Source organism: Leguminivora glycinivorella, chromosome 11, assembly GCF_023078275.1.
Source record: "Leguminivora glycinivorella isolate SPB_JAAS2020 chromosome 11, LegGlyc_1.1, whole genome shotgun sequence".
Lineage (NCBI taxonomy): Eukaryota > Metazoa > Arthropoda > Insecta > Lepidoptera > Tortricidae > Leguminivora > Leguminivora glycinivorella.
Window position 1 is genome coordinate 23,847,540 of NC_062981.1, and position 72,089 is coordinate 23,919,628.

At 36.1% G+C, this 72,089-nt stretch overlaps 1 protein-coding gene and 3 non-coding genes across 4 annotated transcripts; 1 reads left to right on the forward strand and 3 right to left on the reverse strand.

Moving 5' to 3' along the window:
• Positions 1–3,131: 3,131 nt before the first annotated feature.
• Positions 3,132–4,028, reverse strand: LOC125230872. Its single transcript, XM_048136125.1, has one exon. The coding sequence runs from the start codon at positions 4,026–4,028 to the stop codon at positions 3,132–3,134; it is 897 nt and encodes a 298-aa protein (XP_047992082.1).
• Positions 4,029–24,245: 20,217 nt separating this feature from the next.
• On the reverse strand, positions 24,246–24,319 carry Trnas-gga. The gene has a single exon. It is a non-coding gene; the product is annotated as a tRNA-Ser (tRNA).
• Positions 24,320–24,559: 240 nt separating this feature from the next.
• Positions 24,560–24,633, reverse strand: Trnas-gga. Its single transcript has one exon. It is a non-coding gene; the product is annotated as a tRNA-Ser (tRNA).
• A 416-nt stretch (positions 24,634–25,049) lies between these two features.
• On the forward strand, positions 25,050–25,123 carry Trnas-gga. Its single transcript has one exon. It is a non-coding gene; the product is annotated as a tRNA-Ser (tRNA).
• The last annotated feature ends 46,966 nt before the right edge of the window (positions 25,124–72,089 follow it).

Sequence of the window (72,089 nt, forward strand, 5' to 3'; positions counted from 1 at the left end):
TTTTTCTCTTGTTTTTATAGTCTTCATCATAGGGTAGTAACTTATGTTTTTTTAATGTTATATGCAGAATGTATAATTTTCTAACAGTAAGGAGATTGCTTATTAAATATAGTTGATCTGTTGGGAATCTAATTTTTTTAAAGTACATTATTTTAATTAATGCTCGTTGGGCGCGTTCAAGGTCAATGAAGCGACTTTTTGCCGATCCGCCCCAGACGGAAATACAGTACACAAGGACAGATTGGACCAGGGATATATATATTTCGTTTAAAATGTTACGCGAATTTTGTGTACTGTTTTTCGCCGGTACAATGTGCCTCAGCGTTCTAAAAATCCATGTTAGTTTTCTAACTCTACTTATTACCTGATCAAGTTGCGAATACCAGTTTAAATGTTCATCGACTATAACTCCTAGGTATTTAGTTTGAGCAACACGTTCTATTTCTGGACAGTCACAAGTAGGTGGGGTTAAAGACGGGCATGAGTGAATCTTGATCAGCATATCATTCATGGGTTGTGTATTTTTCGAGATGCTGAAACATGTGTAATTTGTTTTCTTTGTGTTTAATGTTAAATAGTTTATTTTTAGCCAACTATCTATGCGTCTCAGTCCGTGTTCAGCATATTCTTTGACTTGGTTCCAGGATTTGCCAGTAAATATTATTGCTGTGTCATCAGCATATGAGAACAGCTTTGCATTAGGAATGGTGATATTGCACAGGTCGTTTATATACACCAAGAATAGAGTTGGTCCTAGCACACTTCCTTGTGGGACACCATAAGCGACATCTTGAAACTCACTGATTACATCACCAAGTTTGACCCTCTGTTTCCTGTCAGTAAGATAGCTCTCAAATAGGGACAGCGGTGTTCCTCTAACTCCTATTCTATGGAGTTTCTGTGTAAGAATAGGAACAGAGACGGTGTCAAAGGCTTTTTTCAGATCCAGGTAAACAGCCAGGCATTTGTTGTTTTTGTCCAAATTTTCAGTGACTAGAGACGTCAGTGCAAGTATAGCGTCTTCGGTTGATTTTCGCTGTCTAAATCCAAACTGGGCATCTGATAATAGGTTAAATTTGTTAAGGAAGTTTAAGAGTCTGGTGTTTAGTAGCTTTTCGAAGATTTTTGATAAAGCAGTTAGAACTGAGATCGGCCTATAGTTATTGACATCGTCTCTGTCCCCTCCTTTGTAAACTGGGGTGATTATTGATTTTTTTAGTGAATCAGGGAAGATACCGCGTTCAAAACTAAGGTTTATGAGATGAGTTATAATTGGGACTATTTCTTTAGATGTTTTCTTCAGATAAGTCGTTGGTATATTATCGTATCCGGGTGCACTTTTGGATTTCAGATTTGTTATCACATTTTTAACTTCTTCGTGGCTAACATGAAGTAAGACGAAAGAATGGAGGTGTGTATTTGTATTATTCATAGGTGAAGGATGATTTGCTGAGATTTTCATCGCAAGATCTTTTCCTATGTTAGCAAAATATTTATTAATATAATTAGCTGACTCGTAAGGAGTATTTTTTAAGTGAAGTAATTCTGGATGAAGTTTTTTTGATTTATTAGTGTAGGTTAGGGTTTTTATATTTTTCCAAAGTAATTTGTTGTTGTTAATTGATTTTTCAATAAGCTCTCTCTCATATTTTCTTTTTAGTTTTTTAATAAGGCTATTACAGTAATTTCTGTACCTTTTATATGTTATTTTAAGTACAGTATTAAATGGGTTTTTGCGTGAATCTCGCTGTAGTTTATCACGATTTCGTATACAGCGCAGTAAACCGTGGGAGATCCACGGTTTTATAATACGTTTACTACTAGGTATCACAGTGATTTTTGTATTTTGTTTTATGGATTCACTTAGTACATACGTAAGGCGTTCAGTTACGATATTAGGGTCTTCACAAAACATTAAATCAGAAAGATTTTCATTTTTCAGATAATTTATAGCTGCATCAAAATCAATAGTGGTTTTAGTTTTATTTACCTCTGGTGTGTTCTTAAATTTAGAGAGTGTGAGAAATGTAGTGAAATGATCAGTTGTGGTAGTTTTTATGATTGCTATAGTGGAAGAGTATTTCGCTTTATTGAATTTAAGTATGAAGTGATCTAAGCAATTGTTCTCTCTAGTCGGTCGAGTGTGACCAGCTAAAAGGCCAAAATTTGATAGCATATTCAGGTAATTTGTTTTATTCCTATATTCATGTAAAGGTTCTAGAAGCTTAGATTTTATATTTATGTTTATATCTCCTGTAATAATAATATTATTATGAGATTTTAATACTTCTAATTGAGTTTTTAAGGAGTCTATAAATTCATCAGCATTGGTATGTGAAGGGGATCGGTAGATACAGAAAATAGTATTATCCAAAATGTCTAGCTGGAGACAGGAAGCCTGTCTGAGCACCACTTCCCTTACTTTATGCTTCAGAGTGTTCTTAATATAAATAACCACACCATCGTTTTGATTTTGTTGACATGTAGAAAAATATGAGTCATAGTTTTCAAGTTGAGGTAGTGGTTTATTTAAATTAAGTCTACACTCTGTAAGAACAATCACATCATTTTTGAAAGTATAATTAGATAGTGAAAGTAAAAAATTGTCAAAATTACAATATATACTCCTTATGTTCTGTGCCGTAATTGTAAAATCACTTTTGTTAATGCGTATTTGTTTCGAAAACTCTTCAGTACTGTCACACTCTATAATATGTGAAATCTCGATGTCGTCAATTTCTGTTATAGACTGTAGCGTATTACACACTGTTATAGTCTAAGGATAAGCTAGTTATAATTTGTACGTAGTTGTATATATATTTGTATAAGGTGTATCTGGCGTATTGCGGTATGAATGATTCGGACCATAATGATTCTGATGGGAGTTTTATGTCAGGAAAATATGATGATGAGCAGACAAAAATTATGTTTATATGTAGATTTCGAGTTTCAGTGTGTGTGTGGCTGATTGTTTGTTGTATGCGTGTAGGTCTGTATGTGTATGTATGTTGACAAGGAATAGTTTTGTAATATAAGCAGGAGAGTTGTAAATTAAAAATAACAGAGATCGTTGTACATTTTGCATGCAGATAGTAATCATTGTTAGACAAATATTGTACGTTACAGTCTAGTCAGTCCTGAAATAACCGTTGCACTTGCTCCTCGGAGTTGATCTGGATAATTTGGGACTCGTCTGTTTTTCGCACGTAGACTTTGCCATAGGACGTCCAGCAGTGCTTGTAGCCCTTAGATTTTTTGAGGTCTCTTGCTAAGAAGTATAGGCGGGATCCCTTAGCAGTCAAGTGCTCCGATAGGTATATCTGTTGGTCTTCATTATAGGTGAAACCTAGGTGCCTGGCACACAGCCTTGAGGGGTTCTTTCTGTTATATGCTTTTGCTGCTTTGATTAGTTCCAGCTTAAGTAATGCGGAATTAGTCTCCAGTATTATTGGCATGGATTTATTTTCGCCCTTCACTCTCACCCGGTAAATATCCTTTATATCAGATTTACTGATACTGCACTCTAGATTTGTGGCTAGACTTGTAACCATTGCAAGGAGGTCTGCTTTTGTTTCGTTTTTCTTTGATGGCACATTTTTTATTTCAATATTGCTTTTCCGATTGGACATCTGACTTTCTTCTAATTTGTTTTCTAAGAATACAATATAGTCGTTGTCTTCTTTCAACTGTTTTTCTATTTGATCAAATCTTTTCGAAAAATCCTCGTTCTGTTTTGTCAAATCCGCAATCGACGCTTCAATATTTTCGTTAGTGTGTTTGATCTCTTTCATTGTCGCGCTAATTTCGCGCAACTCAGCTGTCTGGTTTTTTGTGAAATAAGTAATCAACTGTCTCATTTCTATTCTAAATTCAGCTAATTGGGAGCTAGTGATATTACTAGAGAGCGCTCCATCCCCAGGGTCTCCTTCGTCCAGCGACTCGTTTCTGTCCCTGTTTTGACGCTGTCGCTGGGTGACGTAATCGGGGGTCGGCTCACCACTAGCCGTCTCCGACTCGCATATTGACATGTTTGTATTTTCGTTTCCGCCAGACATAATGATTTGCCGGCGCTACGTCACTCGCCTTAAGTCGCGTACACTTTTGTACCAGGATCGCAGAAGTTGCTAGGAGATCGGCTACGCCGCGTAGCAAATAGTCGTAGCAGCCGTAGCAGGTGACGTATGACGCACTCACCCAAGCGGTTTTTTTCGTAGTAGATGCGGCGTGGCGTGCGCGCAGTCACAGGTATACCACTGTTTATTTTATGCACTCCTAGTAATTTGGTCGAATAAATTGAAGTTAATTTCGAAAATATTTATTTAAAATAAATGCAGCGCGGGTTTAGTGGACACGTCCGTCCCTTGCGGGGGTCCGGGGGAATAGAAATACATAAACACATCTCTTTTCAAAATTTCAACCGCTCTTCTCATCTGCACCTCAATGAAAAGACACCATGTAATTATTGAAGCCGCAGTAAATCTGTGACATGAACGTGTCCTTTTCTTCAATCCTTTTAGACTAATAGTGTTGCACGCCTTCCTAGCATACTGAATAGAGGTCCATGTTTACAACCTCACTCATTATGCGAAGTGGCATCCCCCCCTCCCTTCCCCCCTCGGCGCGTAAAGATAAAGCCGTTTTAATTACCGGATCCGGTTTTATTCAGGAAATACATTTGTATGACAAACGCCGTTTAGCGTGCTTTCGGGGTCCGGTGGCAAAGTAAAGGGGTAACTGACGGTTAACTGACAGGTGGATCAGCCATAGTGTTTGGATAACTTTTACCTGACTGTATTATCTTTGGCGTAAAAATGTGTTCATGTGTTTCTTTTTCGGTTGAGAATGTAGCGTATGCTACACGTCATGAAAATAAATCGGGTGACACCTCATTTACTGATATCGGGATAGACGTAGTTCTGACAATACGGTGCAACAAAGGAGACAAAATATCCCCCTCTTCTCCTAGGGGACTCCCTGTTTAAATATTAAATTTTATTTTGAACTCTTAAAGAAGAATGCCTGTTTCTAGGTCATATATTTTTATAGCAATAAATAAAATATAGATACCTCATATTTATTATGGTAAGAAAACTTCATTACTGTCTTCAATATCTTTCAATTTTATTGCCTGTTTACTCTCATCAGCTCATAAAACGCGCACCCGAACCCGATAATTCAAGATAATATTTGATGTGTTCTGACGAATGCACTAAATCTCCGGCATCATTACCATAAATAGGTGTCGGGCTCTCAGCCTAAATGACGTCACGATTCGATCGCAGAGTGCTCGTAAAGGCTGCTCGTAAAAATACACTCCTGCCGTAAAAAAACTCGTAAAAGTAGTAGATGTACTGAAGGTGCTACAGACAAATATCTGAGTGGACCACGCAAAACTCAAAAGTGAAAGATCGACACGGTGTATGAAATAAAATTAGATGGCTGTTCGATAAAAGCGGTGAGATAAAAGTCGATAAGATGATTGCAGAACGATCGCCGAATAGTGAACTGTGTTAATTAAAAATATTAATCAGCTTCAGAGTTTATTTAAAAAATATGTGTCAAAGTTAAAGTTCACGAGCCGCTAGAGACTAGATTCAAACAGAAATAAGTAAGAAGGGTATTGTTTAATGTTATACCAACTTTCAACAACACGCTTAATATAAAAAAATATTATTAATCACTAAATAAATTTCCTGACACCTAAGTTCCTTAGTATCCTGCCTCAATCAATAATTTATAGAAAAATGTTTTTTTTTTCTTTTTTGTGTGCGAACCGCAACTCGCAGTATATGCGAAATCTATTTCTTGTAGAGTCTATATGCAGTTCGTATGGAGTAGGTGTTAAGAAGTTAGAGCTAAGTTGGTAATATCGTATCGAGTCGGAAAGTTTAGCCGAACGACGTTGGCTACGGAGTACGGACTCGTAAGATACATGTTATATCAAGATTTATTTTTATTGCTATTTGAAGGTCAAGTTAGTTTCAAAGTTATTAGTGTTCTGCCGGTTAATTTTACTGCGTAGCTAATTATATACCTCTTTAATTTGACGTTAAATGTTTGTTGCGGTTCTTTTGGAATATATTTAGTTCTTATTATTTGGCCTAAATGTTGTTTACGCTTATTTTGCAATAAAATAGTCCTCTTTATCAGAATTTTGGAGTTCTTTGTAAACTTATTTCTGCATAATCTTAATAAAACATATTATATAATTACGAAAACACACAAATTACACACTTACAAATTAACACAAAATTATAAACAAAGCAACAAAAAAACCTACAATCTACTCATATACTAAGCCTAATAATAAACACCTAATCGAATACAATTTAATCATAATGAACCATGGAAAGCCACGTACCTATTAAATTAACTTAGTAAGTTGTAGATACCTGCGTTTATTTAAAAAGTAATGCAAATAAACTACCTAAAATGTACTTACAACAATAATAATGAAATTAACGGCAGATTAAACCAACAGTGCACCCGGCCCCGCAGTCCTTACGCGGCGAATGAATTTTAATGCTTCTCGCTAATGGCTCCTCGACGACACGACAAACGACAGACAGACGACGACGACAGCGACGGACGACAGACGGACTAGTGCTCTGCCAACAGCGAGGCTTGAGACTGAGTAACTGTTTTAGGAGGATTACTTAAGGATCTGGGATGAGAAAGAAAAAGTTATGCTGAAATGAAAGAAAAGGACATTGAAAATTTTCAGTTGGTCGTAATTTAATCTATTCTACAGGTGTTGTATCACTATTATAATGTAGTCTGTTTTTATTTCGGGTCTGTATTGTGATATTTTTCTTTTCTACGTCGCACATCAAAGGTCAAACCTACAAGGAAAGTAAAAAAAAATATTAAAATAAAATATCTCCTTACTCGCCCGAACGCCAAGTGAAAATTATCCTCATCCGATCGTCGTTTCATTCCAATTTACATCATAACCGAAACAAAAAAATAAAAATAAACAACAAGGTTTACAGAGTATAAAAGAAGTATTGACTCCGTAAACCAACCGAGTACACCTGCGTTTGTTTAGGCTGCTTGGGTGTACGCTTCGCCGCGTTTCGTTTTTGCATTATGCCTTCGTTTGCTTATGCGAAGATAGGCGCGTCAATAAATAAAAATGATAGTGTACGAGTAGATGTGTATAGGAAGGCGTAGAAGGTATAGAAATCAAGTTTTGTTATTTTCAAAGCGATACTTTTTAGGACGCTTATTACTGTATGCATTTTTTTAACTAAAATAACGTCAAAACGTGAACAAGGTACAGCAGGGCAAATCTCGACTGGGGGGGGCAAATGTAACTGGTCCATTTTCCCCATGTTTTACAATGTTTACATTATTAAATAGAGTGTCCACATGTAGTGTCCACATGTGGACTCAACATCATAAGTGTAATAATGGAAAAAATGCATTAGTTACAATCCCCCCCCCCCCCCACGTCGAGATTTGCCCCGTTAACTAACCTATAACGTTAAGTCTGTAAACAAGAACGAAACTTTTCATTAAGTTTTCTCAAGTATAATTATTAAAGTTTGAATGGGGTCGTGGACAGGATATCACCATCTAATTCATCATCACAATCACGATTGTTTAAAAATAAACAACTAACATACTAAGTGTTGCTTGATAAGTGATAATACTATTTAAAAGCTCATGGTTCCGATAAACGCATGCGATCAACGAAATGTAGTGAAACACAACTATTTCACGTATTTCATAATTGCATGCGTTCAATAATGTATAACATTATGATATATTAATTCATGTTTCATACTAAGCACCTTACACAGACAAAATTTCTAAACTAAATTTGTTCTCCCAAATTAGTCAAATCACCAGCAAAGTACACAGAATATCACTCTCGTACATAAAACATTAGCTCATCATTACAGCGAGTAAATTCATTACTTAATAGTTTAAGCTCCGTTTGAATTTTACACCCGGCGGCCATTTTGAATTTCGCGGAGCCAGGGAAAAAATCGTAAATATTGATGTAAATCCTACGTATAGAGTGATTTGAAAACATTAAATGTTTACGTCGAACTTTAGTGGCCCGGCGGAGAGGGAACGCGACTTTCAGTCCAATCGCGGGTTCAAACAACACCTTGTATTTTTTTCGTGGTATGTGCGTTATTAATTTTTGATGTTCTAGTCGCTTTTCAGTGACGGAAAACATCGCGAGGAAAGCGTACTAATCCCATTCTTCCGTTATTTCGGCATAAGGTCAGCAGTTCTCAAAAACTTTGTAAAAAGATAAATTATTTGTTTTTATTCCTATTTTGTTACAAACATTTATTTGATGAATTTAATTTTTTTGTAAGTTTTATTTAGTCATAAAGGTTCTCAAGTATCTTTATTTTTTTCTCAAACATGGTATGAAATATTGATGTTATGTGCCTTATAATTGGCAGCGAAGTATGACGTTGCAGGTGCGGCTAGGACAATTGATAGATAATGGAATTTCATACAAACCTTGCAGGCCAAGGCCGGCAAAGTCTACTTTTTTAATTTCCAAACACAGATAATTGTGACATAACATCCAGGTATTTAGCCAATTAAAAAAAAACTATAAGGGGCTTTATAGACGTGCCGACTGCAACTGGTACGGGCCCTAGACAATATTTGATTTTGGGTGCGTTTTCATACAAAAAAAATTTTTTCCGTTTGTTTTTTAATTTTTTTTTTATTTTTTGTTTTTTTATAGGCGTATACGAGGTATTATAGGGGAACGAAAATTCGATTATTTTTGCTCTACGACGCACCGTTTAGGAGATACAGCCATCCAAAGTTACTATTTTCAGTAGACTTTATTTATTTCATACGATGTTTGAGAAAAGCACTATACATACCTCGGCGGGAAATGGGGTTGCCCGCCTCAGACCTATCCGTCTATATGTCTTCGGCCGGCAACCCCATTTGTCCCGGCCTCTGTAGTAATGTACTATTTATTTATAACATTTATATCCTGTATAATATATTATGAAAATCGACTTATATTACTAAAAGTTGCTAACAAAATAAGATCAATTAAAATTTCCTGACATGGCTATGATAGTTTTTGGGAACTGCTCTGCTAGTTTTTCGTCTCGGTTGCAAGGTCGAATGGCAGACGCTTCATCATCATCATCATATCAGCCCTTTATCAGCAGTGAGCCTCTCTTCTAGTACCTACGCCACTTCTCCCGGTCCTGGACGATTCTCATCCAGACGCTTCAGTGACGTTTTGTAGATACAAAACCTTCAAATCAAGAGTGAACAGGCATCTTCTGGACAAGCTCACTGCTCCATCGTAGGCCACGTCTGTGCCTTTGGCTAGTCTGTGGTTAAGGGCTTACTCTCATTCAATTAAAAAAAAAAAACAAGTGCTCATACACTTCGTAGGATTAGTTGCCATCTAAGAACATAGTAATCACAGACTTTATAAATCAAATATTTAGTTCCACATTTCCCGAAAATCACGAAATAATATTAATACTTTTTTTATGAGATAGGAGGCAAACGAGCAGACAGTCGCCTGATGGTAAGCGATCACTGCCGCCCATGGACACCCGAAACACCAAAAGTGTTGGAGGTGCGTTGCCGGCCTTTGAGATGGGTGTACGCTCATCAAACGACAGCAACAAGCTCACAGTGATGTAAACAATGCTATCTCTAAAGTAGTGAACTGGTTCAATGTTAATAATTTATTATTAAATGAAAAAAAGACTAAATGTATTAAGTTTGTCACTAATAGTAACGTAAGGAATGAGCAAACAAGTGTCGTTGTGAAGGATGAGGAATTGGAACTGGTAGATAGTACAGTTTTTCTTGGTATAACCTTAGATTCTAAACTTCAGTGGGGTCCCCATATTGTTAACCTCTCGAATAGACTTAGTTCTGCAGCTTTTGCAGTGAGCAAGATCCGTCAGTTAACAGACATGAAAACAGCTCGATTAGTTTATTTTAGTTACTTTCACAGCATTATGTCATATGGTATTTTACTTTGGGGCAGTGCTTCAGAGATAAATACCATATTTATTCTGCAGAAGAGGGCTATTCAAGCAATATATAAAATGAACCATAGAGACTCGCTTAGAGATAAGTTTAAGGACATTAATATAATGACAGTGCATTGTCAATATATTTATGAGAATATTATGTATGTACATAAAAACATTTGTAATTTTAAGAAAAACTGTGATGTACATAATATAAATACTAGAAATAAACATAAACTCGCGGTGCCCTTCACACGGCTCTGTAAAATTAAAAAATCATTCATGGGTAATTGTGTTCGATTTTATAATAAACTTCCGAATCATATTTATTACTGACTTGTCAATTAATAAATTTAAGAATCATGTAAAGCGTGTACTCATTTCCAAAGCTTATTATACAACACAAGACTACATGAATGATAAAACAACGTGGGATTAATTGTTATTCGAAATGGTTTCTTATTTTTACGTTTTTTATTATTATTATTGTTGATGAAATTAATATTGTATTTTTTTGGACATTGGATTTTTCCTAGAAATATTCTAGACATGTATTTTTATATATACATATACCTAATTATATATTTTTTGTTTAACGATTATTTTTATATGAAATTGTATATTATAGACTCAATATTATTATGAACAATAATTACAACAATAAATTGCTCTGATAATTAGGTTAGATTAAGATCATAACATATATGTAATGAACTATTCATAAGAGCTTGTAACTAGGCCTACATGAATAAAGATATTTTGAATTGAATTGAATTGAATTTCTTGAAGGTTTGAACTTATAACACTTCGCTAAAAATAAATATGTGTACAAGTATAAGTCCGTGTATGTAGAACATTGTACACCCAAGCAGACACAAAGCTCTCGAACAAGGTTAGCGCGATCCAATCTTTGTCACCGGAGAGTCTCCGAGATTGCACCATGCAGCCTTACTGCACCTCGCCATAGCAAAGCCAATCTTTCCCACTTGAGTATAAAGTTGAACATAGACTGGGGTGAGCAGATTGGCTATGTCCAGTGGAAGTACCGTATTAGATGGCCGTATGTTGTCCCCCGCCTGCTAAACCGCCACATCTCAATTTTTTTGTATTTTGAGGTTTTTGTCGATTCAGCTCCTGAATCATTCTTTGGAAATATAAAATAAATATCCTTTAGAGCCTTTTGGAAGATGGCTACATCTTCACGAAAACATTTCAACTTCTTTCCTACACAAAATGAGATTTTTATATGATGATTAATTCTAACTATAAAACTCCCGTGAGACTCATACATATTTAAAAATATTTTAAGCGGGTTACTCACGTATTAAGTCGATATAGCGTTCGACATGTTTCGGTTCAATTTCGAGAACCTTTCTCAAGAGCCTTTCTTTTCCTTTTTTTTATATTTTTAAATATGATTAATTCTTGTTATAATATGAGATTTTTTTTTAGTTGTGTCCTCATATTATATTGGAAAATGTGGTCCATATTATATTATGACCATAAACAATATAAACATGTGTCAAAAATATGACAACGATTTTTCGAAAAACAAAAGGTTTTTTTGAGATGTGGCAGTTTGAAGGCATGGGAGGATGTTAGGCCGAGGTCTTAACTGAGCCATCAAAGTCGGCCATTTTATTCTCGAGGCTGGGGCGGGGTTCCGAAGGTGGATTAAAGTTCTTTGTGGGATTTAAGGTATAGCAGTAACGTGTTGGTGATTTGAATTTTAGGCAAGAAAATGTCGCTAAGTTATATAGACCAGCAATAACACCGTACAGAAAGAGGGCTGTAAATCTGACACACTGTAGAAATAAAATTTTGTCAGCAAATTTTGCGGTCTTTTTTTGTGCGATGTTATTGCCGGTGACTGTGGGTTAAGTCAAATGTAGGCACTAATATGAGTGTAAAAAAGTTGCTCAAAAATTTGTTTCCTATGTAGGTCGACGAATTAGGAAGTATGGGACATTATTTTTGACTTTTTGTAACTCCCATATTTTTAAGTTTGACTGTACGAAAACCTTGATTAGAAAAGTGACAAACATAGGCTATTGTGAGGTGGGCTTTGTTAAACAATATAAAACTCAGACCCCTGACAGATATATTTTTCTACTAGCTTTTGCCCGCGGCTTCGCTCGAGTTAGAAAGAGACTAAAAGTAGCCTATGTCACTCTCCGTCCCTTCAAGTATCTCCACTTAAAAAATCACGACAATTCGTCGCTCCATTTTGCCGTGAAAGACGGACAAACAAACAGACACACACACTTTCCCATTTAGAATATTAGTATGGTTACTTACATTATAATATATTTAAGTATTTTAAATGATTCACGGTTATTTTCATTAGACATATTGACCGGGAGTCCGGGATAGGTCGTGATTACCTTTTTGATTTTTCTGATATCGGGAGCTCGACGCAAATCAAAAAGGTGATGACGGTCTGTATCCCGGTCAATATAAGTATAACATGTTTGTTTGTAAGTAGGTAGTAGAACTGCACCTGTGTAGGGCCCTGTGCATTGTTACCCCACACTCCCCTCGCCCTTACATTAGTAAAATTCTCCAAAAACATGAGTCAGGCTAAATTATTCATATCCATATCTGATGAATCACGGTGCATAATGTCACCCTTTGGGAATTAACATTTTCAAGAGGCATTCCGATGGGGAGGGGGAGGGGGTTGCATGGAAACTGCGCGTTGTGTATGCATTTACGTAAATATTGTAGGTACAAGGGAGAAAAATCAATCTACTGTTTATTCGGCTTACTGTTTATCCATACTAATATCACAAATGGGAAAGTGTGTGTGTCTGTTTGTTTGTCCGTCTTTCACGGCAAAACGGAGCGACGAATTGGCATGATTATTAAGTGGATATAGTTAAAAGAAGAGATGGCGGGACGACCTCGACGTATTTAGTGTGTAATTAAACAGTTATATATTATGCAAATAATCAACCATCAAGGATTGCCGCCCACAAGTATCATCAAAACAAAAACTGCAAATACACAAGTCTTTATCGTAGTCATTATTGGTGCAAGTCAATCGTGAATTCTCCGGTGTTACCCAGCGAATGTTAATTGTGTTATTTAATTTAAACGAAGAATTCTTTAGAATTGTACGTACATACATTACGTAAGTTCACAAACAGAGTTTTTGACAAAGAAATCTTAAATGCAAATTTTATTAACGCCCGGTTAAAATCAAGGTCTTAACACAACACCTTTTCATCTCAGCCAATTGAAATAAAGTGGAATTTCGTATACATATTAATGACTACACCGCCCGAGCCCACCGGATATTACTCCCGCACTTGCTCAACTAATAACCCATTTGTCCCAACACTTTAAACTCTCCTTATTACACCTTAGGGTTCAAAATTAACTGTTGATTTTAGCTGTCATTACTCTCTTTACTATGACTCTTAAGAGTATAGACTGAAGGTTCCAACTTGGTTTTGTAGTTTAGTTGGGTCACAGACCACCTCAACTACCAAGTAGATGGAGCATTAAGCTGAGTTTACACCAGCAAATTATTGCTGCAAGTTTTGAGACGCAACTATGGGTAAGAGTGAGTGGCAAGTATCTGCATCTTTTTCTTGCATATACCTCTGTTTCATAACTTGCAGCAATAACTTGCAGGTGTAAACTCAGCTTTAAATCCAACTCATTTACCATAATATGGTTTCATATTTTAGTATAGGAGTGCAAATGCTTGATCCAGTTGTGTCGACGTTCACAAAAAGCTCTTATGTGATTGTTGACCAGTGGAGGGTCATCGTAGAAGACCCGGAATACCCACGCGCTGGTTTAGCACTATCAAGAAAGTCACACGCTTTGGGCTTCAGTGTGTACAGTCGAATGCACAAACGCTCACGAAACGCTGACGATCGAAATATCTTTCGTAGCTATCTATCTCTATCGCTCTTGCGTATTGGCGTGACAGAGCCAGACTACGTGTCTGCGGCGTTTCGGTGGCGTTCCGCGTCGCAGAATTGCCATTTGGCTACGCCCCCAGGGATCCTTCAGAAAGGCAAAAGATCGGCTTGCGGCCGCAGCGCACTAGGTGAATAACGCGTCGGTGCGTCTGTATCGCATTTACAAATAGTGCAAAAAGGACGGCCAGACGTTGCATCGTTGATCACGTGACCGTGCTTGTCAGTATGGGTGAAGGAGACAGCAACGTATAGCGACTTATGGTTATGGTGGTCACGACCCTCATTCATGAGGATTCGACCAAAAAAGATTTAGGCAAATTTATGAAAAATGAGATTCAACCTAGGCTGCTAGCATACCTTATCTACTATACATAATAATATATGTATCTGCAACGGTGTAAGATGCTGCTCAATTGCGCTGCGCAAGTTGAGGTATTTTACTAGTAAAGTTTGTCACATGTCTGGTGACCACGCGCTCTTTGTAATGCGGTGTCTAGATAGTCTGTGAAACGGGTAAATTAGTCTTTGTTTCGTGTGTAATGTGCCGGCGGTGCATTAAGACGATTGTTCTCTTGCGGGACTAAGTTTGAATACAGGATGCACGGGATTCTGGGCCGTATGTACATTGTATTGCTTTTAGTGAGGCTAGTTTAGATACAACTTGGCAACAATGGGCGATCGGGACAATCCGTTTTCATGCAAGATTTTGCAAATAAATTCTCTTTTCTCAAACATGCAATGAAATATTGTCTTTACTTATCGCTTTTTGGGCGCAACAACTCGAGAGGACTGTAAAGGGATTTCATATTATTTTTTAGGCCTAGGCCTGCAAAGTAACTTTTTTTTATAAAATATTGTCCTTTAGAGCATTTTTTTTATTTCATTGTATGTTTGAGAAAAGCACTATACATGCCTCGGCGTGAAAACGGATTCCCGACCTCGTATCCCTATCCGGCCTCGCTCGCACGCTCGCTCGGCCGTATGTACCCACTTGGCCGGAAATCCTCATTTTCCCGGCCTCTGATGTAATGTACTATTTAGTAGTATTTTTATTTACTAAAAAAAATATTGAATTTCGGTGGGACTATTTTATACAGAAATTATTGTTTATAATTGTTTTAGGGAATGATTAAAAATAGTTTTAATTAATATCGCGAATCATACATATGACATTTATCAACGAAAAATGTTTTTTTTTTCTCTGTACCGCCCACTTCCTACATATTATATTATGTATAACGTCACAGTTCATACTAGGGATGTCACGAATATCGTATGTGTCACATTCGCGAATGCGAATGCGAATGCGAATGCGAATGCGAATATTCAGAATACGAATGTGCGAATGCGAATGCGAATGCGAATATCGCTGAATTTCATGAAAAACCAAAATAAAAACCAAGCAATCACCAACAACCCGCTAGGTAAATGCTTACTATTGGTCAAAATGCCAAGTACGAACTTCACGCCGTACAAATTTGAGCTATCTGCGCATGCGCGAGTCGACAGTGGACAAGTAGCAATTGGAGCGGCCGGCGCGGGCGAGGAACAAGCTGCGACTTGCACATATTCGCATTCGCAAAACATTCGCATCGTTTGAAGCAAATGCGAATGTCAATGCAAATGTTTAAAAGAATTCGAATCTTTCGCATATGCGAATGCGAATGCAATTATTCGTAACATCCCTAGTTCATACCTCCACCATTTTTGGGCTTGTTATCTTATGCAGAGATTATGCTGAATATATTTCTAGCAAATTTATTCATATATAAAAATCCATTTTTAGGGTTCCGTACCTCAAAGAGGAAAAACGGAACCCTTATAGGATCACTCGCGTGTCTGTCTGTCCCTCTGTCACAGCCGATTTCTCCGAAACTACTGCACCGATTTACTTGAAATTTGGCACACGTATGTAAACCTGTGGCCCAAAGACGGACATGTAATTTAATTAAATGAAATTTAATCACAGGGGTCACTTTTGGGGGGTAAAATTGAAAATTAAAAATCAAAGTTATTAAAACTATATTGTGTTACATATCAAATGAAAGAGCATTTTATCAGCATCTGAAATATATTTTTTTTATATTTTTTGTTTTGGTAATTTAGAAGTAATTTAAGAAAATAAGCAAAAAATTACCATTCCCCCCCTTATCTCCGAAACTACTTAGCGTAAAATTTTCAAAAAAATACACGAGATAGCCCTCTCCCTGTAGATTACAGGAAAACCTATTAGAAATCTACAGTCAAGCGTAAGTCGGACTTAAGAGAAAAAAACTCAGATTACGAATTTCACTCACTGCCGTTGCAAGTAGTTACTAAACGTCTTAAAATTGTGTAAGCGAGTTGGACAGGTATAAATAAATTCATTTCTGTCTTTTTCTTTTTAGAACTTGTTCAATTTTTTTTTCATTTGTACAAAATGACTTAAGTTCCTACTAAAAAGGAGGCGCTTAAGACCGTTTATAAATTGACTGAGCAAAATTTTATTCAAATCGGTCCAAAAAAAGGTGTCTGTTGACGAAAACATAGAATTTGTGCCACCGAAAGCCCAAATCTGAAGTCCATTTTGCTCTATCTCTTATCGTTTCCGAGATATATACGTAAAGTCTTGAAAGTGCGAAACGTTAACTTTGCCATTAATATAGTCGTTCAGGCGCTCATGAGTTCTTTGTATGGAAAAGTCGAAAACCGACTCGCACTTGACCAATGTTCATAGAACGTTGTGGTTTTTTTTTATTAGCATAAATGACTTAAGCGCCTTCAGAAGTGCAGGTGCTTAAGACCGTTTGTAAGTTAAAGTTAGCTGTGATGGCTCAACGAAGAAAGAAGATTTCAATATCCTACTTATACATATTTTATTAATTTAACTATACAGTTTTTATTACTCAAGCCAAGCGTTACGTTAGCTATTGCTATTGAAAGGAAAACTTGTGTATAAAGCTTGAAACAAATTATGGGACGCGTCTGACGACCGCGACTGATAAGCCGATGGCTTGCGTGGGCGACGGTCGCGCGACGGCGATGCGACGCATACGAAATCAAACCTTATCGATATGGAAGTAGACGATGCGATGAGACGTGACGGCGACGGTCGCGCGACCGTCGCCCACGCAAGACACGGCGTAAGTGTGCACGCCAATTGCTTGCATTTGAAATTGAACTTTAATTACTAAGAAATAACGTTGTTTTTGTAAAAAAAATGAAAGTAGTTTTTACTACATTGCGAAGTTTTCGTTTGTCAACTAGACGCACACATTTGCAACTAAGCGATCGGACTGTAGGTGACAGTGTATCTACTCTAGCCTCGTGGCGCCGAATGTACTTTCTAAAGTACATAATGGTTTCAATGGAATTTTAACTCTCATGTAAACAAATAAAATATAATTTCTTTTGTTTCTAAAATTTTTCGAATAACTGAAATTGAATTCAATCTCAAGTACAATAAGAATCAAAATTCCCTAGCAAAAATTTTGTATGGTGGGCGCCACGAGGCTAGGGAAGTTTAAATCGATGTTATCGCATCGATCTACTGAGGGGGCGGTGCCTACATCAGTTGTAGTTGTATGCATACCTAGCTCACGCACACAGACGCGTCCACTGGCGCCGCGCCGGTGTCCGCGTGCGCTCTCTGCAATGTCTCTGCAATATATGCAGAAACCACATGGTGGTCTGTGGCAGAAACTCAATAGACATTTTTAGGGTTTTTAAAATAACTAGGTACTTATTTAGTACGTGAAGTAACATGGTAAATTAAAAATTATCATTAGATACTTATTTGCGGAGGTGTAAACAATTTCCTTCGTTTTGCCATATATCAATAATTACTTATCTATATTAAATTCATTAATCCGTATACATTACATTTTAACAATTAAGTGTATTAATTATACTCATAGCTGGGCACCGTTAATCAAATAGTTAACTTCGATAATCGCTAATCCGTTACTATAAAAGTTAACTTCGTTAATCGTTAAAGCGATACATTTCAACAAATTTAACGGAAGTTAAAGTTAATCGATAATCCGTTAATCATGATAAAAAATAATTTTACTGTAGCTAGTTGCATCAGTTGGATGGTGATAAGCAATAATGTGTCAACCCACAAAAACTAAAAAAATTAGATTTTAATGCCATGTTATAGCTGGAATTTTAAACTTCTATTTGCAAAAATGACCTTTTCATTTTGAAAATTTTCACTATCCCAAAAGTAAAAAAATAGGTTAACACAAATCCTTTATCGTGTGTTGCCTGTTTTGCATTAATGTGTCAAGAACCTTAACTTATTATAGTAATTGGCAGAAGACATATTTAAATTACAATAATGTGTTATGAGGGTTGACTCAACGATTTTTTTACACTTGACTCATTCTTGCAAAACGCAAAAAATGACATAGTTACCCACTATGAGACTTGAATGATTATTGCAAAATGATATTTTATTCGTTGTTTTATGCTACGACCCGTGTTATAAAACATAAGTCATTATTGTTAAATTATATTCGGGTCATAAATTGTTCGTTTTTGGTGTAAGTACCATGACACTATATTGTAAAATATAACTGTTCATATTAATTTATGTTTGAATAAGTTATGACTTAGTCCATTAGTATATTTTTGCACATGAATGGTAAATTCAGTACGAAATTGAACATTTTAAGTCATGAATATACATATTCGTTATTATAGTTTGCAAACATTTTTTACAAGTACGTGTTTATATAAAAATCTAATATAAGCTACTATTTTTTTATAATTACTAATTACATTAAGACGTGTTAATGTATGCATAAAAATATTGTTTGATTTTTGAATACTTACTGAATGGTAGTTTATTATTTTGTTAAAGATATTTTATGTTTTGTTCTTGTACAAGTCATGAGTTATTCATAATTTAAATGGCTTAGTCTACTTCTTAGCGTAAAAAAATATTTTGTTGTATATTTTAGATAAGTAGTTTATTTTTTTTAAAGATGACTTTTTGGTTTTTGTAACGATTTTTTGTTGAAAAAGTACAGATAATTTAAATATGTGTCTAGAAATGATCATTACTCTAATAGTTAATTTATAGTATTTTATTCAACAGGCGTTTAAAGGAGGTCAAGAAATATGAGTGGCGTACTTTCCACGAGTATTTTGGAGTCAGTTAAACACCATTGCATACAATACTTTTACAACGACCATGCACTTAGTTTTCAATAGTTTTTTTTTAAATAATTCTCGCGAAATTCACACTGTTTCCTGTATTGCAAAGGTTTGCACTGTCAGCTCAGCTGCCCAAAGCCTTCCCGCGCACGCACGCAGTATCGTTAATGCAATGCGTTGCCATGATTACAGAACCAAACAATGCGTTTTCAGTTTTTTCGATACGCACAATCCTGTAAATGACGAATAACAGTTCGGGAGTAGAACAATCATTAAAAGGTTTGATTAATAAATAATGTATTGATTCCTACATACCTAATAACATAAGTGAACCATGACTGATATGTTACTTAACACTTATAAAGTTAAAAATATGCATAGGTAGAGTATTTTACAACAACAATTTATGTGCTTTAACATGTTTATTTAAGACTCATAGATATTTTTAAACAATTAGCAAAAGTGGGTTAAGTATCATAACACAGTCTTGAAAAAGTTTGACGTCGTCGAACAATTCGCAATAAAAGAAAAGGGCATTATATCGTCAAATTGAAGTTTGTTTTGAAATTAAGCTACAATAATCACTACTACTGAACGTATTATAGCTGAAAAACACAACAATCTATATAAAAACAATTTTTTTTAAGAGAAACACAAAAAAATGAGAAAAAATCTTTAGACGCCATTTTCTCAAAATGGTTGGCGTGTGGGTTGACACATTATTGCTTATCAGCATCCAGTTATCAACTATTAATTTTTTGGGTAAGTTTATTATGTTACTGTAAAAGACCGAAGTTCGCCAAAATCTCTTGAAAAATCCCAGCTGCCAATTGGTAATAGCGAAATGTTAATAAATATTGTTCTCTTTGGACTTACACCGACGTTGGTTCGGTAAATCCTAAATACAACAATAGATAATGTATTTACTAAATAATATTTATTTAGTAATTTCCCGCTAGAAACTTGCGTTATACTATTCTGTATACTTTTTCAGCTACCATAACCAAATTTGGATTAGATTAAAAAAACCTTTAAGTAAAACTTAGAACCTTTCAGATTGTTTTACTCACCCTTTCTGATGTTTACCATACTTACTTACCCCGTTATTCATAAACGTACACTAAAGTTATCAAGCCGATAAATTTCGTTTGTCCCTTTCCGACGTATTGGTGTGATAGAAAGGGACAAACGAACTTTATCGGCTGGATACTTTAGTGTACGTTTATGAATAAGGGTGTTGAAATTTATAGCTACGAAATTTTACATAAAACACCTACTTTAAAATAAAATAAAAATGTTGAATTTGGTTAACATTATAAAAGACCTCACGCAAGCTGTGCTAATTAGTTCGCGAATTCGTCGAGAGGCGGCGCTAAACACAATTATGCTCATTAGAGAACCTATACTTCTAGCCTAGCCCAGTCTTTAGAATTATGTGAGTAACGTAAAAGTTTTGTAGGTACGGAACCCTCGGTGGGCGAGTCCGACTCGCACTTGGCCGGTTTTATAGTTACGTGGCTACGGCATCGTAACTTAATAAACTCTTTTCGACCACTTATTCTGAACCATAAGCACCGCGGCACTATCCCAATGAAACGATTTACAGCTCCTGTTAGTCAAAAATACTCGAAAATGATAGTACCATGAAGTAGAAAGGGACGTCATGACTCTAACCTGAAGTGTTGTCTAACTTTATTTCTGTAGTAGCGTCGTTTCTGTAAGTACTACTATTTATTCTGTGCCACGAGTCGAGCTTAGTCCTTACAAGCAATTGCTTCACATCGAGTTATTACTCCAGCATTAACTCTCATTAGCTAAATCCTCTCAAATTTAACACAAAGCTAAAAAACACTTGCTTCGCTAAATTAAGGTTGATTTTAGAATGACAATGTGGCTCCAAAGTTAACTAAAACCTTTTATACTTGCCCTAAAACCGTATTTACTTTTGAATGCAAATAGAAGAACATTTTACAGTCAGATTTTGGTTTAAGCTAATTTATTTGCTTCGATATTACAACTAAGGGTTTCAATTAAAGTAAAGTTATTAAAGAACAATATAATAATTAATTTGTATGAACGCATAACTAAATGAAAAATGGTTTAATGACTACTACGTAGAATTGAAATTAAAATAGTTCAACCCGCAAACACGCTCGCGTTGAACACTCATTGACGTTTTTAACCCCCGACGCAAAAACGAAGGGGTGTTATAAGTTTGATGTGTCTGTCTGTCTGTCTATCTGTCTGTCTGTCTATCTGTCTGTCTATCTGTCCGTCTGTCTGTCTGTCTATCTGTCTGTCTGTCTATCTGTCTGTCTATCTGTCCGACTGTCTGTCTGTCTGTCTGTCTGTCCGTCTGTTTGTCTGTCTGTCTGTGTGTATGTCTGTCTGTGGCATCGTGGCTCCCGAACGGATGAACCGATTTAGATTTAGTTTTTTTTTTGTCTGAAAGCTGAGTTAGTCGGGAGTGTTCTTAGCCATGTTTCATGAAAATTGGTCTACTATGTCGCGGTCGGGGGTTTTTTCAAAATTTTAATTTTGTGGTTAGGTTATAATGTCATTAACCGTCATTGTATCCCTGTTCAAAGTACATTACTGCTGAGAAAAATGTCAATAACCTAACCACAAAATTTAAAATTTTGAAAAAATCCCTAGCATAGTGGACAGATTTCCACGAAACATGGCTAAAAACACTCCCGACTGATTCAGTATTCAAACAAAAAAAAAACTAAATCTAAATCGGTTCATCCCTACAGGAGCTAGGATGCCACAAACAGATACACACACAAACAGACAGACAGCTATCTGTCTAGACACACATACATACAGACAGACAGACACGTCAAACTTATAACACCCCGTCGTTTTTGCGTCGGGGGTTAAAAATTGCCTAAATAAGAGGTGAAAATTAAGAGTAACTTAAAAACACCTTTTAAATTTTAATTAATGCTGGCACGAATGAATGTTACGATATTCAGATTTAAGTAATCGCCCGTGTAAGGCTTACACTCTGTAATAATACTTATGTAAGGTTCATTTTTAACCCCCGACGCATAAACGAAGGAATGTTATAAGTTTGACGTGTCTGTCTGTGTGTTTGTCTATCTGTGTGTCTGTCTGTCTGTCTATCTGTGTTTGTGTGTCTGTCTGTGGCATCGTAGCTCCCGAATGGATGAGCCGATTTAGATTTAGATTCATTTCGTCTGAAAGCTGAGTTAGTCGGGAGTGTTCTTAGCCATGTTTCATGAAAATCGGTCTACTATGTCGCGGTCGGGGGTTTTTTCAAAATTTTTATGTTGTGGTTAGGTTGTGACGTTATTGTATCACAGATAAAAAATAAAACAGGTGTAGGGTACTTACGGCACGAAAAATTTTTATTCTTGGACTTTGAACCGATTGCAATATCATTTAAATCCACAGAGAACCTCCTATAGAGTAGCATTCTTGTATATTTTGTTCGCGATACGAGTCACCAGTGCCAGGGGTGCGAGGAGCGGGCGGGGAATGTGTTAAGCGCGCTGTGATTGGCCGTTTCAAGGACGGCGGGCAGTCGCGCCAGATGAAAGGGACTGTCCCTCACTGACGCGTAAGTGGCCAATGTAAGTTGACCTATGCCGGCTCTGAATAAATTATAAATATGACTTTTATGTGGAATTTAATGACGTCTGTTTTTAAATTTGAGCTTCTTGTTACCTTTCCACACCATTTCACACTACAGGTGGACATCTTTAAGACATCAAAATACCCTTTTTCAATTTTTTTACTGCGAAAAACACGCGCTGCTTTCGGGTCTGTTACTTGGTCGCTACTGATCGGGCACGGCGAGCGCCCGCGCTTATATCAGTGCAAATACTAGGAAGGCTCGCGACCGCGAGTCGTCTTGTAATGGATGTCTATAGGGGTTGGTCTGTGTTTAAATCTCTGCAAAAAGACAAATAATCTTAAATCAATATTTTAAAGTTAAACAAAGGCTGCTTCTTTTAATCCTTTCCTGAATAAAACATCACATCTTAATTTATTTCGGTCCTGGGGCACTTATCGAGTTTTTGTACCGGTCATAGTGAACCGTGGTGCAGTAGCGAAATAAAATAGAGGACGATTCTGATAAAACGATTTTTAATGGTACATACCTACAGTTTTGATGATCGATATCCTACTTAGTTGAAATAGTTTACAGAATATATTGATTTAGACTAACACGATTTGCACTCATAATTTTAGAACAAAACGCGAAATAATCGCGTATAAATTATAAAATTAAAAAAAATTAAATAAAAAAAGATTACAAAAAATATATACTTAATAAAATTAAAAAAAAAAATGTATAATAAAATTTTTAAATTATAGTTTACAGATTATTAAAGACGTTCCAAAATTAGGTCTCAAATACACAGAATAAACTCACATCACATCACAGTGCATACATTGTGTTGAGATTTTTTGTGCAAAGTATTTTAAACACACCGTAACGTAGAAAAGTAGGTACGAGTAGGTATATTAAAAACCAGAAGCCATTCCTGAAGCGCAGCCCATATAACCATAATCGGTCGTCGTTCCTACGCAAATCGTCCTATTTTGTGTACACACAGGTCTTCGGGTCTCAATGCTTAGTCGCAGTACGGTCGACGTTTAGTCGAGGCGACCCAAATGGGGACGATTGGTAACAGGCACAAATGGTCACAGAAGTGTGCACTACGCGTGCACACATCGTTACCGTTTGGCGACCATTTTCCCAAAATCATTTGTTCATTTCATTCTTTTCAAATGGTGACTGTCAGAGACGTCAAAGTAAAAAAGAAATAAAATCATTTGACATTAAAATGCAATGGCGTAAGAATTTGTTAAAAGTAAATATTGTTTGCATTTGTATTATAATGTGGGCTAATTACCATTGTTTGCATGACATTACCACGCGTTATGTCACATTTGACAGTTAGTTACTGATTTGAAGATTTTGCGACCGAAATGGTTGTATGGGAGGCAAGTCAGCAGGCTAGGTACATATATGTTGAATGTCCGGAAAGCGCATCCACCGGATGTATAACCATGTTTATCGCAATAAAGCAATCATTCAATTCAACCAACTGACTGTAACTGAATTAATTTTTATTAAGCAGAAACGTCTGCTAACGATTCTAAACATTTTTTTTATTAAAGGAAAAAATGGAAAAATTTATGCTTCCGGCGGGACTTGAACCCGCACCATTTTTGCAATCCGTGCAATGCTCTTACCAATTGAGCTACGGAAGCCACGCCGGACTTCGCAAATCTTTCCATGCCTTTCCTTTTGTACACACGTCTTGGGGTGACGTCTAGCGCCATCTACCGACAGACTATTACATCTTGTAACGGCACTGGAGTCTCAAGTTATATTGAGAATTCACCAGTAAAAATGTGCTAACCCATACTAAATTAATTTTTATTAAGCAGAAACGTCTGCTAACGATTCTAAACATTTTTTTTTATTAAAGGAAAAAATGGAAAAATTTATGCTTCCGGCGGGACTTGAACCCGCACCATTTTTGCAATCCGTGCAATGCTCTTACCAATTGAGCTACGGAAGCCACGCCGGACTTCGCAAATCTTTCCATGCCTTTCCTTTTGTACACACGTCTTGGGGTGACGTCTAGCGCCATCTACCGACAGACTATTACATCTTGTAACGGCACTGGAGTCTCAAGTTATATTGAGAATTCACCAGTAACAATGTGCTAACCCATACTAAATTAATTTTTATTAAGCAGAAACGTCTGCTAACGATTCTAAACATTTGTTTTTATTAAAGGAAAAAATGGAAAAATTTATGCTTCCGGCGGGACTTGAACCCGCACCATTTTTGCAATCCGTGCAATGCTCAATATAACTTGAGACTCCAGTGCCGTTACAAGATGTAATAGTCTGTCGGTAGATGGCGCTAGACGTCACCCCAAGACGTGTGTACAAAAGGAAAGGCATGGAAAGATTTGCGAAGTCCGGCGTGGCTTCCGTAGCTCAATTGGTAAGAGCATTGCACGGATTGCAAAAATGGTGCGGGTTCAAGTCCCGCCGGAAGCATAAATTTTTCCATTTTTTCCTTTAATAAAAAAAAAATGACTGTAACTGTTTTATGCAGCCCCCAGGATATAGAAACACTTGACCTTTTTTATGTAAAGCATTGTAAACACTTTATAAATTACCTATTGTATTGTATTGGGCAATTCAGCGGGCAAAGTCAGAAGGGTAGTATATTATGAATCACATTTTTTAAATGTCCGAAAAGCGCATCCAGCCCTGACGGTAAGGTAACCCTTTTGTACAGTTCCCAGGGGATAGCAGCACTCTCGTACCACAACGGTAAAATGTATTTTATGGCGTATCTACTCGCCCCGTGTCACCCTTACTGGTCACGGGACCAGATATTTATCTTAGTAGAATCTCTAAAGGCCCAGGTACTTTGCGGAACAAGGTAATACTTTACAATTTTGTTGTTGTTACGTTCATATTATGAACGTTTATAATTCATCATTAAACGGCAATTGGTTCGAGCAGTGTCAAAAGTATACTCGTACAGATATAAGGTCAGACTGGTTTATATGAACCAGTTGTACCTATGTCGCTCCAATCATGGAACAATGGTGTTCCCGATCTTTGAGAGGCGTGTGGGAGGTGCTGAAAATAAAACATACTAATAGAGTCTATTTTGACACTTTGATTAAAATATGTAAGGTGTGGTACACAGAGCAAATGCTGATCTTGTCTGGGTTATGGAATGGGCCAGGGTGTGAGAACTATGTATGTGTTGGTAATTAGGAGCACAAAAGATTGTTTTATTTTGAATTTAGTAGTTTCATGCATCTTTGCTAGTATGATAGACAAAATTTTCTCTAATTTAATTTTATTAAAAACGAAAGGAAATGGAAATCCGTGATCTCTGCCTACCCCTCTGGGAAACAGGCGTGATTGTATGTATGTATGTATGTATGTAAAAACAAAAGGATCAGAACTTATGCATAGTGTTCATGCTATCTGCACATAAGGCATCTATTCATCACAAGTGTGCGCTGTCACACACTGTCGCGGTTCCCTGCAGTTTCCCCACTGCCTTCAACTGCCTGTTTCCTGAAGTAATTAATAGAGCCCTCCGACAAAGGGTTGATCGGGAAACTTCCCCGAATTAAAGGTCGCTCGGTTAAATTGTTTATTGCTTATTTTTCGGGATCGCGGCAGCTGCGAACAGTTTTAATTTTCGGGAGGATTAATCAAGCTATTTTGAAAAGAAAGGTTTTTGCGGCCTTTTTCGAAATTTGTTTTTAAATTAAAATGTTGTAGGGTTCAATGGAATATTAGGTTTCTTAATCGGAAAATGGACAAAAAAAAGAAAAACATTTTTACAAAACTTTTTACATTTTCAACATATTTATTTTAAGGGGCTGCAGACGCAGCATTCATCTTTGTATGTCTAACCATAGAAAATATGTTTTTATTATATTTTGAAGTCTAGGCATTCAGCAGAATGTTCGGAGTGTTTTTAATATTTTTGTTAAAACGAATAGTTTGCCTACTAAAAGACGTTTAAGGTTTCGTGAGACGGGCTGACAGACGAGCGGCGCCGGCGCCGGCGCGGGCAGTGCACTCAGTAGCTCTCTACCACCCACTTGCACCAACAACTTAACTCAGGGTTAGTGGGCTATCAACTGTCAGATTCCATACAAAATGGTGGGTTAACCCTCCATTTTCGTTGGTGCAAGTGGCCCTAAGTGACTCGAAACTTGTGGCCAATCGCGATATTACTATATCAAGGTGAGTGCATTCACTGGTGTTTAAATACCTAATAGTTTACTTGTTAAAGATAAATCCTAATTAATTACCCGAAATACTCAAGTAATAAATTATATATTTTTGTACGACTAAGTGGTACAAGTCTCGTTGTATTTGCTCTCCAGAGTTTAATTGCAAAACCTCAAAGCGTTTCGTTGTCTAATTAAATTCTAGGAATTTTAAAATCTATTTAAATACGAAAAGCAAAAGAATCCTCCTAATCGGATTAAACTGCAATGTCATCTCCTTTTATGACCCTCTTATTTGTGTTATTTTATAATATTCTTATTTCGTATTTGAGGGGATTTGATGAAAGACTTAAGCCATGAATTTAATAGATTTTCCTCTTCTTCGTGTCCAAACCTAGTTTACAGTTGTGGTTCATTGGGAATAAGGTAAAGAAAAATTACAACTTAATATATTTAATTTTGTAAATAACGTCGGACTAACTGACTATCAGTGGATTATTAATATTTGGAAGTAAACTGGCTAAGTATGTGAAGTTGGAAAAATGGCGTCTTTGAAAAATTTTTTTTATGCGTTGAAAACCATTGAATTGGCACTTGGTTTTCAACGCATAAAAAAATTTCACCTCTAATCTTCATAATATAAATAGTAATTTCATATACTTTTTTTTAGGTCATTGAATTGGCACGTTACCTAAAAAAAAGTATATGAAATTACTATTTATATTATGAAGATTAGAGGTACCTATATTCTCCCTGATTTATATTTTTAAAATTTTACTCTTTAGTTAATTAATATCGTAGAATCTTAAACAAATATTAATCATTAAGTAAATAACTGGTAACGCAAATAAATGAAGAAACAATTACTTATAAACCTTGCGATTATAATAATATCGGTCCCCACATGCTATATAAGTACAAGTATACATATATTATTGACATCATCATATCGCTCCAAAGGAACCCCAATTAAGTCACATTCACTTTACAATTCACCATAACAGACTTATTCTTTGTTACGTCCTCGTCCTCCTGATTCCAATAGACTTATCTCCAAAAACTTATAACCTCCTATCTCAAACGAAATTCCCCTTCAAAAACAATCCCTCACATATTATAATAATAAAGTTAAAAATGGTTTGGAATTTGATGATAATGGGGAGTTTGGTACAGTGATTCGTTATCTGTGCGGGTTCTTTGTGGAAATGTGACATGTCGAAGCGTTTTGAAGTCTTGCATCGAATAAAGGATTGTACGGTTCGGAGGGACGGGTGGTACGGAAGCTGTGGGTAGTTTCAATTAGCAAAAATTTATGCATTTGTCTTTATTTGTTGCAAAGATCTAAGTAATGTTTAACGTTTCAGTTAGTTAATAATTAACAAAGTTCATTTATAACAACGATTGCTATATAAATATTTAAAACAAAGGCAAGACATAAGTTACTTTGTTTAAGGACAAGTATATGCTGCGGAATGGAGTATCGAGACAAACGTCGATGGTTTAGGGATGCCTTTTAAAATTGTATGTAACTTGTGATGCTTAAAATAAATAAAATAAAAGTCTCAAGAAAATGTTTTCATGAATTGTATGAAAACAAGTGATTTGGCGATATATATTGAAATATCTTTGGTAACACCACAGAATATATAATAGTACAAGTACAGAAGGCCCACTGCTTTGATGTTCACGAAATGCCGCCTTTTAAAATACCTACAAAATTCTAACAAAGAAACGAGCCGCACGTGCGCTGCGTCGGACGATAGGGTTGCCTATGGTTTAAAACGAATTAATACTCAAATAAAATGTTATACCATTATATTCAAGTCTTGGGTACTTTCTACGTCTATATACAGTATTTATATATTTTTGTTTAAGTCCCAACATCACAAGCCTTACTGAACTTTTCCGTGGGACTTAATCAATAGTAGATCTGTGTAAGATTGTCCTTTATTATTCATGACGTTTATTTCACTAAGCAATCTAAGCATTAAGCATTCCACACGCGGACGTCGCATATGAACCTTAAAAAATAAATTGCGATGTAAATAACAATAGAAAGTCCGAACGTGCGTTCTGTGAGAACGCGCGTCACCCCTGATTAGGCCGCGAACTCGCGGCCGCCAGCATGTACTTGTAGCGCGGCTATAGAATCGCGGAGTGAGCCGCCCCTGGTAACACTAAATAATCCTACCATACTGATATGTTCATGCATGTTGATGTGATTTTAAAATTAAGCTTTTTCCTAAGTATGTACCTACATTCAACTAAATATCGGTAAAAAACTTTGCAAACTACCTATTTCGCAAAATGGTATTTTTATTTAAATATTTTAAATGGCAGAAATTTTGCTTATTCAAACAACCCGTGGCTCCATTATTAGAGGGTGCGGTCGGCAATGTGCTTACTGCTGTGCTTCTGACGGCGAACTCCTTTGATAAATATGTGGGCAATATCTATGGTAAGTCTCGTCCGATTGTGTATTCACTACTACGTTTTTCCCTTTTTAGGTTCTGGAACTATCTAATTGTTTCATCAATTTATAGTAAACTTATGTTTAGGTACGCGCAGATTTGTTAGTCATAAACAGACAATATGAGCCGAACCAAGCAAAAATATAGTATAGAGTTGCTACAACATCTATTCTTCGCTTACTTATTACCGTTTTCCAAAAGTAGAACCTTTGGTAAAAATGAACTAAAACTATCTCTGAATTGACATATAATCTAATCGCGATGAATATTGTACGAATTGCTCCGTTAGTTACTCGAATTCCTATTCTCACGACCCAACTTACCCCTAGCACTTTCAGCCCCGATCCTACTATACTGTCGGAGATTGCCGTGACTGGACGCCATGAGCTTTCGTGTGTGAGCTTCTCTGCTGAAAGAATGAAACTAAAATGTGCCAATGAGTAACAAGGCCAATTGTGAAGGCCAGAAACACTTCACCTTCTGACGCACATCCGTATTATTGATCTTACTCTATGTTGTGGCATATGTAATTTGATAATAATATAGGCGTAGGGATGTGACGACCCCATCGCCCATTGGTTTTACCAGTGCAATCAGTCAACGCAGGGCAGCTTGTGGCGAGCTGTTGGGGAACAGCGATCCCACGTACCCGAGTGCTCCTGGGGAGTTCTGTTACCCGTAAGGCGGGTGGGTGGGACAGTACTCTCTACCTCTGGCTTGCCTTGGCTGGCCGTCCAGAGTGGAGTCGTTAGGGCTACATGCCCCAGGGGTGGAAGTGAAAATTTGTATAAGACGCGAGTTGGTACAGTGGCTTCACAGCCACTGGGCAGAAAGCGGTGTACACCTCTCGACACCCTTGAGTTCTCACACCGGTGTTGCCCTTGAGCCATCTTGGATGTCGCTTTTTGTGGGGGCCCATCTTGTGGGGACGAGTCACCGTCTGCCGGAAATAAAATTGGATACCGTTTTATTAGGCAGGCGTCCGGTTTTTTATCCATAGCCCAGTATTTAGTCCATCACTTTCATCAAAATAGACCAGTTCATTTTAGATTCCATTAACTCTCAAACAGTCCTTACACCCTGGCGGGTGTTGCCTCTGCGCCATGATACGGGCAAGGGCAACATCCGCTCGGTGTACCCCTTACATTTAATTAAAGTGTCGAAAGGGCCTCTACGTGTTGGCTTCGGCCCCGCGCACGCCTCCCAAAGGTCCGGAATACCATTGTTCCGTGATGGGAAAGATTTACAATACAATACAATACTCTTTATTGCACACCTCACATAGTTTACAAGTAATGCACAAGAAACAAAAACAAATTAAACAGAGGTAACAACAGGCGGTCTTATCGCTTAAGAGCGATCACTTCCAGACAACCTTTGGGTACTGGAGTTAATATAATCAGAATATAAATAGTAGGTGGCTCTAAGAAATATAGGAGAAGTAGAATTTAAATACAACCAAACAACACAAAACACTCATGCAAATAGACATACATAAATAAATATAACCATAAACCTAAATAAACATACACACATAAATACATACATAAAAAGGTCAATATTAATACAGAAACAAACAGTGTCATTCATAAAATCTAAGGAAGGGAAAGATAGTATTCTTTAAGATGTATGATGCTCATCACTATATTATCTATCTATTCAATTGTCTCCCTTTTAAATTAACTTTGTATAGTTACAAAGGGAGGAAGTTCCATAATTGTATATGTATACATAACAGTGTACTTGTGGTCCTCCCAAAAGCGAGTAAGCGATGTGTTATCGGCATTACATAGAAACTAACAAAAGATAAACTATAAGAACAAATTAAATTATTTTCATAGAAACTTTGGTGGGATCAGTGCCTAAAAATCGTGTAATATAGTAGGTACTGTCTCGTTCAAAAATTATTAAGGTTTAAAATATGACTATAGAGAACCATCGTCTCAACGGAGCCCTGTTTGTCGCGGGGTAATAACAGGCGATATAAATAACACCCACGTACGTAATACGCAAGTATAAGTACAGTTGACATCAAAAGTAGCGGATCAGTGTGATAATCAAACTTTAGTTACGTTGTTTTCTAACAGAATGACACTTAAATAATTTGGGTAACAAAATAATGTAGAGTTTTACTTAGTGGTAAAATCTTTTAAACACAAACAGTGTAGGATAAAATATGATCTATCATTTAGAATTGCCTATTAGGCGCATTTCCTATACTTACTCCTATGTGTAATTAGCCGGAATTATTGTAAATAAAAGTGTGGCCGGTGCTATAAAAAATTTGCACCATTCGAGGTATTAAAATTGCCGATATTTTACAGGTTTAATAAAAATTTTTACATATTCCACTACACAAATAATGACTCTTTTTAAACGAAAATAAATTGAAACACTATAAACGTTTTGGTATATTTATTGAAATTAAAAAGCTGTTTTTGTCGGATAGTTTGTATATTGCACTGGTATTACTGTGGAAATGTACCTGGGCGACCAAGTAGCGGGCCGCTAAACATTATTTTTTAGCAACTTCTGAGACTAGGTGGCAGTGATTTTTAATTACTAATTAAAACCGTCTTCTTCAAATGCGATGGTGGTAATAAGGTGGTAATAAAAAAATCAATTATTGGTTTTGTGAGAATCTGATATGACAGGACATCGTCTATTTTGGACCGATTTCTATATTGACTTGCATGGGATCATAACATAATATAACAGTCATTGTGTTCGATCGCTTCACGATTTTAAGTATGTAATAGAGTGATCGTTAATAACTGGTTAAAAGCAATTTGATTTTCTCTCGGCCCTTACTTTGAGAACCCCTGACTTGAGCTGCACGTGTTACTTTGACAGTGACAGCAGTTTGTTTACGTTTATTCCGTTCAATTCGTAATGGGACTATAGATTATCTAGATAGACCCCGTTTAATGTGTATATACATAATAGGTAGTTAAGTTATTTTAAATTATTTTCTATCAAAAACCTTTAGTTTTATTATTCTTTTGTATTTAGTAATTGTATATGTTTGTAAATATGTGTACTTATTCAGAATCGTATTTTTAATAGAAAAAAAAACATAAAACATATTTTTGTTATACAACTATTTTTATAACAGTTTTTTGCACCAATATTTTTTTTGCTTCAAACTTTACTGATGTCACATAATTTTAGTGCATCGATTTATTTGCTTTTGCTTCCGACATTACGCGATTCGCGTAATATCGCGGTAGGATTACGATCGGCGCGGCGCCATATTGACAGACGCGCAATAACCACTCTGACCTTTCTTTTAATATGTGCCGACTCGTTTCAAATTAAAGCTGGGTTATTAAGGACAATATTAAAAAAAATATTTCCATACGACAATATTGTAAGACCTACATACAACATGATTTGAACTCTAAAACCGGCCAAGAGCGTGTCGGGCCACTCTCAGTGTAGGGTTCCGTAGTTTCCCATATTTTTTTTCAAAAACTGTTCAACCTATCAAGTTGAAAATAATTTTCCTAGAAAGTGTTTATAAAGATCTACTTTTGTGATTTTTTTCATATTTTTTAAACTTATGGTTCAAAAGCTAGAGGGGGGACACATTTTTTTTACTTTAGGAGCGATTATTTCCAAAAATATGAGTATTATCAAAAAATGGTTTTAGTAAACCCCTATTCATTTTTCAATACCTATCCAACAATATATTACACGTTAGGGTTTAAATGAAAAAAAAAATCACTCCCCACTTTACATGTAGGGGGGGTACCCTAATAAAACATTTTTTTCCACTTTTTATTTTTGCACTTTGTCGGCGTGATTGATATACATATTGGTACCAAATTTCAGCTTTATAGTGCTAACGAATACTGAGATTATCCGCGGACGGACGGACGGACGGACGGACAGACAGACAGACATGGCGAAACTATAAGGGTTCCTAGTTGACTACGGAACCCTAAAAACGCCAAAAGTTGAGCCAGATTATCAGTGTGAAAAATGACATAATTATCTTCAAATATCCTCACGTCCTCAGTTCTAATCAGAATGTTAGGTCAAGTAAACTGAACACCAGTAATGTCCCAAAAAAAAATACATTAATTATTCGTCAACTTAAACTGAAAATTGTCTAAAAATATCCTAAAAGCACTTTTAAGTATTCTCTAGCAGTATTTGCACAATTGAAGCGTTTTCGTCATTAAAAATAGGTAATTAAATATTTTATTTAGTTTCTTCTCGAGATAAATTAAAACCGGAAAAAACATCGTCTTGGGTATATTTGTAGGACAACCTACATCTACAATCACTGAATAACTAGCCCGGTGCTCTTCCATATCTACCAACACACCTTTAAACGCAACAAATATTTCCATCATATCATATGGATCTATTTACTTTTAGTAGGAAATAGTACATTACGATACAAGTGCGTAAAAAAGGAAGTTCGAAACGAGTGGCGATAAATTAAAACACGACCAAAGGGAGTGTTTTAAATCGACACGAGTTACGAATTTCCTTTTCGCACGTGTATCGTACGACGTTTTTCAGTACAGATGGCCCTCCGAAGTTTCGACCTGACATATAATGAACCACTTCTCGCACTAGTGCGTAAAAAAAACACCATCTGTACTGAAATATAAATTTATGTACTTTATACATTTCGGCTGTCATGATGCCGCTCATTTCTAATGGAACAGACAAATTTTTTTTCGCGATTTCAGCATTGGTCCCATAATAAAAGTTGTACATTATGACCTCAAAAGTCACTGTGCAAAGTTTCAAAGGGCCTTTTTATTACACCGTGTATTTAGGTACACTCCTAGAATTAATTTCAATAAATGTATATCGGAACGTGATATTATGGAACAAAATTATGAAGCAACGAGAACAATTTGATGGATAACGAATTGTATTGCCCGGGTCTGGATTATAATCCAATTTGTCTCTCGGGACCTAATATCTAGGTCTCTCTGAATACGGTTACATTTGTATTTCAATTGTATTTGTAATTTAAATCTGTTGCTATGAATATAAACGTATTTTTATTCCGTTACCACGAGCAAAATACCACTTCTAAAAAGGTTATTAGGTTTCGTAACACTTGGTATTTATGTTTTAGTTATAAATTGTACTTTTGCCGCTAGCAATGTATAATTATTTATTTATCGTATGGCTTTTACACACTGGTTAAAACTTATTATATGTATTTATTTATTTATTATGAGCCTATTAAATTAAATAAAATTAAATAGTTAAATTAGTTACATTAAATTAAACACTATTTAAAATTTACAATTCTGCAGATAAAAACTCGCATTATTTACATAATTATACTTATATACAAACTATTAATTCACTAATGTACTTACTCACACTTTATGCAGCTTTCAAGCTGAAGGTGCTTGATTAAAGCATATTTAAGCTGATTTTGTACACATTTTGACACAATCTTGAACATATCCACGCAGGATTTTTACTTCATTTTACATGCACTCATTAGTACAAACCTGCGTAACATCAAGATAAAGTCATATCAAAACCAGTTCACACCTAAAACAGTTTCTCAAATCAGAATCGTTCTCAATGACGACAACTCGGTAAGTAATTAGCGCTGCTATTTCCGACTTGCAAGTCAGAGGCGAAGTCCAAGTCACGCATAATGTATGAAGACAAGTCTTCGCGCTTCGTTCGTATTCCAGTAGAGCAGTTGGCTCACACGCCTAAGCCTTTATTCTCATATCCTGTTTGTTAGAAAGTCGGAACTATACCTTGTACTTTTGGCTCTTGAAAAAAGTGTAAACAAACCGGAGCTGTCAAATTTGAGGGCTGTTTATTAGGTAACGTTTGGTTCCTGATTTTATTTCTCTATTTAAAAATAAATTGAGTTCACTACTATTTTCCATTTCATTCCACTAACATGTAATTTCGTTTAATTTGACAAAACATAACACACCTTCATGGATACAAGCATATCATCATTACATTTCATTAATATTATTATTTTCTTCAGGGAATCATCAACCAAAAAGTACCCAATTTTGCAGAGGTTTAAAACTCATGGTTGCATTTTAATCTGAGTGTAACACTACTAAAATATAAAGTTAGACCTTACGCGATTTTTAATTTTATCTGACATTTTCCATTGCTTGTTATCAATCATCATCATCATCATCTGTTCCAAATTTGGTATTTGTGTTTTCGAGCTTCCGCATAACATGATGATTGTTATATTTATGTATTTTTTTTATACTAGATGGTAGTTTAGTTGATTCAGTAATATTTATAGGTACCACACTAATTTTGATGAAAGACAGAGAATTTTTTTTTTCTTTTATTATTCACAAAAATAAACAAAAGCCTAGCCGAATATAGTTATACTCGTAGTTATTTGTCACTTTTGATATATGATAGGTATTTTGTTGTATATTTTTTATATTTTTTCCTGTATACTTAATTTTACTACTGACATCGAATGATTTAGATTTTAGACCATTATTATAATTTATTATTATTTTGATATTGTGTAATGACGATCTTTTTGTGAATGCATTTTATTTTATTCTGACATGTAAAATTTAATGTACATTTTCAATGAGAAATAAATTAATCTAATCTAATCTAATCTAAACTTATAATTAACAGTTTACAGGAATCCTCGCCAAACTGTAACGTTTGATGGCGAGAGGCGCTCATTGTTTTAGACATTAGTTACTTAAATACAGTTTTGATATAAAACAAAAACGTAACATAATACTCTAAGATTAATATTTAATGTTTGTAACTTAATACTAATTTAAACTTTCTTTTTTTTTTTACTTTTAACTATCGAAATTATCATAACTCCTGGTTGTCCTCTGATAGATAGGACTTAAGTTTAGTTTTTAACATCGTTTTTGACATTTTTGGAGTATGTCTTAAAATATTAATTTTATTATAAATTCTTGGCACTATATATGAGGACATTCTATCACCATAGTAGTTTTTAGCACTTTTTTGTACTAATCGCTTCTCTCTTACACTTCTGGTATTATACATATTTTTAACAGTTAATTTATACATATCTTTGTAGTAATACTCAATGGCTATTAGGTACTTTACCTGTTTGTCTATCGGTAATATTTTACACAAGGAAAACAATAAGTCATATTTCTTATTACACTTGTCTTTGACTTTTTTGTAACTAAAAACTTTAAGAGCCTCATCTGAATGTTTCGTATATCATTAATATATGTCTTAAATGTTCGACCGTAAACAATAAGCCCGTAGTTAATTAACGAGTCAGCAAGTGCGTAGTACACCACACGCAATGTTTTTTTATTTATTGCTCCATTTAGCTGATAGAACTTTCCTAAAACAGATCTTAACCTATTACAAACCTCGGCGACGTGCGGCCTCCAGTTAAACTTTGTGTCAATTAATAAACCAAGATATTTAAATGTTTTGACGTAGGTACTGCAACTTATTACATATACAATTTGCTTTTTTGTCATGTAAGCATATAAAAAAGCAATAGAAATAAAATTAAGATTATCTGTGCATGAAATAACAAAAAAATATGAAAAAATATGTTCTATTCTATGTGTTTAATGGTGAAAACATATGTATATTTTTAAGTGAAACGTAATACTTTATACTCGTATATACGTTAACTTTTTTTCTGGTGAGGACGATGACGACGATGAGGATGAAGACGAAGATGATTCTGTCACATTTATTATTATTCTGTCGGCCAAATCGTCAATCTTGTTGTCTAACTCTTTCATTTTTTTCTTTTCCTTGATGACATGTTCTTCGCATCTTCTCCAGTTTTCTGGTTTCACATTAGCAATGTGCGTTTGCCGACCCATTATAAACTTGTACTTACACTCGTCTTGTCTAATTGTACATGTGTATTTGGTAAAATTTAGCGAAATATTTTTGGAATGGAACGGACTATAGTAGTGAGCTCAATTATTTTTAAATACAAAAATTTTAACAGGAACCAAACGTTACCTGATAAACAACTATTTGACGGTTTGTTCACAGTTTTTTAAATACCTGAAAATACAAGGAATCGCATTGTTACTCTCACCTTGCTGACCGACTCACCGACCATGAATAAAAAGTACCAAGTAAGTAGCCACCTACAATTTTGTTCTAGATTCGATCTGGCCTTAAAAGGTTCACTACCCCTGGATCTGTCAAATTTGACGGCGCTGGTTTGTTTACACTTTTTTCAACAGCTAAAAGTACAAGCTTTAAGCTTTACATAGAAACACTAAACAGCTTCGGTATCTAAAAAGCTTTGAACGTGTTTTTGTGTTATCATTTTATCTGAATCCAAGTGAACGGTTAGATCGAGAAAGAATGCCTTAAGACATAATTCACCTTTTGAGCTACGAGACTTTTCCTTATTTTACAAAGGTTAAATAAAGAAAACGTTCATTATTTAACTAGAATGGGAAAACAACTAAATTATGCAACATGTACTTTGTCGCTCACTTAGATAAAATACAAAGTTTTTGCCTCAGAAGTCAGAACAGCTTAGTCATAACTAGTGTAGCAATAATCCTTTTTATTGCACCACAATTATTGATTATTTTACCTGTTTAACCTTCTATCCTTCAAAATAAAATAATCATAAAATCTCTAAACATTTTTCCGGTTACACACGGTAACCTGACCTTGGATAGAGAGTAATTTATAAAACAAACAGTAATTTAATTAATGTTCCTCCGTATTATTTCAGGGCGGAGCAGCCTCCAAAAACGCTGCAACCATGTCAGTCACATTAACTCGCCGCTACATTCACTTAGTATCTTGGACTAGTGCTGAGACAACTCGTGAGTTTCATTTCAAGGCTTCAGGCAAAAAGTGTTTTTTTTTTATACTACGTCGGTGGCAATCAGGCATACTGTCCACCTGATGGAAAGCGGTCACCGTAACTTATGCGCGCTTGCAATTCAAGGGGTGCCACATGCGCGTTGTCGACCCATTAGAAACTTGTACACTCCTTTTTGAAGAACCCCATACTGTAGTAATTTCATCAACATTGACATAACTAACGAGTGTGATGCTCTACAAGAGAAGTGAGTGTGGAGAAGACTGGCTGTAGGACAAGACTGTCTATAAATTATTTTGTGGCTTCTAACTCTTGTACTACTCTGCTTACAAAATATATTGTCGGTAAAGCAGATGAATTTCTTAGAGTCTGCTCGGAAAGTGACTCTTCATTTTCCGAACAGACTACCTAATTTCTGTCAATATCTGAACTGAATGCAGTGTGTAAGTACACACTGAACACAAAACTTTCCACAAATAATGGAAATTTTGAGATTCAAAATATGACGGAACGCGGATACACGTACGAGAAAACTATTTGAAATGAAGAAGCCTGACACAAGGAGCTAAATCCTTTATAAACGGGGACTTTCTTCATGCAGTTACTAATATCTAGTTGAAATTCAGGCTCAACGATAAAGACTCGCAACCAACAATTTTTCTCCACACTACCGTGGACGGTATCAAAGCGACAAGGTGCTCGCAAACGTCTCAAGTCTGTTTTCGTTATGGTGGGCTTAATTGAGAGCCGCGGGCGCCCGTCCACCAACTTACCCCTACTTCTCCTTCAACTTCAACTCAACCCTAAGTTGTAAGTCATAAGGAGATGAGGAAGGAAAGGGTAAGTTGGGCATGTAGCAGGTTTTATTAAGCGACATCCTTGTAAGGAAGAGGCTGTTTATGCCGACGATGCAATAACTGTGGCCGTACTTTGTACTCGCGAGTGTCGCGTTGGTTCGACAGGCACATAGCATGTGAATTGTGAACGCTTGTCTGTTGTTTTGTTGGTCAAATCAAGACTCGAGAAACCTGTCAGAACTATCGTTAGGTAATAAAATATTTATTGATCACCAAAATCGAATCAATATGCAGGCTGAAATAAAAAAACCGGTCAAGTGCGAGTCGGACTCGCCCACCGAGGGTTCCGTACAAACTTTCAAACTCCCCAGTTAAAATAATCTCATGTTTTCACATAACTCTAACGACTTGACTAGAAGACAAAAATATAGGTACTAATGAGCATTATTGTGTATAGCGCTATCTCTCGGTGAATTCGCTAACTAATTCGCGCGACCATAGTATGTTGGTTTTTCAGGGATTATTCTTTATAATGTTAACCGATTTAAACAATTTTTACTTTATTGGAAAGAAGATGATTTACGTAACATCTCGTATTAATTTGAAGTACTATATACATCCGCAAAGGTGGGTAAATTAAAAATAAAAATCTGAAAAGTTTTTTGTGAATTAAAAAAAAGTTTTCAAGATACAAACACGATTATATTTTTCCTGTAATATTTAGCATAAAACCTATGTTTCCTAAAATTTTCATAATTTTTCGTTGGTAAACTTCGGAGATAAGGGGGGGGGGGGCGGTATTTTTTTTTTTACATTTTACTTCAAAATTCTTTTTTTTTTTTTCAAAACAAAAAAAATATAAAAAATAGTTTATTTACGTTCAATTTGAGTTATTTCTAACGATACCCCACTTGACCTAGTAACTTGAAATTTACAGTTTGCCCCCCTTTCATTTTGGCCATTTTCTACAATTAAAATTAATAAATTTAAAAAAACTATACCTTCTATTTGTAGAGGTTCACAATGTTCACAACTATTCCAAATTTCAAGTTGATAGCATTAGTAGTTCTCGAGATATTTAGGAATGTGACACACGGACAGACAGACGGACAGAGTCGCACCATAAGGGTTCCTGTTGTACCTTTTTGGTACGGAACCCTAAAAAGACGTTTGAAGGTAATTATGATTGATATTGAATTTAAGTTTGATAACATTGGTTGGTTATACAGGATGAAATAATAAGGAACATCGCTAAGTTGCATAGTGACTTTTTAAGGTAATAATGAACAACGTATGATGGAACCAGTGCTCAAATTTCGAAATAAAATTGCCTTTCCAACTGACGTAATTCCGCTTGTTTCTATTTTTTGTATATTTTGACCTCAAAAGTCACTATACAAATATGGCTCGTCCTCATTATTTCACCCCTGTGTGATCCGCCAATATTTTCAAACTTAAATTAAAAATTGATCATAATTATCTTCGAGGTCGAGGGGTTCATCGGACATAATGAACACTCAAGTGAACACTGAATATTATTTTATTCCAATTATAACAACTCAATTCTAATCACAAATCAAATTAGTGCTGATTAGGTAACCTAGGTAATTCTACCGAAACGCGGTACAGTTCCTAAGATAAGAGACTAGCGCACTTCCCGACTGCAGGGAGTAGAATGACCTCTCTTCATTCTCGTGCCCCTTCTCCTAGACTCCGTACGGCGCCACAGATGGCGCAACTTGCGTTCCGGCGAGTCATGAGTACGGACTCATGACTACTTGGGCAATTCCACGTAACTGTAATGTAAGTGACCACTTCATTGCATGTTTTTTTATTTATGATGCAAATTGAAGTCTTAATTTATCTCTAGATAAGCCTACTTTTAATCCTTAGATATATTGATATTTAAATTAGCACCATGAATAAAAAAACATGCAAATAATTGGTCACTTACATTACTCTGTTACATGGAATTACCCACTAAAGTCATTTGATGCGACAAAACATAACTATAAGTAACCTAAAGCAAAGCATAGCTAACTATTTCAACACATCACAGCCGGAAGGAATCAGGCTCACCGCGACATCGCTACGATATACCTGAGATGCGCTAAATAATTCCCTGTGTGTCGACCCTCTGCATAATGCACGCGATACAAATAGAATACAGTTCACGGCAGTAATTGGTTAAGATCGCCATGTGGAGAAATTAATTGGGATTCCCCCTTATTGGCTGAACAATTGCATTATTCAAACGTGTATGTTAACCGCCTTCGTATTTGCAATTTTTCTTATGATCATTGAAAGAGAAAGCTACTGAAGTTACGTCGAAAAACTTGTTGAGACCTCAGTGATTTGGGTTGACAATTATGGTTGAGCTACATAAATATTGTATAAATCTTTTGGAGGATGTTAATTATTAGATACTTACTCATTTTGTTTTTTAATGTTTATAGTAAATCTGTGAGACATTGTTTATGTCCTTATTTAAAAACTTCGACATTTAGAAACTATAATACGTCTGTGGTGTCTTATTTACTACCACGAGGGAATAGGTCACTATTTTTAAAGCATAAGCACCATTTGAACAGCCAGGGAGAATCTTAAATCATCTGGAGCATTTAGCACCACTAACTAAAGTACAATGAGTTACTTAAAACGTAAATCAGCTTTAATTTTACGTTGTTAAGAACGGTAACAATTGAAAACAATCACACCACTCCAAACCAATTGTAGGCTAATGATTGGTAAATTCACCTCAATTCTGTCGCAGTCGACCACATGTGTTCGTCGCTTGTCAGTCTCCGCTAGCGCAGTGGCTGTGCCAAATACTCGTCGGGGACAAATAGACAAACACAGAGCGTTGGATGTTTGTGTGACTATCGTTTTAACATGTCGTTTCAATAAAAGTGTTATATAAATTATATGACAAAGGCTCTTTGACGATGGTTTCAGCATTTGATACCTAAGGGCCTGGCCACATGGGCGCGTTGCGGCGACGCACCGCAAAAATTCTGCGTTGCGTTGCCGCGCCGCCAGTTTCTGCGGCAGGAAATCTGCGGCGCGGCACCGCGACGCAAGAACTCGCGGTGCGTCGACGCACCGCAAAAACTCGCGGCGCGGCACCGCAACGCAGAATTTTTGCGGCGCGTCGCCGCGCCGCCAAAACTGGCGGTGCGTTACCGCTGCTCGCAATTGTGAACTGTTGTGTTCGAATTAAACTTCGTGTCGTTTATATTTAACCCTTCTTTACTTGGTGATGGATTTTTTTCCAAGCATCACGAAAATTGAATCAATAGTAGATTTAGTACAGTTTTTCACGATAAAATACTAAGCAATATTCGAATTTTTCAATATGCTATTAAAAATCATCTTTTTTAGTTACGTTGTTTCATATTTAAAAAATGGTGATAGATTTTTTTTCATTATTTTTCCAGTGCTCAGCATAATCATAATCATAATCATAATCATTTTATTGGTAATAGATAAATTACATGTCAATATTTGAAATACAATTGTAATAAATAAAAATTATTAGTACAAGACTAGGAACTATTATTCCACCACTATTATTTCATATATACCACCATGGTGTCATATATCTGTAAGTTGTTAAAAAAAGTAAAATCATGCAATTAAGGGTTTATTGACAATGGAGTGCCTCTCTAATTTATATTTCCGCAATGGGTACATCGATGGGTAGATTTAAATAATAACATTTTTAACCCCCGACGCAAAAAACGAAGGGGTGTTAAAAGTTTGACGTGTCTGTCTGTCTGTCTGTCTGTCTGTCTGTCTGTTTGTCTGTCTGTCTGTCTGTCTGTCTGTCTGTGTGTGTGTCTTTCTGTGGCATCGTAGCTCCCAAACGGATGAACCGATTTAGGTTTATTTTTTTTGTCTGAAAGCTGAGTTAGTCGGGAGTGTTCTTAGCAATGTTTCATGAAAATCGGTCCACTATGTCGGGGTCGGGGGTTTTTCAAAATTTAATTAAATAAATAATTTTATGACTTTTATATAATTCCCAAAAGATTTGACAATTTGTAAATACATAGGTAAAGAAAATATTCGTTCTATCTGAATATGACGATAGGTACCTACGTTAAAAATAGAGCGCTTTCGAACTACGTCCGAACCGAATCCGATAAATTCGTGAAAATAAAATTACGCACTATTATGGACTATGGACGGAAATCTGGCAGGATTTTGGAGTAGGCCCTTGAGGCAACCTGTTAAGATGCTTCTCTTATCATAGTCAACCTCAGGTCCGCAAGCTGGCAGCTGGGGAGCGGGGCTAAATCGACAATCGATTATATTTTTAAGACGATACAGGACGGTTCAATTTCCATACCAACGCTCTCGACTATTTGCTCCCTGGTTTTTGAAGGTAGACTGATTTTTTCAACACAGATTATTCTATAAATTGAAATAGACATCATACACGAAAGAAAAAACGACAAGGCCCAAGGCAACAATTAGTGCTTGCACCTCCTATATGAATCCTTTTGCAGCATTACGATATAGCGAAAGACTATTTTTAACCCCCGACGCAAAAACGAAGGGGTGTTATAAGTTTGACGTATCTGTCTGTCTATTTGTGTGTTTGTCTGTCTGTGTGTGTGTGTGTGTCTGTGGCATCGTAGTTCCCGAACGGATGAACCGATTTAAATTTAGTTTTTTTGTCTGAAAGCTGAGTTAGTCGGGAGTGTTCTTAGCCATGTTTCATGAAAATCGGTCCACTATGTCGCGGTCGGGAGTTTTTTCAAAATTTTAATTTTATTGTTAGGTTATTAAATAACAAATCAAAAAAATATTCAATAAAATAATTTGATTTGTTCCCAGTCAGATTGTTATTAATTATTAATCTTATCTGTGTTGGAACGTTTTGATATTTTTATTTTTAAAGACGCTCGAGTCAATCAAAAATTTCCAAAAACTGCCTTTTTCATTATGGCGCAAAAAAAGTGATACTCAAGATTGGTAACAATTAGCCAAAAAACCAAAACGGTACGATATAAATTTGATGAAAAACGTGTGACCTGTGCCTTTAAAAAAGTAAAACAGAAAAACGTACGTCGTTTTCGTACGTGTTTTCACTACGATCAATATGCAAATGGATAATTTAGTAGGCAAGTTTTATTTAAATCGATTAAATCGTAAATAGTGGCTTGCAGCTAAAAATAATGTTCAACTGGAAAAACCTAGGTACGTTTTTTCGCTAGAATCTACATTTTAGTAGGAAATTTTCTTAAAAATAGATTAAAATTAAACTGGTACAGATTTTTTTAATTAGCCCGTTATAGTGCCCTACTGCTGGGCAAAGGCCTCTCCCCTTGATTTCCTCAACTCCCTCTGGTGTTATTTTTCCGGCCATGCAGTCACTCATAAAGGCGTCCAAGTCGTCTCACCATGCATGCGACAGACCAGACGTGGCATGCACAAATACACTTCAGCATGGCGGTTTTCTTCCCTACTTACTTTAATATGTACAGATCATTTCTGTCGTAGATCAATTTTAGCTGTAGACCACCGTTAACGACTAACTTACGAAAAACTAAAAAATGTTTACAACATGTCGGTGTGTACCTTAAACAAACCATGAAAAAAAACCGCTTCCTAAAAACAAGCGCGTTAGAAAACACGGAGAAAAAAGAAAATATAATTTTACATTGCAATAATATTGATGATTAGATTTCCTACCTAAACCTTTGAAATCAGATTTCTTAAGACGATACGATACAGGTCAGTTCTCCATACAAACGCTCTCGACTATTTCCTCCTTGGTTTTTGAAGATAGAGCAATGATTTTTTCGACACAGATTATTATTATTTTTTCTGAGTCGGACCGTTTTGATATTTTTTGCTATTCTTATTTTAAAAGATGCTAGATCCAATCAAAAATTTCTAAAAACGGCATTTTTCAATATGGCTCGAAAAAAGGATACTCAAGATCGGTAACAATTGTCCAAAAAATCTAAACGGTCCGACACAGATTATTTCATTTTAAATTATTCAGATTCTCAAATTTCGTTCCGTTTAAATAAGTTTTGAAGGAGGAAAAGAGAGCGGAACCTCGATTTCAAAGATTTTTTCGCAATATCTTTTAACTGAGTTGTTCTTAATGGAAATTTTTTTTTCGATAAATCTAGTTAATAAAACTAGTATATTTAACTAAAATTCCCAAATTGAAAGGGGGACTCCTTTCCATTTTAGCATTTTCGCTCCCGTAGCGTCTTAATGTATTGCAATAATCTAAACATCCAAATTATAGACTAATCAATTATTTTTGTTAGTAATTAAATTCCGTTAGGCCGTTTTCACATTATCCGATCCGATATCGGATGTCATAAGGATTTCAATGGAAAAAATACAAGATGGCGCCTGTAATGTATGGGATATCGGTCCTACATCCGATATCGGATCGGATAATGTGAAAACGCACTTACGATTCATTAAGTTTTGAAGGAGGAAACAGTCGAGAGCGGAACCTCGATTTTAAAGAATTTTTTCTACTCCCGTACTGTTATTCGTGAGTTACAAGGTCGTGCATAGAACTTTAAAACCCTACATAAAAGATGTCAGGACAAGTCTATCTAGTCTATACCCTGAAAACATTTAGTAGCAGTCGCACGATATAGCTGTTTTACAGTTCAGTAAATACATTGCTACCAACTTAACAAACCAATTCGCAGAGTCGAGACTCCTTCGTTTTCTGCTGCGTTCATTGGCGACGCGTCGAATCGCATTCAAATGTATAGAACTCGATTCAACTCGGCTCGATTCGTCTTAGTGGCCAGGCTTCAAAGAACCATACCATAGACAGTTTTATTTTCATGTTTGCACTCAAACTGCATATTCAAAATGGTAGGCGGTCCACCTAGATAACTAAGATGACTGAAAGTAGGTATTTGTTGAATTTATAATTTTCTTTCAAAATAAGTGCTTGGTCGTAGAAAAAGTATTGTATGCAACGGTGTTTAACTGAGTCAAAAAATGCTCGTGGCGTCTTTATTAACAATTTTCGGCTTCGCCTCAAATTGTTACCCACGCCACTCACCTTTTTTGACCTCTTTTAACCACCAGTTGCATAAAATACTATTTTCGCAATATCTTTTAACTGAGTTGTTCTGAATGGACAATTTTTTTCGATAAATCTAGTAATAACACTAGTATATTTAACTAAAATTCCCAAATTGAAAGGGCTCCCTTTTCTTTCCATTTTCGCTCCTGTAGCGTCTTAAATACCTAAAAGTACTTAAACACCTAAAAGTACTTAAATACCTAAAAGAACAACCAGCGAATCGTGTCATCACGCATCACGCACACAAGGGTAGCTTAGCTAACAACTGCGACACGGCCGGCCGCCGCGGCACGTTGCTGTATCGTGCAAATGCCACATTGAGCGGTGTAGGCTGTTTTCACATTATCCGATCCGATATCGGGTGTCGGACCGACATCCTACATCCGATAAACGCTTCCGATAGTGTCGGATGTCGGTCCGATAAAATGCATTGTTCCAAATCAATGAAGTATGATTTTGTATCAAAAAATATTTTTAAAAAGTTTTATATTTAATAATTATAAGCACTATATTTCAAATATTTTATTGTAAAATTAAAATAACGAGCATAAAAATACTCAAGAGCGGCAAGTAAAATAAATACTTATAATTTTACATTTAACTATATCTACTAAAAGATGAAAAAATTAGTATCCGCAATTCGGACCGATGAATTACAATCTTTTTGTTTTCAACAGAAATTCATCATTAACAGCAGCTGTTTAATAGACGCCATTTTTGTCACGCACACTACTAGTCATACTTGTTATGGAGAATTTTTTGCCAAAAGCTGCACTTTTGGATGGAAGCAAGCCGCTTTGCATGGTGATAGTAGACATCATAGTAAACGATTTATCCCCTCACTAGCTCGGAAACACGTGTTTTGTCCTTTAATACCAACGGGTAAAAACGCATTTTATCCACTAGTGGGTAAAGTAATTTGACCTTGAATAAAGTCAAATTAACTGCTTTTAAATTAATAGAAGTAGGTGAATCTAGTAATAAAGATAATTTACCACCTGTGGGACTACTGGAAGCAGTGATAAACGCATTTTTTGCGTTGTAGTTTCCTCGCTACAGTGAGGGGAAAAGTTTTGTGTTACACTCGGGTGCAAATGTATTTTACTTCTCGTGTGTTAAAAAACTCGCAAGTTCAGGATTCTATTCTCGAACCACTCGCTTCGCTCGTGGTTCAACTATAGAATCCTTTCACTTGCTCGTTTTTCAATTCCACACTCGGCGTTAAAATACAACTTTGCCCCCTTGTATAACAAATAACTATTTTCCGAGGATATCGAAATTTCATCCCTTAGGAAGCCGAGCGTAGCGAGGTGTTTTATGAAAATGAAAAAAATTCTATCTTTTTATTGTATCGTCCGATTTTGACTAAACGTATCTCAAATAAAAGGCATTGATTTGTGTAATTAAAAAAAAATACAAAGAAAAAAAATTTGAAAGAAAAATAAGAAAAAAATAAAAAAGTAAATTTACGTCTCGCACTGAATAACTTCAAAGAATGACAGAAAAAATGTACAATGTCGATATACGAGTTTTTTTTATCGAAGACAGATAAATTTTTAGTTGAAAACTGAAGACCGCATCGAAATCGGATTAGCATTTTTTAAGATACAAGTTGCCAAAGTTGGGAAAGATCGCTTTATATGGCCACTTTGAAATTCCTTTGCCAGAAAGTCAGAAATAATATGTTTTTCTGACACAGAAAAATACATAGTAACAGTACACCTCAAAATAAAATTAAAAATTCCGAGGATATTATAATTTCATCCCTTAGAACGACGAGCGTAGCGAGGTCGGTTACGAAAACCGAAAAAAAATCTCATTTTTTTGTACGTCGTCCGATTTTGACAAAACATGTTTCATTTGAAAGGTATTGCTTTATGTAACTTAAAAAAAAATATTGAAAAAAATTGGAAAAAAAATGTAAGATTTAAAAAAAAAAAACCTTAATTTTCGTATCACACTGAATAACCGCAAAAAACGGTAGACACGGTGTATAATTTCGATATATGATTTTTTTATATTAAAGACAAATAAATGCATGATTATAAACTAAAAACCGAATCGAAATCAAATCAGTAGTTTTAAGATGCAAGTTGTCAAAGTTGGCTTAGTTTGTTTATATGGTCGCTTATAAATTCCTTAGGCAGAGAGTCAGAAACATTGTATTTTTCTTACAGTTACAAGTATGCATAGGTAATAGACATCATTATAAACATTTTTTTACCAGGATATAAAAATTTCATTCCTTAGAAACCCTTAGAAAGACGATCCAATAAAAAAACTGCCTTTTTTTTTTTTTTTCGTAACAGACATCGCTACGCTCGGCTTTCCAAGGGATGAATTTTTTATATCCTCGTAAAAAATTGTTTATTATGATGTCTATTACCTATGCATACTTTTAACTGTAAGAAAAATACAATGTTTCTGACTTTCTGCCTAAGGAATTTATAAGCGACCATATAAACAAACTAAGCCAACTTTGACAACTTGCATCTTAAAAACTACTGATTCTATTTCGATTCGGTTTTTAGTTTATAATCATGCATTTGTTTGTCTTTAATTTTAAAAAATCATATATCGAAATTATACACCGTGTCTACCGTTTTTTGCGGTTATTCAGTGTGATACGAAAATTAAGGTTTTTTTTTAAAAATCTTACATTTTTTTTCCAATTTTTTCAATATTTTTTTTTAAGTTACATAAAGCAATACCTTTCAAATGAAACATTTTTTGTCAAAATCGGACGACGTACAAAACAATGAGATTTTTTCGTTCGGTTTTCGTAACCGACCTCGCTACGCTCGTCGTTCTAAGGGATGAAATTATAATATCCTCGGAATTTTTAATTTTATTTTGATGTGTACTTTTACTATGTATTTTTCTGTGTCAGAAAAACATATTATTTCTGACTTTCTGGCAAAGGAATTTCAAAGTGGCCATATAAAGCGATCTTTCCCAACTTTGGCAACTTGTATCTTAAAAAATGCTAATCCGATTTCGATGCGGTCTTCAGTTTTCAACTAAAAGTTTATCTGTTTTCGATTAAAAAAAACTCGTATATCGACATTGTACATTTTGTCTGTCATTCTTTGAAGTTATTCAGTGCGAGACGTAAATTTACTTTTTTTATTTTTTTCTTACTTTTCTTTCAAATTTTTTTCTTTGTATTTTTTTTAAATTACACAAATCAATACCTTTCATTTGAGATACGTTTTGTCAAAATCGGACGATACAATAAAAAGATAGAATTTTTTCATTTTCATAAAACACCTCGCTACGCTCGGCTTCCTAAGGGATGAAATTTCGATATCCTCGGAAAAAATCGTTTACTATGATGTCTACTATCACCATGCAAAGCGGCTTGCTTCCATCCAAAAGTGCAGCTTTTTTTTCATAACTAGTATGACTATACACTACAAACGTATACCTACATTATATACGCACACACACAAATATTATCGGCCAACAGCTGGCGGGGGGTCCGGCATGCCAAAAATGTCGGAAGCGTCCTGCCGATATCGGCAGTTCGGTGGTGCCTCGGACAAAAACTGTTCTAGGAGAGTGTCATCTGCATCAAATCCGCAATTTTTGCGTTTTATATCGTTTTTTAGTAATAATGATCTATTAAATACATAAATAAAAACCTGGAAGCGCATAAATCTTACATTTTACATCCTTCCTATATCCGATATCGGATCGGATAATGTGAAAACGGCCGTAGGGTTGCCAACCGTAGGTAGTATACACAAAGACAGGAAAAATGCTCTGAGGAAAATGATATGATATACACGGTGTTTCCGGTATCACTCAAAACCTCAGACACCCCAACTGATTTTTATTTTTTTAAACTCATCTAGAGTATTCATCTTTTAATCTGATCGTTACTTTTTTTTTAATTGAATTTTTAATTTTCTGTACAGCTCTACTTGACTTTTAGCTCTACACTCAATAAAATAATTGCTAACTACCATCATAAACCGTAAGACTATTTATTTGTGTACGTTACTGCAACGACATAAGGTTTACCAATAGACAGCTAAGATGTCACTGTAAAACACTTTAAAGCTTTGTCACAGTAAACTTCAAATTGGACAGGTAATCGCAGTAAGCAAATAAACTCAATATTCAAAATGACAAGGTTGTAATTAGGTACGAGTTCAATTTGTTATGACTTATGATAAACATTAAGATTAAACTGACAAACAACGTCAAACTAGTAGCGGAAAAAATAATCGTCCAAGTAACCGGCCAGTATTAATACCCCTAAATACTGAAAAAAGGTAAACAACCTCTAGCAATGCGATATACACAATGTTGTATTACGAGTACAATAGAATGGGCACGTAAAAAATAACTAATAATACTAATTTAAATAAAAATATTACCCCCATCAAGATATAGCTCAATCGATTCTACTCTCGATTCTGAACAAACTGTTTTCAGGTTTTTAGTGTTAAGTGAAACACGGTGTATAGTATTGTAAGTAATATATTATTTTGGTTCAGCGTACTGTAATTATTTTTAATTTCTGTACCATTTTTTTTTTGTAGGTACTGCCCATATAACCATAATCGGTCGCCGTTCCTACGCAAATCCTCCTATTTTGTGTACACACAGGTCTTCGGGTCTCAATGCTTAGTCGCAGTACGGTCGACGTTTAGTCGCGGCGACCCAAATGGGGACGATTGGTAACAGGCACAAATGGTCACAGAAGTGACAGAAGTGTGCACTACGCGTGCACACATTGTTACCGTTTGGCGACTACTTTCCCAAAATCATTCGTTCATTTCATTCTTTTCAAATGGCGACTGTCAGAGACGTCAAAGTAAAAAAGAAATAAAATCATTTGACATTAAAATGTAATGGCGTAAGAATTTGTTAAAGATAAATATTGGTTGCATTTGTAATATAATGTGGGCTAATTACCATGGCCAATTAAATTGCTCGAGTGATTTCATAAAATAAGTCTAAATTTATCAACGCGCCATCAATTTACCTCAGTTTAACCAGTAATAATATTATTGACTACTCGGTGTTTGCGTGTTATGTATATTGATTGGTGAAGTTTTAGTGCTCCGGTGCATATACTATACTGAAATAATAAAAATAATGCCTAGAAAACCAATAAAGTTGTTAAAATATGGATTAAGACGGTAATATTCCATGTAAAAAACAGTCGCCAAACGGTCACCAAACGGTCGAAAAACGGTCGCAAAATGGTCGCAGCGTACACGCGTGACCGAAAGCAGTGAATATTTATTATATTTTCAAAATGGCTTCTTGTATTAATTTTTTCCAGGTATCCTCAAACTTTATAAACAATTAAATATGCCGTCGTACTCAGTTGCCCTCACTAAAGAAGATTAAAAAAAAATTGTAACGTGCGTACCGAGCTGCTGGGTTGTAAAGGATCGGGGATCATATTATTATGGTCTTCTATAGAGCAACTAGTATTTTGCGGCATTTCACAATTGACACTTGTTGAAGTAGTCGTCATTAATATTACTATCAACATTAATTTCAGCGATCTGTACTTCCTTTGTCAAGATTTTTGTATAGATAAGTATCTACAAATTTGTAATGTTAAAGAGACATAAATAAAACGTAGTAGAGTAAATAATGTGTTCTTTTTTTGTAACCCAAACAAAATACTTGTAGATACGAGTGCGGAAAAGAGGAAAATCGATACGAGTAGCGATAAATTAATACACGAACGAAGGGAGTGTTTTAAATCGACACGAGTTGTGAATGTCCTTTTCGCACGTGTATCGTACGACGATTTTCAGTACCTAAATCTAAGCTAAGAGTTTCGACCAGACAAGAAATGAATCATTGCTTGATTTGCTCGCACTACTGCGTTAAAAAAAGCAGCATTGTACTGAAAAAACTATCATTGCGCAACAGAAATTCTATTAATATCACAGTAAATACTCTATTTCATTTGATTCCTACTTTTATTGTGTAAAGCAACATTACACTTCATTTTTATCAATAAGAATTAAAAATTATATATTTAATACATTAAGTAACTATAAAGTGCTTATCTATTTGTATTATCATTCTGCACTTTTCTTAACTTTCCCACATTTCTATAAAATGTCGAAGAGTGCTTAAATACATCGTCGTCGTTTATTATTATTTAATTCGCTCATATTTAAATGATTCAAAGCAACCAGTCCACAACTTCACAAGACAGTTTGAGAAACCTTCGTATTTCAGATTGTCATTTGCGGATACAGTGGTTTAGGAGCAGTTCGGTAATCAGACCTACACATGTGTGTACAAATTCTGTCAATGTCACTGTCAGAAACCGTTCTGACAGTGACAATGACAGCCACAAATTCGTCCACATGTTGTTACCGTTATGTGTGCAAACGTCGACTAATAAAGTGTCGTTAAAAGTCATTCTGACAGTGACATTGACAGCCACAAATTCGTACACATTTTGTTACCGTAACGAGTGCACACGACGACTACATTTTGTTATTGTATCAATACGGTCGCATTGTTTGCACGACGTTACCACGCGTTATGTCACATTTGACAGTTAGTTACTGATTTGAAGATTTTGCGACTAAAATGGTTGTATGGGTGTACTGCACACAATTACACCGTCATATTTAAAATAGATACCTAACTTGGATAAGTACTCGACACCGATAGCAATTAGAAGTTGCAGGGCAATCATGGTCGCGCGATAAATGATAAAACATCGGGCCGTCCGTAGTCCCTATCGCACTTACAAATAGTGCGATAGGGACGGCCTGATATTTTTATCATTTATCGCGCGACCATAATTGCCTGCCTGCTGTCTATAAGGCTGTCCTTTCGTCCTTGTCCACATTAGAGATGGGCCGAATATTCGGTAAATATTCGGTATTTGGCATATTTAGTTAACCTCAGCATCTCCAGAGGTCCGACAGGTTTTCTAAATATATATTGTTTTTTTATTCGAGGTGAGATTTTAAAGACCAGTTCTTCGAAACTTGCTATTGTCATTCTGAAATATTCTTTGAACTTCACTTCACTTGTCTTTAATGCCGCATATTTCCTTACAAAATGAGTTCCGTCATTATTCATTTTATATATATACTTATGGGTTGACCCAGCATCTTCTTTTCGTCTCCTTTTTTTTAAGCGCCTCCGTAATACGAGCAAGAGCAGAATGCGCGTAATGGGATCCATGTCTGGATAAAGACTGATCGTGAAGTTCTGCACTGTGTATAGTTATCGAGGCGCGGCGACGCACCGCCAGTTTTGGCGGCGCGGCGACGCGCCGCAAAAATTCTGCGTTGCGGTGCCGCGCCGCGAGTTTTTGCGGTGCGTCGACGCACCGCGAGTTCTTGCGTCGCGGTGCCGCGCCGCAGATTTCCTGCCGCAGAAACTGGCGGCGCGGCAACGCAACGCAGAATTTTTGCGGTGCGTCGCCGCAACGCGCCCATGTGGCCAGGCCCTAACGCTCATTCGCTAGCGAAACGCACCTGTTATTGTCGCACTAAATGTTTTTTTTTTTTTTTTCGTTATAAACAAAGAAAAAAATTACAACAAGTTTTGTACTTATCTGCCAAACTGCACAGCAGTTTGTTGGCAGAAAAATTATTCTACCCTCCACCATTTATGTTGAACCACTTATTTTGTATTTCATACAATGATAAAAAAGTATGTAATTTAAACATGCAAGTATGTCCTACCCAAGGTATCCAAGCACTAATCTTATAAAAGTAAAAATAATCAACGACAACAACTTTAATGTTGGGTTTGGAGTAAATAAAATTTTTTTAATGTTTTTTTATACACCACCTTTGACATGTTTTTGCACGATCTTAACTGATCTGGTACTTTATTTAGAATCGTGGGCACTAAGTATTTTCGAGTACGTTTTCCATAATAGTTACAGACTTTAGGTACTAACAATCTGCGATGACTTGATTCCTTGGTAACGCTTCTTGTTTGAATTTTATGATTTATTGGTCTTTTGTAATCATTAAGTTGATATTGTTCCATAGCTATGAGCATTGACCGCTTTTCATGCACTGGCAGTATGTTGCAAATCGGAAATAGTTTATTATAGTTATTTTTACATGACTGCTTTGTTTTTTTATCGACTAAATATTTTAGAAATCGTACTTGTATAGCTTTGATTCGGTCTAGATATGTAGGAAATGTGCGGCCATAACTACTGAGACCGTAGGACAGGATCGAGTCTACAAGTGCATGATACAGCATGTATAGTGTTGCTCTGTTTACTACACCTCGTAAATGATAAAATTTTCCGAGCACAGCTTTAAGTTTATCACATACGATATTAACATGTGCTGACCACGACATATTACAGTCTACTGTTAACCCGAGATACTTATAATTACTCACAAACTCAATTTCACTACACCTGCAGTCTCGGCCCCGTCTATGTAAACATTCATAATCATGTCCAACAATGCTTAAATTAACATGAGAGGATTTATTATATGGTGAGCGTATATGCATACATTTTGTCTTACTGAGGTTTATGATAATACTATTATCGTGTGCCCATTTAACCAATTTATCCAAGTCACTTTGTACTTTGTCATTTACAACCGCTATATCTCTGTCTGCGTACAACATGCACGTATCGTCCGCATACATATACAATTTACAGTTAGTTACCACGTTACATAGACTATTTACGTGCATGATGTAGCCGACAGGGCCAAAGACCGATCCGGTGGGCACGCCGGTGCGCACGGCGGCGCGCCCGCCGGCGTGGCCGCACACCACCGTGCGCAGCTCGCGGCGCGCCAGGTAGGCGCGCAGCCACGCCAGCAGCGGGCCCCGAACGCCGCACTCGTTCATGGCCTGCAGGAGCTGGGGGTGGTCGAGGGTGTCAAACGCTTTTTTAAAGTCGATGAACACCGCCACCACATGCTTTTTTCATTAAGACACTCATTAACATAATCCGTAAACTCGGCAAGTGCAGTGGCGGTGCTCCGACCTCGTCTGAAACCGTGTTGCGCGTCAGAAATAATGTTGTGCTTTTCTAAAAACCCAGTTATTTGGCGGACTACTATTTTTTCTGTTATCTTATTAATAACAGAAAGAATAGCAATCGGCCTGTAATTGCAGTAATCCAAGTGACAACCCTGTTTAAAAATTGGCCTTATTAATGCAACTTTCAGTTCATCGGGGTATACACCCTGCGCTACACACATGTTAATAAAAGTTGCAATAATAGGACTTAACTGCACCTTAAAGTGTTTGACATCCTCGACCCTAATCCCGTCCACGCCAGGTGATTTTTTGCATGATAACTTATCAATAACCCGTTCGACCTCTTTTGAACTAGTGTTTACATATCGAAGCGTTACCAATGAGTCTCGAACATAACTCGATCGCGTTAAGAACTTTTCATTACAGTTATGTTTAATATTTTGTATTTCTTCTGTAAATGTTTTAGAAAAGGAATCACATATATCTTGAATGTTATGTACCTTACCTAAATATTTTAAGATTACGTCATCTAAACTAACTCTATTTTTACCAATCCAACAATAAAATTAATATTAGCCCATATTTTTCTACTATCTTGTAAACATTGCTTTATTTCACCTTGTCTATACTCATTTTTAACCTTATTTATGTGTTTATTAAGCTTATTTCTATACCTAGTATACTGTAGTCTAAAGTTCATATTTTTTGGGTTTGATTTCCATATCCTGAATAGTTCGTCACGTCTTTGAATCATTTTCTTAAGATCTACAGAAACCCATGGTTGCGCAACTCGCTTTTTATTACTACGTATACTTGTAAACTCAGACTCTTTATATACATTCGTAAACACATTTGAGAGTGTTGAAAAAAGTAATTTTGGACATTGAATCGCCGCAATATCATTCCACTTTACTGCTGCCAGTTTTTCGCGCACTAATTTATTATTTAGTTTTGTTATTTTATCACTATAATTGGACTTATTCTCACTACACCCTCCGTAAGGGCGGGCGCTCGGCGTCGGCGCTGGCGCGCGCGCGCAGCCACAGGTGATCGATGCATGACGTCACGAGTCGCCCCTCCACGATCTGCTCCCGGGTGTTATCACTTATCGCACACTCCATACCGCACTCCGACATTTTTGTAGTGTAGGTATTTACCGATGGGTTCGATTTGTCTTTAAGGTTCATATTCGTGTCTCCAATAAGTATTACATCACACGTATTCGGAATTGATTTTATGATAGTTTGTAGTTGGCTGATAAAACATGTTTTGTCCAGATTTGGCGGTCTATAGACGGCTATTATATGAATCTGCGTATAGGTATTTAGCTTGAGTTGCGCGTGCATGATTTCAGCACAGTTACTGTCCACGACGCTGGCGTCCAAAATTAGGTCTTTTCTTGAATAAATCAGTATACCTCCTCCACGTCTATTTTCCCTGGTAGTCCAGTGTGTATTAAAGCCGTCAATAGTATAAATAGGTATCTCATCCTCGTTTATGTTTATTTCGCTCAATATTATTATACCTATATTTTGCTTGCAGTTGTTTATTGTGATAAGCAGCTGATTGAAGTTTTTTCTAAGGGAGCGAATATTTAAATGTATTACATGTATAGCTTGACCCGGTTTCTGGACATACTCTAGCCACTCATCTGTTTCTGAATACTTAATATAGTCTATATCGCATGTAATAATATTAGTAAGCGGATCCAGTTTAATTTAATATACCTATACACCGGCACCGGTTGATAGGGGGACAAAAAGAAAAAACAAAAAACACAATTTAGGCACGATGTGTAAAATCACTCTGTATGCGATTTTAAGTGTTGAATGTCGCAATCAGTGCGGATATTGTGAATTTTTTTGTCAGATTCATCTTTTCGTGCTAGAATTCTTCCATCTACGACCCAGACGTATGCATAGGTGGGGCGTAGCTCTGTTCTAGCACGCCACAAAAGCTGGCGGGTCGCCTTGGTGAGGTCCTGATTGATGTAGATGCGGGCGATATTTTCATTCCCATAGATATCGGAGTTGGTGGTCGGGCGCTTGCGCTGGCGCAGCCAAAGGTCGCGCGCGGCGCGGCTGGCGAGCGTCACGACTACCTTGTTTTTCTGATTCACTGCACCTACCCTGCGTGCTTCAACAATGCTTTCCGTATTAAGATTTAGTATCTGAGCTAACTTATCGATGACTGCCTTCGTATCTTCTCCATCCAGTTTCTCCAATCCGCTTATAACAACATTTTTTTCTTTGGCTTTAGCTTCCAAGGCCGACATTCTTTCTTCTAGAGCTCGGTTGTATTTCTCGAGGAACCCGTTCTTTTGCTCTATTGCTATGATTTTCTTCTCGGTTTTATCCCTAAACTCAGCCAGCTCCTGGTACTTGGCGGCGTACAGGTCAACTCTTTGGACTAGGTCGTCAAGCGATTTCTGCATGCCACTCAGCATGCTCAGCTTGTTGTTGATTTCCGCAAGCACTGTGTCTGTATCAATCTTCGGTGAAGGCAATTGTATGCTTGGACTGCTAGGGCGCAGGCAATCTTCGCAAGTATCATTATCCGCTAATGCAACTCGTGCACATTTCTTATGATACAAACCTTCACATCCACCTTTGCACTTTATCAGCGATTCGTCCTTGGCAGTGGACACGAACACCTTGCACTTCTTACACTGCGGCATTGTTTCACTTTATCAAAATATTAGCAAACACGTAACACGACCAAGCGCTGTGGGCGCGCGCGCGGTTCTGCAAACACGTAACACGACCAAGCGCTGGCAAACACGTAACACGACCAAGCGCTGTATAGTCTACTGTTTTAAAGTTTACTGCCGGCGTAGCTGAATGGCAATCGTCGACGCCAGACGCCGACAAAAATGCAGTCTGGTGCAATAAGCAAGAGCGATAAAGATATATAGCTACGAAATAGATATTATCGTGAGCATTAAATAAATGTCATATACAAAGAAAAAGTGACCAAGGCCTCCAAGTGGACTTGGAAATTTCGACCCTTGCTTTCGTGATCCGATGGCCGAGTGGTTTTTACAGGCATCCGTCCGGTTAACGGAGTACGCTGGTTCGATTCCAGCTCAGAACACTTGGAGGCCTTGGTCACTTTTTCTTTGTATATGACATTTATTTAATGTTTATTGTATAATAGTAGTGTTACTACTTAAAAATACAAATTAAAACATTTTCAAATGAGAATAATTTAATTTGTTCTAAGATTATCGTGCATGAGCGTTTGTGCATTTGGGTACGTACCCTGATTACCATAGTGTTTTTTTTAATTACCTACATCTCGCCGCAGTATAATAAATACTACGAAAGCGTTTCCCTGCTAGAATTAAAGGCTGAATGCGTAACCTACTGACTATTCAGACAGCGGCGAATACTAAAAAAATAACTTTGAATTTGTTGCCAAAGTATTAGATAGTTTTTAAGCAAATATTGTTTCTTTTTTACAAAACTGGATATAAAATAGTCTTGTTCTTTTTTGTTGCTAAGATAGCTTAGATAAATAATACACTGCATAAAACTAATGTATTTATTCTATGCCATATTAAGTACGTTTTGATACATTTTTCCAGTTTTTAATTGTAAACTTAGCACAACATTTGTACCATTTCGGTTACATTACGCCCCGACTTTGTATAAAAATCATCTAAGACCGTCATTTACGACCCTATCAAATCATCAAAATCATGGGTGTAAAGGACGTTAATAGCATTTTGACGTGTCCTTTACAACCATCTATCTTCTAAATCGTTTAGTTTATCACTACGGTTGCTACACTAGGTTAAAGATACTCGTAATCTGCATATTTTTTTATACACGTCACAAATATAGGTAAAAAAAAACAAAAAAAGTGGGTTTATCTTTCTCTTGGAAACCTGCATTATATGTCCTTTACGACAATTGAACCCAAAGATATCGATTACAGTTGCGGATAAAATATTTTAGTGCTGGTCGTAAAGGACGAAGAACAAAAAAACTTGTCCTTTACGCCCAACTTTACCACACTACTATAGAAAGTGATCCTTAAAAAGTAAGGGCTTAAAGGGCAACAATATATAGCAAGGTGACTTACGACTATATTTTTATTTGTAGATTTACTTTACGACACAAATAATAATTTATAATTAATGACTTGATATTTACGCCCCTTCAGAAAAGCTATTTTTGCAAGTCCATAGTAGAAAATCTTGGTCGTAAAGGCAACTTTTTAAGAGATATCGAAATTTTAACTACACAGATCGATAGCGCTTGAAATTCTGAACAAAACTGTATATATAACTCATTTTCGCCAAAATGTCCTTTACGCCAATTGAACCCAGAGGTATCGATATAAGAAGGAGGATATGATTTTAAGGCTGATAGAGATGGACTGCAACTGAATTTAAAATTTTATGTATAGATACTTATAATATGATAATGATCTTAATGAAATAAAACTAATTATTTTTCAGTTAACTAAACGATTGTCACTTATAAAGTAAACAAAAAATATATTTTGTCACTAAACTAAAATCCATAATCCTACGGACCAAATTGACAAGTAAGTGTGAACAAATGTTGCCACAGTTTGGCTAGTGTCGTTCTTATCGATATTAAAGTTATTATTACACCGTAAATTTAAGGTGCACCCAGACGGTACAATCAAATTGGCAATTTGATCTTTTAATCAATATACCAACTTTTTCTGTGATTTCGACAGATCAAAAGGTCTGTAGACCCCTAATTAGATAAAAAATGTTAATTTCAAGCCAGCAATAATGTAAATGAAATTTATATATTTATTATGATAGTTTATTGAATCTTTACAAATGAATTATTACAATCATTGTGTTACAGCCGAAAGATGGAAAGATTGTGTAAATCACATAATAAAAACCGAGGACAAAATGTTACAACTCGACCATTTAGTGGACATTGTCTCGGATCGTTTTATTATAAATGTAACTGATGATGAAGATGACGAAATAACGGAGCCTGGGAATTAATAATATTTTATAATAAAGACTAGTTCTGTTATCGTCGGACAACATATTTTTTTTTTTACCTACTGGTTCGGATACCTTTTATGCTATAAAACTAGTGGGTAAAAATGCATTTTATCCATCCACTACCTCGAAAACCGAACAAACCAAAATGTTTACCTTTTATTTAAAAGTAACATACGTATTTTTGATTTAAACTAGTCTGTTATTTGTACTTTACAACTTGTCGATATATTGTTATCGACATATACCCTTCACTATTTTTATTTCACTGTTCCTGGTAACATTTAATCTGTCAGTCATTTGTCAATTTAGTCCGCAGGATTGTGAATTTTAGTTTAAATGGTTGCTGATAGAAAACTGCCGAGATATTTGAAACATAAATGAAGCAACTTAGCGCGTTATTTGACCTCTAACATGGTAAGGCATGCCGAGGTATGCTGGATGAACTTACAGTATGGGGTTCTTCGAAAAAGGAGTGTACAACTGTACAAGTTTCTAATGGGTCGGCAACGCGCTTGTGACACCCCTTGAGTTGAAGGTGTTCATAGGTTACGGTCACCGCTTTCCATCAGGCGGACCGTATGCCTGTTTGCCACCAAGGTGGTATTAAAAAAAGGCACTGAAAACTGAGCAGTTTCATTTTCTCTACGTTATGTATGTATGTTATGTAAATATGTATGTCACTTAATCCGCAACTTTTGCTGACTGTACAGTCACGGAATTTAATTGTTGATCCACTTCTATCTCATTTTATACTGGAAACACATAGCTTAACTATGCTTAACTAAATCAGTCCAGTATAAAATTAGCTATAAGGGGATCAACAATTAAAGTCCATGATCGTACAGTCAACCAATTGACAACGTTTCAAAATTTTCAATATCCCCAAATCGAAAACCATTTCGAGATATACGCTTGTAGATCACATAAATATTTTTTTTCCGTATTTTTAGTATAAAAAATCTTAAAAATAGTTTAAAGGGGAAGTGACGTCAAATAGCTGATTTAGAGCTGCCACTATAACAAAAAAATCTTCCAGTTGGGATGTCACTTGAGTTTGACAGTGACACTTATCACAGTTCGTAGCAAAGATATTAAAAATTTCATGGCTTAGTCTATGGTTCGTAGTCATTCACTATAAGTTGACAGTGACATATGACAGTCAGACATACCGGACTGTTTGAGTTGACGGTTAAAACTATTTTTTTTAGAAATGATTTTATCGTTTTCTTGGGTGTATGAAACAACACATGTGACGTCACGAAGCTGTGTCTTGACGTTTGTAACTTACGCTCTTTCTGCTCGAAGTAGTAATAAGAAGGGATTTTCTCATTAAAATAGCAGTTTTTGGAAAAATAAAAAAATACGTGTATCTTTTAGTATTGAGTTCTTTCAAACCAAACAATAAAAAGTAGTACTCAAAAATATGAAATGTTGTCAATTGGAACCCTAGGCCACTCAACTGTAGAAATATGTCATAGTGACGTTATAAATCAGATTCTAAGAAATTTCTTACTGCTTGTCATTTTGACATGGTTCTAGAGTGGCCTAGGGTTCCAATTGGTTGACTGTACATGTACATGAACTTGTTACACAAAACGTGCCAGTTCCGTACACAAGCGTTCTCCTCTCGTATGTATGTAGGGCACGGCGGCATTGTATCGTCCCCTTCGGCTTGACTCGCGCTCGAGCATTAGCCGCCTCGTTGCGGATGCTGATTTATTACTAATGCCATTTAAATGCGAAGCTTCTGCGTCTGCACTTTTAGGAATGTCAAGATGAGTCATTAGCTGAGTGATGTAATACTAGTAGTAAAAAAAGTTAGAACCAACATTTTATTTTTGTTCTAAGGTTTTATCGATTTTTTTATTGTAAGTACTTATGTATATTATCTACACATGTAATTTTTACTCATCGTGGCATCGAGATTCTTAAGTCCCCAAATACCAATAATTTCGGTTTCGTTATTTCATCATAACTCAACTATCATAATGTGCATTTTCTGCTCAGTTGCAAATCAGGAAGACGGTTTTAGTTTTGTTTCTTTAGTTTGGTTTTTTTGACAACTTGAAAAAAGGTGGATCAATGGGGATTTGTGAAGTCTACTGCTCACAGGGCCTCTAAATATTCCTAATTATAAGAATACCTTCAAGAAAGATACGAGTGGATAGTCTTGTTAGATCTTCAAAGTTTATGGACACTTAATACAACTTTCAGGCATCTTAATAGAAACACTCGCCAGGGATAGGCATTGTCCCTCTAACGATCGCTTCATAAAACCGTCTCCGCCAATCCAGCCCACTCGAGGATAAAAGTTGGGCAGAAATAATTGCCATTAGACAAGTTAGATGTGTCTGGACTCTGCACTGTCTCGGCTCTAATGGAGTTGTGCTATCTCATTTGAGAGATAATCGTTAAAAAGTTTTATTACTGTCAAAATGACTGGCATGTCCATTTTTTCCATTATTACACTATGAAGTTGAATTCTACATGTATCCACTAAACACGCCCACCGTATATAACCGGTGAACGCTCTATTTAATAATGCATTGTAAAACATGGAAAAAATGGATCAGTTACATTTGGCCCGTCGGGATTTGCCCCGCTGTACCTTATACTTAAATGTAATGTACTTACTGGTATAAGTCTCTTTATTTACATGAACATATTTACATAATTATATAAGAAACTAAGACTAAACTTAAAAGCTAGCTAATGTCTAAAAAGATGCTGGCTAATGTAGTTACTCGTAATTTTATATAATACATACTTAGTACGAACTACACAATTCTTCCTAGTTTTTGTACTACTTTAGTAGCTTTCGTTGTCCCTGCCACTGCAATGTCACAGTTTCGTTTTCTTTCAAACACTTTAAATCCTAAGTGGTATTGACACTTGATTTTTTTTATGTGCGCTGCGTACCTGTTTTGTGAATACAGGCGTACAATGTTTTGTATATTTAATACCGTATGTTAGTAAATTAACATAAAAGAGATGAAGTGCTTAAATGCCTCAGCGAAATTGTCGATTGCAGTCACTTCTTTGAACACGGAATCTAGGCTGCCTTTGCTGCCGACAGCCAAGAACTACTGTAGTAAGTAATTATGTCCGAGTACCTATTTTCATAATTTACATGTATAAGTAATAAGTGCCATTTTCAATTAAAAGATACATTATTTTTGAAGGTCATTAAGGCAATATTGCCGTGAAATGAAAACAATTTTGATCAACAACCGACCATGTACCTTTTTATTGAAACCGCCAAAGTTATGCAAGTACGTCGCACGTCAAACAGGGGCGTATCTCAGCGGGCATTCTATAATTCACGAAGTTCGCTCCATCTGCTAATGTGCCGGTGACCCGCCGCCCCACTTCCCTAATCTATCCCAATCAGCTAATGCCGACGCTGTCGATAACTCACAACAACTTCAAAGGGAACCCGGGAAGAAACACCTTTTACTGAGTTCTTGCGCCTTCGGTATTTTGACAAAACGGGGGATTTGGGTTGACGGAGATTTTATTTATTCGATTGTGTAAATTGACAGTTTTTAATAAAACAGTCGAAATAATTATAACATACACAATCTTAGTACTGTTTTCATTATCTTAACTTATAACACTTTAAGTTCTCGCGCTTTGTACACATATTTAAAGTGTAGAAGAGAAGTGAAGACAGAGTCTTCCGCGACCACGGCCAGTGCAACCTGGCCGAAACGTTGGAAAAAAGGTAAAAATAATGTTAATTAATCGCGTTCGACCTGTGTGTGACTTTAAATATCTTAACTTATGTTTTCTATATCAGCTTCACATTAATTTTAGCTGTCATTGTCTATTGTAGTTGGTGCAGCAAAGTTACGAAACTTTACCAAAACTTTTTTTAATACTACATACGTCGGTGGCAAACACGCAGACGGTCCGCCTGATGGAAAGCGGTCACCGTAACGTATGAACGCCTGAAACTCAATGAGCATGCGCGTTGCCAACCCATTAGAAACTTGTAAACTGAGCAAATCTCTCCATTCCTTCATTTTTGTTCACACACCTTTACTCACCAATAAATCAATTGTGTAATCGTGCTTAGGTACTTATATATTATTATTTACGCAGATAATCTTAAATTTGGAAATTTCATAATTTATCGATTTTACATAGGTTGCTCGTATACGACCTATTCGGTTGTGTCGATCAACATGGTGTCTACTCATTCATAATGTCGGTTTAAAAAATGTTGAAACCGAGATTTCAATTATGAAGCTTATCGTCTCGCCGCATCTCGCCGAGCCTCGCCGACAATCAGACAGCTTTACACCATTTCATATTTCCTTTCCACAATCCTTCCTTATACAAAATCATGTCTTATTACATTCAATATGAGGCTGTAAGTTGGGTGTCAAGAAAGCAAAAACGAGAAGCGTTGCACAGTTTAATTAAACCGTTCTGGTTGTTATTCGCAATTAATAAATCACATTCAGTAACCAGTATAACTAATATTTTTTTTATCTTTTTGATGACAATGTTTACTCTTAAAGTATACAGCGCGTAAACGTAATAAGGGCGACAAATGAAACCAGGCAAATAATTCAATATTGTTATCATTAATTAAAAGGTGTTTTTGATTTACTTTTCACCCCATAATGAATTTTTTAATTTTTTTCCAGCAGCAATGTACTGTAAACGTGGTTGCGATGACAATCAATGACAACTGTCAACGAGCGTTTAACGCGAGTGTGTTTGCATTACGTTGCGGGCCGAATTAATTTGTATGGATAAAAAAAATATTTCAATTTTAATTAAAATTATGGCTATTTTCAGAAGCGGTGAATATGAGGTAAACGTTCCTATCGCTCTAATTACAATGGTCAATTCGACCAATTTATTTGTAAAATATATCTAAAAAACCGGCCAAGAGCGTGTCGGGCCACGCTCAGTGTAGGGTTCCGTAGTTTTCCGTATTTTTCTCAAAAACTGCTGAACCTATCAAGTTCAAAACAATTTTCCTAGAAAGTCTTTATAAAGTTCTACTTTTGTGATTTTTTTCATATTTTTTAAACATATGGTTCAAAAGTTAGAGGGGGGGGGGGGACACACTTTTTTTTTCTTTTAGGAGCGATTATTTCCTAAAATATGAATATTACCAAAAACGATTGTAGTAAAACCCTTATTCATTTTTAATTACCTATCCAACAATATATCACACGTTAGAATTGCAATGAAAAAAAAAAACACTCCCCACTTTACGTGTAGGGGGGGTATCCTAATAAAACATTTTTTTTCCACTTTTTATTTTTGCACTTTGTCGGCGTGATTGATATACATATTGGTACCAAATTTCAGCTTTCTAGTGCTAACGGTCACTGAGATTATCCGCGGACGGACGGACGGACGGACGGACAGACAGACAGACATGGAGAAACTATAAGGAACCCTAAGTTGACTATGGAACCCTAAAAAGATATAATTTATGTTTCCTTGAAGAACTGAATAAGTGAATAAGTAGGTCCGGACACTTAATAAAACCATTTTTAACTTTTTTAAGCTCTCTTGTAAATACCTACTAGTACTTAATAGCCTTAAAAATAATCTAGCTAAAGTGTATTATATATGTGTGTGTGTGTGTTTATGTACTCCAAGCTATTTAGGTTAATTTCGGCTCGAGAAGCGCTACGAAAACAGATAGTGCTACGGCGCCCCGGCGTAGCTTCGCGTAGCGCTACGAACGCGGGTAAGCCTAATAGACTTGGCAACGAAAACACGGCGAGAGGATGCTCAGCGCTTTGAATGCTAAGTAGACGGCGAAATGCATTGAAGGTGTTGTCAATACCGATTAATGTGATTTTAATTTATCCTAACCACAAAATTAAATATTTTAAAAACCAACATAGTGGACCGATTTTCATGAAACATGGCTAAGAACACTTTCGACTAACTCATCTTTCAAACAAAAAAACTAAATCTAAATCGGTCCATCCGACGATGCCACAGACAGACACACACACAGATAGACAGACAGAGAAACAGACAGACAGACACGTCAAACTTATAACACCCCATCGTTTTTGTGTCGGGGGTTAAAAACACTGCTATTATTGCTTAAAATATGGTCACACTAGATAAATAAGGGTGACCACAAGCGAAAAGGAGAAAATCATCACTTATTTGCCACTAAATTATTATTATAACTTCTACAAGGCATTCAAATAATGATCAGTACAAACACTACAGACAATTAAACACACTTGAAGCGATTTGTTATCTATCATTTTAAAGGCGACGGAAAAGTCACAAAGTACAACTGTTTTAACATTATAACATTACACAATTCCGCAAATACCAACCCCGCTAGAAACCGATTTCACCCCGAAACATATCGTCCCCAAAATGCCCAACATATTTAGCCGCATACAAATAACAATGTCAATCATAGATATCGCACGCAAAGTGCCAATCTCGGGCCACAGTACAGTGGTATTACAGTAATCCACCTTAAACGTATATATTGCAGGTGCAACTTGGCAAAAAAGACAAATGGAACGATTTTTTTCTATCATAGCAACACTTAACTATTTTCATTGAAAAAGTGACCAAATCTGTCCAAATAGTTGCCACATGCAGAACAGCTTACATAGTGGCGCCACTATTATTGTCTACTCTTTTTGCCAGACTGTAACGCGATAGTTCAAATAAACCTACACTAACAAAACCAATTTGAAAAGCTGTTAAAACTTTACAACTTCAATTATATTGAGACCTATTCTTTGTCTTCAAAATTATCTTCTTAGGTTAAGACTATATTTGCGCAAATTTCGCTAAAAGTATCAATTATACTCAAGCACAATACTTACGACGCTAAGTTTAACACGTTATTAATGTATCTTTGCTAAATGTAATATTCTTACGGGATGAATAAACTCAATATAATGTGGGTCATTTTATGAAAAAAAACATACATTGTTGATTCTTGAGCAAGTGGAGAGTGGATTTTTTCTTACCCTGGTTTGCACAAGCCCCATAATATTTTCACTTTAAAATGAACTACTTTTTTCGTTCTTTTCTGCTCTGTAGGAAACTGTCACACCGCGCGTCGGAGTGGAAATGGACTTTCGACATTTAGAAATGCTAAAATACACCTTATAATATCATTACGATATGGGTGTCAAACTTGAAATGCCTTGGAAAGGAAATGAAAGGAAAAAATATATGAAAAGTTATGGTCAGTCTAGATATGAATCGGATTTAGGAGAAAATAACATGATTCAGACAAAAATAATATTATTTAATGAATCTACGAATTGTACTCACGTTATTATATCGCTACTAGGAGTTCACGCGACGGCTACTCCGAGCACCTATATGCCTATATGCCTGAAGAGGGGCCTCCAAAATTGGCCCGAAACATGTCGCAGCAGTCATCATCCTCCTTGCGTTATCCCGGCTTTTGCCACGGCTCATGGGAGCCTGGGGTCCGCTTTGACAACTAATCCCAAGATTTGGCGTAGGCACTAGTTTTTACGAAAGCGACTGCCATCTGACCTTCCAACCCGAAGGGTAAACTAGACCTTATTGGAATTAGTCCGGTTTCCTCACGATGTTTTCCTTCACCGGAAAGCTACTGGCAAATATCAAATGACATTTCGCACATAAATTTCGAAAAACTCATTGGTGCGAGCCGGGGTTCGAACCCGCGACCTCCGGAACGAAAGTCGCACGTACTTACCGCTAGGCTACCAGCAGCAGTAGCGATATAATAACGTGAGTACAACCGCAGATTCATTAAATATTTGAATATGTCTCACAAAAGTTTAACGTCTATAAAAATAATATTAATATTAAAACATTCAGATAGGATGACAGACAAAGAATCGTCTTCATGTAGAAACGTAAAATTTCGAAGGACTCATAAAAAGTATGAGTGGGGTTTATTTTATAACCTCATAAAAACCTGCCAATAGCCGAAAGAGATGATAACTTAAATCTCTACTAATATTTTTATGGCTATATTATAAGGTGTCCCTTAGACTTCCAATTCTCCGTATTAAATGCAGCATCCGTATTAATATTAAAAAAAAACCGGCCAAGTGCGAGTCGGACTCGCCCACCGAGGGTTCCGTACAAACTTTCTTTCAAACTACCTAGTAAAAATAATCTCATATTTTCATATAACTCTAATGACTTGACTAGAAGACAAAAGTATAGGCACTAATGAGTATTATAGTGTATAGCGCCATCTCCCGTTCAATTTGCTAACTAATTTGCGCGACCTGGTTTTTCAGGGATAATTCTTTATAATGTTAACCGATTTAAACAGTTTTTACTTTATTAGACAGAAGATGGTTTACGTAACATCTCGTATTAATTTGAAGTACGATATACATCCGCAAGGGTGGGTAAATTGAAAGTAAAAATCTGAAAAGTTTTTTTGTGAATTAAAAAAAAAGTATTCAAAATACAAACACGATTATATTTTTCCTGTAATATATAGCATAAAACCAATGTTTACTAAAATTCTCATAATTTTTCGTTGGTAAACTTCGGAGATAAGGGGGGGGAACGGTATTTTTTTTTACATTTTCCTTCAAAATTCTTTTTTTTTCCACAACAAAAAAATTATAAAAAATAGCTTACGTTCAATTTGAGCTCTTTCCAACGATACCCCACTTGACCTAGTAACTTGAAATTTACAGTTTGCCCCCCTTTCATTTTGGCCATTTTCTACAATTAAAATTAATATATTTAAAAAAATTATACTTTCTATTTGTAGAGGTTTACTATGTAACTATTCCAAATTTCAAGTTGATAGAATTAGTAGTTCTCGAGATATTTAGGAATGTGACAGACGGACAGACAGACGGACAGAGTCGCACCATAAGGGTTCCTGTTGTACCTTTTTGGTACGGAACCCTAAAAATATAAATTATGTCTGACAAGGACAACATTTTTTTTTTCTTAAAAATTTAACAGAATTATAAATTCCTTAAGAAAAGTTTAATTTTTCCAAATACGATGTTGGGTACTTGTGCGTCGTTTCTTATTTCTCGCATAGCATAAACATATACAATATACATATAATTACAATGTACGTTGACCCAACTTTTTGACTATAACTATGCGGAAATTGACAAAGTTTCAAAATTTTCAATGTCCCTAAATCGAAAACCATTTCGAGATTTACGCCTATAGATCACAAAAATAAATTTTTTTGCCATATTTTTAGAATTTTTTTTTTAAAATAGTTTAAAGGGGAAGTGACGTTACATAGTTGTTCGGAGCTGCCACTCATCATTCATCATTCTCCTGCCCTTATCCCAGTCACTTGGGGTCGGCGCAGCATGTCTTTCTCTTCCATACATCTCTGTCACTCGTCATCTCATCATTGTTCGGAGCTGCCACTATAACCAAAAAAATCTTCCGGTTGAGATGTCACTTGAGTTTGACTGTGACACTTGTCACCGCTCGTAGTATGGAGGTTAGAGGTAAGGAGCGAAAGCGTTATAAGTATCAGAAGTGCACATATAAAAATAAATAGGTGGCGCTGCAATCGCAGGTACATAAGGGTTTGACACGTCATTTTCGACTGTTCTACTTTGACAGATTTCCTTCCTTATTCTTCTACATTCCATAGCTCGTAGTTATTCAATATTTGTTGACAGTGACACTTGACAGTCAGACATATCGGACTGTTTAAGCTGACTGTTAAAACTTTTTTTTAGGAATGAATTTGTCGTTTTCTTAGGCCTACTTGCACCAACCACGTAACTCAGGGTTAGTGGGCTGTCTACTGTCAAATTCCATATAAAATGGTGGGTTAACTCTCGGGTTAACTCTCCATTTTCGTTCGTGCAAGTGGCCCTTAGGTGTATGAAACAACACATGTGACTTCATAAAGCTGTGTCTTGACGTTTGTAGCTTAGGCTCTTTCTGCTCGAAGTAGTAATAAAAAGGGATTTTGGCGTTAAAATAGCAGTTTTTGGGAAAAATAAAAAAATACGTTATATTTTATTATTCAGATCTTTCAAACCAAACAATAAAAAGTAGTACTCAAAAGTATGAATTTTTGTCCATTCCGGAAGGTAAAACATTGAGTGAAATAAACTAATTTATGTCCTACGCAGCACTGATTGATCGTTATCTATTCGCGGATTATCAAAGTAATGTTTTAGATTTTGATTAACTAGTAGACGATCATCATCATCATCATCATATCAGCTCTTTATCGCTCACTGCTGAGCATAGGCCTCTCTTCTAGTACGCCACTTTTCCCGGTCCTGGGCTAGAGGATATGAAACGGAAACAAGTGAATGATGAGATGACAGGCGATAGAGAGGTATGGAAGAGAATGACAGGCTGCGCCGACTCCAAAATCCAAATGACTGGGATAAGGACAGGCGAATGATGATTTTGACTAAAATGGAGTTCCGCAAAGTACCGCCTTATTCCATCGATTCCCACTTGTATTTGAATTACCATTTCCCTCGCTGAGTAAACTGCCGCCTAACAACTACAATTAATTACTCAACTCTGTAATTGGGTGATGTAATTAACGGCTAATAATTTAGTTCGCGCGGTGATTATAACTTTTGGGGACAGCTGCAGACAGCTATGCCGCCAATGTAGATACGGACTCAGTGAATAATTGTCACAGTTTGATAGCGGGGAACTATCATGGTGTTCTACTCTAACGCCTAATGTGTTCTCTCTCTCTCTCTCTCTCTCTCAACGTTAAACTATGAAATTGAGCATCAATGCTAGAACGTCGGTTGATTACATTAAATTACATGTTTTGGAAGTCTTACTACCTACAATGCAAGTACATTCTTCGACCCAAAAACAAAAAACTATATAACGATTATACTGAAATTTTACCAGCCAGTAATAAAACCTGGCGCGGGTACATTTGATTGATTTATTACCAGATCGACAGCAAATGCACCGCACAGGGACCCAACGGCTGGCTGAGCTATTCGCAAATCAGTTAAATTTTACTGTTTGTCAAGTCAAGTCAAGTCAACATATTCTTTCTTCGTTAGGCTTACAATATTGTTGTTGTTGTTGAATGTCCTAAGGCACCCCACAGGTGCACATCAGGGCCTCCACAAGATCCTTCCACGCCTTTCTATCTTGAGCCACCGCCTTGGCCTCGTTCCAGCTCAGTCCGAATTCCCAATAGGCTTACAATAAGCACTTTTAGATGGTCAACAATGTACATTATCATCTTATTCTAAAGAATGATACATCACAAGTGTTTAATATGTTTGACAGAATCCTGCACCGGATCAGGGCGTATAGACAAGGTGCTAATCGTCAATCACAATATTGATCGTCGTTCGTAGCATTCTCAGTTGTCTCTCTTTAGGTTTTGCTTACTCGTGCGGCAGGGTATTTTAACCACGATAGGCTGGCTGTGGAGTGTGAAAAAATGGCAACTTTTCTGAGCAGCTTTTGCGTTTTGTTATTGTATATAATATATGTAGATGTGATTGTCATATGTACCTCCCTACATGTGGCAGTATTTTAATACCTGGTTAATAGACATGACAAGCGAGCCACACATCACCAGCCCGACACCTGTTCGCCACGGACACATTGCACTTGCATGGCTTGTGGTCGCGTTTGCCGCTCCCGTATTGGCTTACACAGCCATGAAAAACGCTGCCGTTCTACTACTTGACCAGACACTGTTTTAATAGTCTGTAATAGACAGGCCCATGATGAATAGACATAATAAAATTTCCCCTAAATCAGTTTTATAATTTAATTTAGAGGTCTAATTGTGCTGGTCCGTCTGATCTATCGTATTCCAAAGTGGTTTGCAAGTTTTTTGAATAAACTGTCGGATTTACAGTCTCATTGGCACGTATTATTATTAATTAATAATTAACGTTTACCGTTTCACATTTTACGTTTATAACGTTGGCGGTATTCAGATTTTATCCTTCATTTTAGCGGATACAAATATATAGGTATTGGTCATAAGTTCATAACCTCTGTAACTTGACGATACAATAATACACTAAAATAAATGCTACATGCGTCGGTGCAAAATAATATTTGCGGAAGAAAATCTTGCGCTAGAGCATTCTGCTTTTAGTAACGATTTATGTGTGACTTTTTGGTCGAAAAATATTTCACTTTTGTC

What these genes read in the sequence shown, in the direction of transcription:
- LOC125230872 (XM_048136125.1), bottom strand. Translation starts at nt 4,028, where the DNA reads ATGTCAATATGCGAGTCGGAGACGGCTAGTGGTGAGCCGACCCCCGAT.